Source organism: Pieris rapae, chromosome 24, assembly GCF_905147795.1.
Source record: "Pieris rapae chromosome 24, ilPieRapa1.1, whole genome shotgun sequence".
NCBI lineage: Eukaryota > Metazoa > Arthropoda > Insecta > Lepidoptera > Pieridae > Pieris > Pieris rapae.
Window position 1 is genome coordinate 4319478 of NC_059532.1, and position 60948 is coordinate 4380425.

General features: G+C 33.7%; 1 protein-coding gene and 1 long non-coding RNA gene across 2 annotated transcripts; one reads left to right on the forward strand and one right to left on the reverse strand.

Annotated features, from left to right (window-relative positions):
• Positions 1-30201: 30201 nt before the first annotated feature.
• On the reverse strand, positions 30202-39288 carry LOC123690337. Its single transcript, XR_006751021.1, has 2 exons — positions 38143-39288; positions 30202-32058 (listed from the first exon to the last, which is right to left on the reverse strand). It is a non-coding gene; the product is annotated as an uncharacterized LOC123690337 (long non-coding RNA).
• Positions 39289-48465: 9177 nt separating this feature from the next.
• LOC111000517 lies at positions 48466-60274 on the forward strand. Its single transcript, XM_022269972.2, has 9 exons — positions 48466-48573; positions 49133-49200; positions 50010-50102; positions 54727-54858; positions 55647-55721; positions 58020-58087; positions 58816-58885; positions 59150-59309; positions 60083-60274. Exons 2-8 carry the CDS (start codon positions 49135-49137, stop codon positions 59285-59287), a joined length of 642 nt encoding a protein of 213 aa, XP_022125664.2. The 5' UTR covers positions 48466-48573; positions 49133-49134; the 3' UTR covers positions 59288-59309; positions 60083-60274.
• Positions 60275-60948: the final 674 nt, after the last annotated feature.

The window sequence follows — 60948 nt, forward strand, 5'->3', positions numbered from 1 at the left end:
CGCGTCAATTTTGAAGCACCTTAATTGGAGCCATAAATGGCTCCAAACGCCGGGCCGCTCCGTAGTGTTCAATGTCAACGCACGGCGAACGTGTCTCGCGAAAAAAAAATTATTATGACGATTTGTGCAGTTAAATTGTGTCACAACACATCTGAAAAACAAAAGAAATGTGATAACATCACTTTTCACAGGTAAGCTTTCAGTATTTCATAGTATCTTGTAGTTAATTAAGTCAAAATAGAACAAAACAGAAAAGTTTTAATTCAATGCACAGTGTTGCCCGATTGTTAAAATATTTTCCCATTTTAACTGACTTCATTGCTCCGACAAATTAATTTTAAAACAGTTGCTACTGTTACTTACTGTTGTTGTTGTTTAATGTAGGTGTTTGTGTGATTTAGCGATATCGTATACCTGAAATTGTATTACTTGAAAGTTGAGAAGTAAACGAACTTTATTTCCACACTTGTTAAAATTACAACTTATAGGAGTATTGCGTGTTGTTGTTCAAAGGATTCCCATCGACCCTGTTATTGCTGACAAGTGGGTGAAAAATATAAGGCTTAGTCGTGGAGAAGTATATTGGAAGCCAACCAAAAATACACGAATATGTTCAAAACATTTTAAGAATGAAGATAAGTACATAACACAGGGTGGATCGTGTAGGTTGCGTCGAAATGCTGTCCCTGTTAAGGTATAATTATCAAAGCATTATTTAGTACTTATTATGTGTATTTTGGGATTTTGTGACACAATGTTGATAAAAATAAATGAAGCAAATGATAATAAAATTACTTTTTTCAGGATTTACATATTTCATGCACAGGCACAGATGATCAATTGGATGAAGAAGATAATGTGGATGAGATTTCACCTGTTCATGGGCTATCGGTGAGTGTAATGGTTAATATAAACAACTTGACTGTCAAATGAGTCACATGTGACTCTTAGGAAAATAAATGTTTTTCCCCACGCCCATTAGCCACGCCAATTTTTGAGTCATAAAATAAAATATAAACAACTATTTTTATGAAATATATTTATTTAATACAGTGCTAGTGTGAATGCTATTTTACCTTACAGAAACGAAAAAGACGTTTGGTAGTTTTTTAGACAGTGAAGTTGTTAATAACTATTTAATTTTAGTAAACTGTCTATGTAGTAAACTTACTTACCTGACTTTTTTTAGGGTTTAAATGCTGCTGAAGACAAAACGGAAGGTGTTCGTGGAGCTTCAAATAGAAATTTAGTTACTGAAAGTTCATCGCAGCCTGTAAGTAATCGTTAATAATTCCAATCAAAAGTGTTGAATTTGGGTATTTAAAATTTAACTGTAGATTTTTAAATTGGTCATTTCCTTGTTGCACCCAGAATTTGTAAATATTGTGGCATGAACTTATAAGAACTTTTATTTTACAGAGTACGTCACGCGGGAATGTGAGGCGCCCATCAGACGACGAATTCGACTATATATTCGACACTCCTCGTAAGGCCCTCCTTCGAAAAAAGTTAAAGAAAAGCACATTACTTAATCTCAAACATAGAAAAGTTATAAAAACTTTAAAACAAAAGACCCGGCGTCTCCAAAAGAGGAATAAATCGCTCAAAGGAATTTTAAGTGAACTACAAAAAAAGAGATTCATTAGTAATGATGTGTCTAATTTATTGTCTGAAAATGTTTTTGCAGCCGATTTATTCAATAACATGGTAAAAAAAATTAAAAAAGATAAAAAGCGTCCTATGCCAAAATACACACCTGAGTTCAGAAAATTCTGTCTTACATTGCACTACCATAGTCCTCGAGCATATACATACGTTCGTAATACTTTTGATACGTGTCTTCCACACCCAAAAACGTTGTATAATTGGTATTGCAGCATCGATGGATCACCGGGTTTTACAAATGAATCCTTTAAACTTTTAAAATCAAAGTCCCAAAGCTCGGACAAAACGTTAATATGTGGACTGATTGCCGATGAAATGGCGATAAGACCTCAAAATATTAAAGGAGGTCTGGGAAATGTAGATGTTGGCACAGGCACAACAAGTGGTATAAAAGCCTCACAGGCTTATGTTTTTATGCTTGTTTGCCTGAATGAGCGTTGGAAAATCCCTTTGGGATATTTCCTAATTCACAGTTTGGAGGGAAAACATAAAAAAAATTTAATAAACATATGTTTAGCTAAATGCCATGATGCTGGAATTAAAGTTGTATCTCTTACCTTTGATGGTCACCCCACCAATATTTCAGCGATGGAATTGTTAGGTTGTCGGGTGAAAGATCCAAAAAATATGAAAACCACCTTTAAGCACCCTTCATCAGATCACGAAGTGGCGGTATTTCTAGATCCATGCCACATGATTAAGCTTATCCGTAATCACTGGGAAGACAAAAGCCAATTCCTCGATGAGCAAAAAAATGTTGTGGATTGGAACTACTTGGTACTTTTAAATGATTTGCAGGATACAGAAGGACTGAACATTGCGAACAAGCTAACACGAAGACATTTAGAATTTAGAAATACAATTATGAAAGTTAAACTGGCCATGCAACTTCTTAGCAGAAGTGTTTCTATCAGTCTAAAATTTTGCCGCGAAACCCTAAAACTGGACAAATTTGAAAAATCTGCGGGCACAGAAAATTTTATTATGCTTTTGAACGACCTATTTGATGTTTTTAATTCAAGAAGATTAACACAATACGGATTTTGTCGGCCATTGTCAAAAGATAATAAAGTAAATATATTCGATCTTCTTGAAAAAGCCAAAAAATATATCTTAAATTTAAGTATAAAAACTACTAGGAAGCGTACGTACCATGAAAATGAGGCTGCTATAAGAATAAAAGTTAAAAGTTTTGAGTCAGTCTTAAGTGTTCAAAGTAATAAAGGTTTTAAAGGAATGTTGATATGCATAGAAAGCCTAAAACACTTGTATAAAACTCTTGTTGAGGATACAAAAGAAATGGTCTATATTTCTACGTACCGTTTGAGCCAAGATCATTTGGAACTGTTCTTCGGCATGATAAGAATGAATGGAGGGCATAATGATAATCCAAATGTCCTTCAGTTCAAAGGTGCATACAGAAAACTATTATGCCACATGGAACTACAAGCAGTGGTAACAGGCAACTGTGTGCCATTAGAAGATATTTCTGTCCTGACTTGTTCTTCTGCAATAAAATGTATCAATCAAACCACTTTTTCTGAACGTTTTGACGATGACGAAGAACAGCCGTACCAAGAATCAGAAAGACACGCACCTGATGTAGACATTGCTTCTCTGATAGCTTCGACTGATGACCCAAACTACAAAAATTATGTCGTAGGCTACATTGCAGGGAATGTTGCGAGATACTTAATGAAAAAAATTAAGTGTAATTTTTGTATCGATAGCATGCTCACAAAAGAAAAATTGTGGTTTCACAAATTGGTCACTCTAAGGGACAACGGCGGTTTAATTTATGTATCAGAAGCTGTTTACTTAATCTGCGGCATAGCCGAAAATTATTTCCGGAAGTATATGGCGGAGACAAATAATTTAGATAAAACATCAGAGACAAAACTTGCTTTGACAATTATGGAAAAACTTGTTGGTAGGTCTGTTTTCCCTGATGCAGAGGAACATGTAAATGAGAAAAATCATGTTAACAATTTGTCAAGGCTCATTATTGAAAGATATTTGCGCATTCGTCTTTTTTACGAGTCGAAAAAAGACAATGTAATGAAAACAGCACTATCAAAGCGGCAATTACTCAGGAAACAAATACAGTTCACAGGTTTCTAAACTGATTATTTTTTTAATAATTATTTTTTTCTTTTTCTTAATATGAAGACTATTCGATTAGAAATAATTGTTGATTTGATTGGTTTACTTTAGTTACACAGTATACAAATTCATAATTGTATACAATAATTAAAATATATATATTTTTACGTGTTGTTGTTTTCTTTAATTCGTTTCTTAAAAATAAACATTCCCGTATTATAACAATATTACACATCCACACTTTACCACACATAGCTATTTATGCATTATTGCCAAAAACAAATGGTTATCAGTGGCCGAATCATTACCCCACTTTCGGGAAAACTGGACCTTCACTGGCAACATTACACAAGTGTATGTGTGCGTGTCGCCGAGCGTAAGCACGTAATCGGCCCGCCTGTGTGAACCGGTTTAGTGCGTCACTTTTGACAGAGCGCTTGTATGAAGACTATCTTTCTATGTCTAATTATTCTAAGAGCCACAGACAAAGGTACGGAAACTGAACAATTAAGAAAAATAATTTTACTTCAAACGAAAATTATACTTACATCGGATAAATTATGATAGTATCAGCAGAATATAAAACAATAAAATCTTAAAAGTTAAGGCTTATCAATTAATGGCAACATTGGAATTAATTTCTTTTTAAACTCTACTTTTTGAGAATACTCAATAGTTCAAAACATTTTAAATAGATGGCAGTTGCAGTTTAGCAGGCATTTTTGTTTACTTTTGTTGGCGTCCTAACAGTCGGCGCTGTTTCTAGAGAAAAGTAAAGAATTCGGTAAGTTTATCAACAAAGTTTATAGCAGTTAATTTTCTTTTCGTTAATCCCATATGCTTAGCCGTTTACACAGTAAAGCATTATCGTATTTACCATAGAATTTATAGGAATTGGTGACCTTAAAACATAATTTTTAGGTTATAATGTACTGTCCAACGATTCAAATTTTTTAATGTTAAAATTTAATTAATGGACAGGTGTTCAATAACTGTGTTTTTGAAATTGAAATAAATTTAAGCTATTATAGACTCTCCTACCTTTATTTTTAAGCAAAAGCAACAATTTTTTTAAATATTCTGCTTCTTTGCCATGGAACGGCACCTTCTCCGGTGAAGTAGTTTGTAAAGTCAGTTCGCCTTTGTTCTGCCAACCGAGATGGATTATTACTTCCCTGTTGCACAAGATCTGCAATATAACTTGAAGGAGGTTCCTGTCTCCACGAACCAGGTCGGTCATCCGTGTCTAGCGTTCCGACAGGTGCATAATTGTGCAAAGCTGTCTTCATGAGCCAGTTATGAAGTGCACAAGTTGCTTTAACAATTTTGTCAACTTTATCTGGACACAAGTATATTGGAGTACGATATATTCTGAATTTGGACGTCATTACACCGAAGGCATTTTCTACTATCCTTCTGGCCCGAGAAAGGCGGTAGTTAAAAATTTTCTTTTCAACTGTCAATGGGTAACTGGGTAATCTTCGAGAATATGGCTCACCAGACATACCAGCCACATATTCACCAGACATACCAACCGACCCTTCACACTTCATAGATCTCAATTTGTTGTACCTTCAAACAGAAAAAGAACAAAAAAAACACTGCCTCAACATATCACTAAAACTATAGAGACACTGGAATTAATTAAAGATCAGTAAGATAGTAGAGAAAAAGAAGATGAGTTTTTTCATTTTGGAAGAAATATAGCAAGTCAACTAAGGCAAATGCCAATTCTAGATGCTCTTGATGTGCAATCAGACATATTAAATTTAATTAAAAATAAGAGGTAATCTCTTATCCGAACCGAGCAGGCCAGTTGTTCGTCTAATGATTCAGAATACATTCTGGAAATACCAGAACATATTATATTTCAGTCACAGCAATCCGTTCAGAACGTGGTTCAGGATCAGGAAGAAACTACTACAGTTAAAGAAACAAACACTCAGGATAGTCAAAGTTTCTTATTGGAGCAAGCAATAAGAAGCATTGGGGGTTTTGTTTAATCACCAGAAAAAGAATAATAATTACTTCGTATACAATTGTTGAGACTTTAAGCCTTAATTTGTAAGCATAACTGATTGTAAGCCTAACTTACATTACTTTAAGACTTAATTTTGTAAGCATAACTGATTAATTAAAAAAAAAATTTAAATAAAAATTAAGTTTAGTTAGGCCGCAATATTAAAAGAAATAAATAAAAATAAAACTACCAACTCTGAAAGTGTGTTAACAGAGGACAGTTTTTTTACGTCTTTCATACCATATGTTAAAGATATGTCAGAACCAGAGAAAATACAGCTACAAATGGACCTTCTATCTAGTATACAAAAAAATAAACAAAACCGAGTCCTTAATCAACGTGTACAATCACCATATATTCTCGTAAAACTTGCACCTGGATTCAGTAGATCATATCCAAAACATTCATTCATAGCAATTCAATAAAGTCTCCCTCATTTATATTACTGTCATCTCCTTCACCTACAAGCAACTCCTACATTGATGTACCCACTTCACAACCAGTTGAAATTCAACAAACCTGTGAATCGGTTACAGAATCCCATACTAATAACTTTCAGCACTTTTTCGATAAATATACCGAATTGTGAGTTGCCATATGCTATTGTACCTTGTCATATGCTATTTCATTTCCATTTTGATTATAATACTCTGTATAACAATACTTGTGTCTGATTAAAATACTTTTTATAACGAACTTTCTTTAATTATAACTAAATAATAATGTATGGTGGCCAGTGTATCAAACTAGACACACTTGAGCTCTGCGCCCGTTATCTTATGGGCTTAAATTTTAAATGCTGTTTTTAAGAATGTATTACACAAAGTTACTTATTAAACTAATAAAATAACAATAATATTAGCACGGATTTTTGTAAATATGTTCATAAACTATTTAAAGCCTTGAAATGCTCGTTAATTGTCCAATGACTGGAAGTTTACCCTACATGCGTACTTATAATTTTATATTATTTACATTAAGAAATAAACATAACTTTTTATATACATTATGATTTAAAGATGAAAGTAGAACAGGAACAGATGTAGGCAACGGGATACTGGAAAAAGGATGAGCATGATCGAATAACATGGAGTGGTTATACCAGAGACAGGACATAATGATATGATTTAAATCACCAATATCCAGCTTACAGTCACATATTTCATTATGATTGATAATAAACTTGGTGAACTATGCTTGGTAAACGACCAGCTAATGTGGATGACTTTGAGGACGATGGGTCGGGTAATGCTAGGTAATATGTTTTGGTTTTTTTTATTTTTTTTATTGAAATAACTGTTTCTGGTACCCGCCCACCTCAAATAAACGTCCTCGCGTGGAGGATCATGGTGATGACCCCAAGGTGGACTCTGGCGTTGGTGGTGGCGGTGAGCGTAATGACTCTTATTTACCATTTTATAAACAACACTATAAAAGACTATATCCAGAGAACTCTACAAATATTGAATTTAAAGTATTTGTCGAAGCAACTAATAAAGACAGACTCGGCAACAAGAGCCCCATTTATTTAAACCACATTTTTGCAAATGAAATTAAAGGTGTGACGGCAATTCAACGAGTAAATGCCAGCAAAATTGCAATTATTTTTAAACAGTATAACACAGCAAATAATTTCATTAATAATTCACCATTTCTCAAAAAATATGAAATGAAAGCTTTCATTCCGGCTCTGCAAATTGAAAAAACAGGTATCAGAAGATTTGTCACTATCTATCACACTATCGTCAACATATGAAATATTAGCAATCAGAAGATTTACGAAGAAAGTGGGACATGAGTACGTTCCTCTACAAACTGTTAGCATAACTTTTCTAATATTTTGCCAGATAATGTACAGTATGATTTATTCTCATATAGAGTGTTTGAATATATACCGCCATTACAACAATGTTTCAAATGTTTTAAGTTCTATCACTCTGCCAAAATTTGTAATGGTAAGCAAAAATGTTCAATTTGTGGAGGTGAGCATTTATATAAGGATTGTGACAAGCCAACTGAGATCTGTTGTATAAATTGCAGCGGAACCCATCTAGCTATTTCTAAAGTATATCCAATTAAAATTAAGAAAATTAGGGAAAAAAAGACAAAAATCACTTATGTAAGAGCTACCTTAACTAAACAAGTAAATAACAATGACTTTTCTGTAGATAATAATGTAAATACCCATGTAGATAATGTAAATAAACAAGATATTAGAAAGCCTTTAGAAGAAATTAAAAATCAAATTGTCTCCAACAATGCATCTGCTATTAATGTGACTTTGGTTAATCCATTAATTTGTGAATGGCCAATTCATGATGATCCAATGGGCAGCAACCACTATCCAACTCAGATTGTTGTCAATATATGAAGTTCGGCCGGTGGAAGAAAAATATATAAATATATAGCAAAGCTGATTGGAATGAATATTATTAATTATCTGAAACATCTTTTTCTCAGTTGGACACCGAAAATACAGAACCAATTGCTTTATACAATAATTTTATAAATATTTTGTGTGATATCAGATCAAAAACCAAACCAAGGTGGAACAAAACATGTAATGATGCGGTTCTAAAGACGCCCTGATACAGTATAAAGTTTCACCTAGCTTTTCTAACTATATAGAGTACAAAAAGACAGATGCTCAAAAGAAAAGAATACTTAAAGAGAGTATTAATTTGTGGCACAACTTATGTAGTAGTTTCAATAGAATGACCCCTGCTTCTAGAATATAGCTTCATATCAAAAGGTTCAAGAGAATAGGTTCATGTCATGACAGATTTTTCAATGATGAATGGGTGCCTTCATTCCTAGATAACATCACCGAATCAAATCAAATTCATTTAAACAGTTTAAGTCGAGTTTTAAATGAATCATCTGAAAATCACGATAATTATTTTCTGAATTAGCCATTTACATTGAATGAACTGTTCATATCCCACAAAAGCAGAAAAGATACAACAATAAGCCTTTTAATTTGTTTGTTCATAACAATTGATTTTCTAAACTGATAAGAAAATATATTAAAGTTGGTTGCGCCAAATTCGCATTTTTTTATCTTAATGGTAATATATCCATTCTTAATGTCCTTTCCTATGACGGCACTAGTACCGGAACGGGCTGTAGATGACGCACAATAATGCGTCGACATTTAAGAAAAAGGGAAATTGAGCAGCGGGTAGTATTAATTTGGTCGCCTCGCATTGTGTTGATTTTTGTTTCGGACTCCGCACGCTCGTATCGTTTCATTTAACCTTATTAATTATTTATCTTGTTTATTGTAATAATTGTTTTGTGATATATATATCGTTACATACTTTTTCGGTGTCTGTGATAAAGTTAGTGGAAGAAGCTCAAATCCAGCAGCAAGAAGCCACATCCAGCCATAAGAAAGGAAGCCGAGAAGGTTGAAGGTACTGTGCCGTGTCCTTTTTTTCTTTCTTCAATATTTGACCCAAATATTGAGCAACCATACTTAGAAAATACAGTCCACTTAAAATTTCATTATATATAAATAATATAATTAGCAACCAGCGCCGCCAAAAATAAATAAATATATTTGTAATGAATTTATGATTACTTATTATTATTTTACAAATTTATTATTTAAATCACGTTTATTTTTAATTAATAGGTATAGTAGTAGTTATATTCAATTTACAAGCTACTTTATTTGATGATTGTACTTGATTCACGATTTAACGAATTTATGATATGTTATTATGTTACAATTTTATCCAAGTTTCGTTCATTTGTAAGTAAGAGACTATTTTAAAGAGAGCGAGAGCGTAATACAACACAGCGGCTAGTGAGCGAAAAAGAAAGGACGATTGAGCTGAATTTAAAAAGTTTATTTATTTGTTAAATTCTACATATTCCCCTCCGACACGAAAAACTTTGGCTAATGTACTTTTGCCTCAGCTTTACGCAAAAGTACAAAACGAAGTTGAGCAACTAGTGGTTGCAACACTAGCTATATGTCTCACTACAGACGCGTGGACATCGATAACCAACGAAAGTTTTATTCCAATAACTGCTCCTATATACTACAGTTACGAACAGAATGACGAGTCGTCTTGATACGATCAAAAAAATAAGCGGAGGTATTCGGATCGATGCGCTTGACGAAGACGCTTGTTGAATTGTTAGCTGCGTGGATATTTAAGGTTAAAAAGTGTTTGAAATATGCCTATATAATTATTGTAACAACGAGAGTTATTTTTACACACCGAGAATCGTAATTGTGAGAATTCATCACATATTAGTCTACAAAATAAAGTAGTTAAAGTAGCATATAATATATGCTGTGAAACTGATAATTAACTGTAATTATCGTGACGTCATTAGCCCAGTGTTGCAATCAAAGGCAGCTATATCCGTAATTGTCAGAATCAAAAATAGTTAAACCCAATAGTTGGTATCAAACACAGCTATGTACAGCACAATTTATTTAAAATAGCCGTTGTATACTCCTCTTACAAGATACGTGTATTGGTACACCTGCTTTTTTTGTACCAGAGTTTGACAGGAGTCAAACAGTCGTATTTGCGGTATTGCCAAATGAAAATAAATAACAGTTTTTTCGTTTTGTGGAAAATAATTTCCACAAAACGAAAATACGGATTTAGCTGCCTTTGGTACTATACACCTCAGAGGGGTATATAATCAAAGGAAGCTATATCCACACTCTGGTCTGTTATAAACTATGAGCGTCATTTTATCCTTTGACCAATTTTATTTATGATATGAATATCTTTTTTTATCAAAAAAAGCTAAATACTATAGAAAATCTGCGTCAAAAAACTGCATTAGAAATAACGATAGCTATAATATGCATAATGCTGAGAAACAAATAAAGCAAAGGCGCGGCTGGCCAATCAGAGCTATCTATTTTTTACGTTTTTCAATATGGCGTCTTTCAGTTAAAACGTGCGACTGCGTCTGTCGATTTATTTAAATTTTGTTGTATTTTGGACAATTTAATTGGCAAAACTTCGTTAAAAGTAGAGCTGGAAGTTATATGGAAGTGCCAATAACAGAAGCTATACATGTACTCGTCGCATTCGTTGCCTGGTAGAATTACCTGTAAACACAATAGCAAAAGTTTTGCATGTAAGAATCTTCGTGTTCGAGATCAACTCAATTTCCATCGAGATTTTTATGCAACACCGCTAAAAAAGAATCAGGATGCTCTTATATTGAAATGTTGTTCAGCTAAAAAATTAACAGGAAGCGACCGACCAAAAATGTGAGAAAAGGCAGCGATTTTGCTATAAAGTATACAATCTATACAAAAAATAAACAAATCATACCAGTTTGCTAAAAGGTATTTTTAAATACACTTGGAATCACAAAATATCGCGTCCAGAATGTATGAATTTATTTATGTATTTTTTTTTTATTTCAAAAAGTATAACAGTGGTACAAATAAACGTGGAATAAAATGTTATACCAAGAATACGGCAAATCTCTACAAATGAACCTGGAATAGCATACACCTAGTATAACGTCGGCATAACTGTTCATACAAGCGTTATTCCAGCCGTCCACCTTGTATAACTCTGAAATAACCTAAAACCAACAGTTACTTTATAGTCAGTATTGATTGTATTGTGTTTTGACGACTTTATTTTTTATTTGTCTCAATAATATAACGGATATCAGAGCAGTAGAAGAAATTGAACAAATAAATAATTTAATAAGTCAAATGGCTAGTGCAAGAAAAGTAAAAACATATGAAATAATAAAAAATCCGTTTGATATTTATGACGATGAAAAGTTCCGCCGAAAATATAGATTTTCAAAGGCTGGTGTTTTATTTTTAGACCAATTATTTGGTAATTTATTTTTATTTAATTAAATAATTTTAAGAAGAATCATACAATTATGCCCACATCAGAACTCGTAATAGCATAGAGAGATGTTTTGGTGTATGGAAAAACAGATTTAGGTGTTTATTGTCGGGATTTAGAACAGCTTTACCAAACACTAAGATGTATATTGTAGCTTTGGCAGTATTGCACAAAATAGCCATTGATTTAAAAGAGGAAGCCCTCTTTGATGATGATGATGAGACCCTGCCTTCACCACCAACAGTACCCTCTTCTCAAAACACACTGCGTGGAGCCGCAGTGAGAGCTATTTTTATTGATGAAAACTTTTAAGTTTGATAGTTGTTAATTGTTTTAATAATTAAGTTATTTAAACAAATAAAACACTTTTTTTAAACATTTTTATTTCATGATACTATTTATTTTTAAATGACTCTAATGTCTTGAGTTAATTGTCTCCCAATTAATACAGCGTTCTCTTTTATTACTACTCATTTTAATGTCGTATGAAACTGTTTTACTTTTTTTAAACACCCCATAGCTGATTACGATGTTTTTCTATTTCTTGACGCATGCCATATGATTAAATTAATGAGGATTTATTCGAATCAAAAAAAAATTACAATAAAGATAATAACCAAATAAAATGGAGATTAGTTGAAGATCTGCACAGAGTTCTAGAAAAACATAAATTACATTTGGCCAATAAATTAACGCAGAAACACATTTGGTTTCAGAATTCCATTATGAAGTTTAAGTCGCAGCGTGGCAATTGCAATTACTTTCTGTGATACCGAATTAAACATTCCAAATTTCATGACTTCGGGACCAACTACTGAGTTCATGTCCAAAAATGTATACAGTCCACTACTCTTATTTCAAATAAGGTGTCATACGATTCGCACATCTTATTATTGCAAATTATTCATTTCAAGACCCTCAATCAAAAAACAAATCAATCTCAACTATAATTTTGGGTGATTACTTATATAACAAGGTCAACACTTCTCTCTCCATATATCCCCTAACAAAAAATGAGTGCAAGAAGACGGTTACACTGTGGCTATTGGACTTAAACTATGAGGTTACCGAGAAAATGCTTTAACTAAATAGTTGAGCATAAAGTTGACACAAATTTTATGTAAATTTTAGTTAATAATTATTTAGAGTATAATTGTGCAATATTATTACTTCAATAATTCAGAACACACACATACACAGACACACGCATACACAAACACACACACACATACACATACACCAAGTGGTTTCCTTATAATATATATATATATTTTCCTTATGTTTATACTAGTGTAGAAAAACGTATATATTTCTTATTTTGTTAACATACATACTGTAACCTGTACTATACTGTAAGTAAAGAATAGACAATTATGTCTATTCTTTACTTATAATCGTTTTGTCGATCCGAAGTGGTGGAGGACTGATGACCTGTAACACAGGTGCACAACCTTTAACAGGCATCAGTCTCACATAAACAATAACAATTACTCCAAAGAAGAATGACAATTATTTAGATACTTTACTGTAACATATCATGTTATGAAGTTTTGTAAGTTTTTGTGAGAAATAAATAAATATTATTATTATTATTAATTCCTTAACATATGGTCCAAAATCGAACCGGATAACGTCGCTATTGTTCAATAGTTGGTGAACAGTGAGAACAATAGATGCTTGCATTCCTGAGAGATAAGGAATACATAGTTGGAAGAATTTTGAGTGGTGAATTTTCATTACAGTGTAATGAAACACTGTGTAAGTGAATCTAACCTGTAACAACGAACTAAAGTACGTTATGTACACCATACTGTGAAATACTTTTACTTTGGGCTGTGTTCAGTTTTTTCAGTGTGTCTGAGTAATCGGATAATTACGAACTACGCTCAAGATCATAGTGTACAATGGAGGGTCTCCTTGAGTATCAATTTAAGTTATTGGAGACAGACATTAAGAAGTGCAAAAAAGAATAATAGGAAATCACCGAAAGACAATAAAAATATCGTATTATGTAGAAACTCAATTAGAAGTTTTAGAACAATTATGGCGGGAAAATAAGTATACTTCAAAAATAGATTTTTTAGTTACTAATGTATAATGATTCCTTCTTTTTTGTAGATATGGTTTGAATTCTTTACCTTGTTTTTTTATTGATAAGCTTTTATGTTTAACTTAATCTGTTATTTTTTGTTTGTTATGAAAGATAATTGATAAAATTTTTGTCTAAACTATCTAATGTGAAAATATGAAAGGACTCGTCCTTGGTGAACGGAATGTTCAAAAATGTATACAGTCCACTACTCTTAGTTCAAATAAAAGTGTCATACGATTCGCACGTCTTATTATTGCAAATTATTAATTTAAAGACCCTCAATCAATTAAAAAATAATTCTCATCTATAATTTCTTAACACTACTCAAAAACATATTTATGCACAAATAAAAGTACATTTATGTGTTTAAAACACAATTTAACAAACTCTTAAAAAACTAAATAGTAATGTATAATGAAAAAAAAAACATTTTGTTTTAGTTGCCAAACTACCAACGAGGGAGGAGTGTCGTCCGGTGAAAATCACGTGTCACAGATCCAACTTTCGAACAAGTGAGTGAGTTGTTGGCTACGGATCAGTCTGACGATGAAGAGAATATTGAAGGTTTGTTTATATTGGTATATATACTATCGTGTATATGTGATATCGTATTATATGTGATATACACTATCGTATTCGATGAAATGGCAATCAGAAGCGGTGTTGAATATCATCCTCAAGGTTTTGGCGCTAGTTTACAAACGGATTGTCAAGACGAAGCTAAAGAAGCCCTTGTATCTTGCTGGTGCCAATAAATGCATCTTGGAAAATTCCAATAGGATTCTAATAAATGGAATTAATGCAGATCAAAAAAGAGGCTCTTCTAACAGAGGCGATTCATTTGGTAGAAGAGGCTGGTGTAAACGTCAAAGCCGTTATATTTGACGGTTGCCCAACAAATATAAATCCGTGCAATGCTTCAAACATAGCGGTGTTTTTAGATCCGGCACATATGATCGAGTTAGTACGAAATGCATTTGAGTTTTAAAGGAATTTGAAGGACGAACAAGGCAAAATTATATCGTGGGAATATCTCGTTAAATTACATAACCTACAAACAGCGGAAAAATGCACTCAAATTTTGCAAAGATAAGCTTAATTTACATGACTTTCAAAAAGTCACACCCACAACACAGTTTCTGGACATGATGAATGATCTTTTTGATATTCTGGACTCGCACACCCATGAATATGATTTAAAACGAGCAGTCAATTCAGAAAATGCTGAGAATGTTATATTTAAATTAAAGACAGCAAGAGATGCTATACTTAATATGATCGCAGACATAATTATAAGAAAAGTAAAACAGGAAGTTCAACTCGTTAAATCACCTCGATATACCGGATTCATAGGATTTTGTGTGTGTATAGAAAGTGCCATTGCTCTCATCCAAGACTTGATCCTGAACTCAGAGTGCACCTTAAAATATCTTCCTCTACATAAAATAAGCCAGGACCACTTGTAACAATTGTTTGGAAGTATAGGGTGCCATGGTGGATTAAACAACAATCCTAGTGCTACGGTATTTGAAAGCATATACAAGTAGCTCCTGACCTATACGCAATTAAAAAAATAGTGGTAGTGGCAACTGCAGCGCATCAATATTACTACAAGGTACAAAGACCAAAACATAGATCTTGAGACTGAGAGCTTAGATTTTTCAAGCCTTTAAATACTGTTACCTAATTCTAAATTCGGTGAAAAATTAGTTGAATATAATATAGCCGGCTACATTGTCCATGCTAAAGCAAATAAAATGCCAAACTTGCATTGGGGCGCCGATTGGTGTACCAAATCAAAACGCGTTACAATTAAAAAAAAAGGACACTAAAAATAAGTTATTGTATGGATCAACTACAGTAATAGAAATTTGTCGTCGTTGTGAAATTTATATTCAACAGGGAGATATATAAGAGGGCGATTAACGAGAGTGGTTCGAAACTGTTGTCTTCGAAATATAATACCGATTTTTTTTTATAAGATCTGTTTTGAAATCTCTGATTGGGTATAATTTATTCCCGGATATTAATTTTCATCAATTTGAAATAGAATCAACAAATCATTTAATTGAATTAGCTAGATGCATAATTCGAAATATGTAGACGCCCGTTTGTCTTTTTTTACAAAGAACAACAGGGATCCTAAAACTTTAATTCGAAAAACATATACCAAATTAATTCATTTTAAAAATCAATAACAACATAATAGTTAGTTGTTTTTTTTTATTTTGTAATTGATCGATTATGATTAAATATTATTTTTATGATTTTGATCGAGTAATGTTCATAATGATAAAGTGTAATCCATTTTCATCGATATCGCTTATATTGCCTTTATGATCTCCATACAGAGTATGTTAAATTATGTCAGACTGAATATAAGACTAATGGTAACTATGATATGTATAGCCATATATTCAATAATGAATTTAAAATCGCCTTTTATTCACCTAAAAAAGATAGGTGTGACACTTATGAGGCTTTCATAAATGCTGCTGGCGAAGAAAAACAACGAATTCGTGTTGAATATGATACACATTTAATAGAAAAAGAGTTATTGAGAGCCGAGAAGGAACCAGACAAATTTAAAGGAATCAGTGTGGTAGTTGCTATGACTTATGTATGTAGGGATGTAAGTAACTTTTATTACATCTCCAAATGTTTTAAATTTTACAATAACTGCTTTAAAGACAAGAGATGTATACTGTAATGTATGGCATGAAGGGCATGGCTCAAAAGAAACCCAATTTACATTTTAAAGTTCCAAAGAAAATAGACCAGGACGAAGTTCCTGACTATTCCGTTGTCAAATTAATAAAGATAGAAAGAGATCCACAACACAATAAAACAACATAATAAAACTAGCTACGACCCCGAATTAAATATAAACAAGCGGATTAAACATAACGTTTGCTGTACTATTACACAATGGACTTCTTTCTCGCAGTGATTCTTTGGTTTCCTAGGTTGTTACCTATATAATATTATATTTTAATATAATATTTTCTTCTATTGTACATATACAATGTATATATGTTTTTCGACCAGTTTTGCTGGGCGTCAATATAAAAGACAAACAGAACATCTGTATAAAATAATAAATGAAAAGCTTAATATCTACATGCTAAATAAACATGAAGTTAAACATAAAATAACTGAATGGTTGAAGTCATTAAATTATGCTGAAACTGAAAATCTTTTAATGTATCCTGAATAAAGCTACACGCACCGCACTGTTACCTACACACACTTCACACACACACTCACCACACATTTCTTGTAGTTTGCTTATAAATATAACTTTTCCTCTTTATTCTATCTAAAAGTGTTATATCCAATTACCATTTAATGTACCTACTAAATATCTACTATTTAAGTATTTCTTTTTGCATGTAAACCTGCCTAATATTTGACGATAGCATATACCTATGGTACGAAAATCTTTTTGTTACGGAAGAGCGTGGCCTCCTAACACAGGTGTTTTTACACTTAATAGAAGGTCGCAACCATAAAATGTTTTTTGTACCGTTTTAGTTAAAGAAATAAAATATTTTTCATATACAATGACCTATTGTACGTGTTCCGGTTCGGTGGTGGAGAGGCTGTCTATCTGTCACTCAGTTTTCCTGTTACAGAGACCAGTCTCTCACATACACTTTCAAATGTATCATCTTAGTTTTAATCATTGTAACCTTGTATGTATATGTGAGAGAAGAAATAAAGATTATTATTAGAAGAAAAAAATAAGAACTATATATTAGCCGACGTAAACGATGTGGTCTATTTTTTTCTTAGCTTTTATTTGCTATAGAGGTAAACAAAATATACGTATTTGTATCTGTGGAAAATTGATAAAGCTTACCACACAAGCCACACAGAAGGTTAGCGGCACGGCGTGACCGAGCGATTTTTCTTATTAATACTAAAATGTTCTTTGTGATTGTTTTTATGTACCAACCTAAATATAAATATCCAAGTGCTTGGATAAAATTTTAGAAGATTATTATGTGGTTTTCATATTAATTGTAAAAAAATGATTTTATTAAATTTTGATTTCACTGGTGACAATGCTAGTCGCACTATCTTTTTCTTAAGTTATTTACAAGAATAAAGATTTAGACCACTTTTTGTTTCATTTTCAAACTGGGGAAGAGCGGACGGAGATATGAAAAAGAATCTGATTGTTGAAAATGCACGATTTCACTGGAGAAAGAGTGAAATAAAATTCTTAATAAACCTTGTCAATAGAAGCAATAGAGTTGATTGTAGGATTCCCTGGTAATCAAAAACACTTAATGCTTGCTATATTAGATCTCATTTTGACAGAAATATATCAATTATAACAGGTTCAGTTATTAATTAACATAAAGAGTGGTCTTTCTTCCATCATTTAAATAAGTCAGATATTTATCAACTGTACAGAGTAACAAAATAAAAATACTTTTATAAAGTATTTCTCAAAAACCCCTCACCAATTAAACAAAATGATAACCGACCTAAATCAGGCTAGTAGAGAAAATGGACTGGAAATGAGCCTTAAAAAATTATGACTAACCACAGTGTAACGCCCATCTTAGTGGACCGAGGTACCACTCTCGAGTTTGTAAATAAATACATATACCTGGGCAAACAACAAGAAACATTGAAGAAGTAAACCGAAGAGGGAATAAGTTTTGGAACCTTAAAGAGATACTTAAATCGCAATTTCGGCTGCCGTTCAAGAAAATAGTCATGGACACAAGCCATACCATGTCTCACTTATGAATGCCAAACTTGGACCTTCCGTCTCAAAACCAGGAATAAAATTCAAACTACCCAGAGAAGAATGGAAAGAAGTTGTCCAGGCTCAAAATTTAAAAATAGGGTAAAGAACATTGACATACGAAAAAAGACAAAAGTATGTGATGCTTTAACTTTAAGTGTTGAATTAAATGAAGTTGAAGGGATAGTATACAATAATTAGTAGTACTCTTATTATATATTTTTAGGATTCGGTCTCACAACAACTAATCTGCAAAATGAAGAAGCAACACATATTTTAGTTACTGCTTTAAAGCAACAATAGAAATAGTACTGCGGATTGATAAATAAAGAGGGAAAAGAAGATTGATTAGCTGTTGAGTTGCTCCAAGGTATTGAAAAAAAATGTGGAAAAAACCAGACTAGTATCAAAACCATGACATATACAAATCGCAGGTCATTTAGACAATATTCGCATGGTCCAACGTATCCATGGAACATACCACTGGAAAGGCATGCGTAGCGATATTGAACTCGAAACTGTGAAGCCGGCCTTATTCTTCCTTACTGAGACTCAAGATACTCCCCGGCTGATACTTCTTACCCCACCTACCCGGGGTTCGAATTGGAACATTCATTTGTGCCGCGGACGGGAGTTTACGTGTATGTCAGAGAGGATATCTGTTCTCGTCGCCCAGGCACGCTTGAAGGAAGGGACCTATCTAACCTCTGGCTCCGCATAGACTGCGATGACCATACGCGAGTGAAGCCACCCAAGACACAAGAGTTCTTTTTAAAAGAAATAATAACGATATTATCATTGAGAATCCCGATACTTCTCATAAAGATAAACTACCTAGGATCATAACACCATGGAATGACACACTAAGTCATTAATTTTAATGAGGCATTGTAAGATAATGATGCATTGTGAGAATGATACCAGTGACCACCGGCATCTTACCCCCGCAGACGTCGCACCTACAGTATATAAGTTTGAGACCACGACAAACTGCATTCACATAACCACCTAGCCCTAAGCTCTTATTATCTTTAAAATAAGTTTGTAATATTTTTAATTAAAAGTGTAATCTTTAAAATAAAGTTTTTTTTTAATATCTCACCCGTTGAGATATTTTGTCTCGCGATTCTATGCGTGCCTGTATAGGTCCCATAGCGGAAATGACGAAACTGACCGACTCATCGATCACATCCAAATGGCCAGATTCCCTGCTCGAAAGGGTGATACTTGGCGATTTTAACGCCCACCATGCCGATTGGCTCGGCTCTGAAACCACCGACCACGCGGGAAGATCCTTTCACGACATTGCTTTAGCCTACAACACATGGTCCCTGCGATTACGCGAATACCAGATGTGGATGGTTATAAACCCTCTTTGTTGGACCTTCTGCTGACTTCGCATCTGGAGAACTATCAAGTCTCTGTTGACCCGCCATTGGGTTCATCGGATCATTGTGTGGTACTGTGCCTTCTACGCACCCTTCACGGACCCGCATTTCGGATTGTCGCCGTATTGATTTCGTCGCTGCCTCTGTCAGTAACTCAGCCTCCAGTACCTTCAAACGGGAAATCACTAAGGCAAAGTCAGAGCATATTGCCAGATTTGGAGAGAGATTGGCCCAACTCCCTTCGAGGACACGAGCCTTCTGGTCTCTCGCCAAGGCTGTACAAGGGAATTTCTGTCAGCCCGCCATTCCACCACTGCACAGGGAGGATGACTCGCTGGCCCACACTGTGAAGGAGAAGGCTGACTTTTGGGCTGTCTCTTCGCGTCCAACTCGACTTTGGATGACCGAGAGAGATCACCACCGACCATTCCACGATGTGATTCTTCGATGCCGGAAATCACATATCTTTTTTTTTGACGTTCATTAGTGTATATTATGTTACCTATATGAATAAATGATTTTTGATTTGATTTGACATCTGTCCGAAAAGCACTATCGTCCTTGGACATTCATAAGTCGAGCGGGCCTTAACGCACCTTTTTCGGTACCTGTACGCGCTCGGCACTGTTCAAAAGTGTTGGAAGAGCGCTTCAATACATCCGATCCTTAAAAAAGGCGGTCGCTCTGATCCGTCCAACTATCGCCTTATAGCTAAAACGTCCTTGTTCTTCAAAATAATGGAATCCACTGTTAATGTCCAGCTCTTGAGGTATCTAGAGTGTTTGTGGTATTCATCTAGAAAACCCATGTTTTTCACTTAGTCGTGGTATGTTCCCGTCTTGGAAAACCATCAGATTTGTTTGTCTATGCGCCAAGTAATCAAACAAAAAACAGCGTATATCATAAAGTACTACAATGATAATAAAACTGATTTCTGTTAATAATAATACTTTTACATCCTTACATATGTTTCTTTTAATTATTTTTTATCCACAACGCCCTATCACCAGGGTGACTGTTCTGTTCAGAAGAAATTTAAGCCACGACTATATATACTACATTTCACTCTTAAATTGTGACTTCAACAGAACAAGAGACAAGCAATGAAACGGCAGTAAGCAAAGAAGCAGAAAGCAAAAAAGACGGGAATAAACGTGGATAAAGTAAGAGAAGCCAAGAATCAAAAAGTAATTATAGGCTGTGAATCCACCCGACAGCTCCAAAAAGTATCGGAACGATTAAAAACTGACAAGACACTTACATTCCAAACTGCCAAAAACAAAGAGCACCAAGGAGAACAAATAATATCGGAAAATGGCTCCATGGAGTTACAAAAAAATCCAATAACGTAAGCGTCACCGTCAGCACACAAGTGAAACCATCGTACTATATTACACCGGTTAACAGCGAGGTTAGTGAATTAGACGATTCGAATGCGGATCCGCTTTTCAACCTGCCTCCCAAAGAAAAGTCTCACAGGCTATCTCTCGTCGCTCCAAGAAAGAGGTATCGTTTCTCCAGTTCTAGCTCATCATCTAGTAGTTCCAGCAGCTCTTCAAGCAGCAGTAATACAGAAATAAATTTTAATTTTATGCCATCTACCTACCAATCTCTTGAAAGAAAGAGGTATCGTTTCTCCAGTTCTAGCTTATCATCTAGTAGTTCCAGCAGCTCTTCAAGCAGCAGTAATACAGAAATAAATTTTAATTTTATGCCATCTACCTACCAATCTCTTGAAAGAAAGAGGTATCGTTTCTCCAGTTCTAGCTCATCATCTAGTAGTTAGCAGCTCTTCAAGCAGCAGTAATACAGAAATAAATTTTAATTTTATGCCATCTACCTACCAATCTCTTGAAAGAAAGAGGTATCGTTTCTCCAGTTCTAGCTCATCATCTAGTAGTTCCAGCAGCTCTTCAAGCAGCAGTAATACAGAAATAAATTTTAATTTTATGCCATCTACCTACCAATCTCTTGAAAGAAAGAGGTATCGTTTCTCCAGTTCTAGCTCATCATCTAGTAGTTCCAGCAGCTCTTCAAGCAGCAGTAATACAGAAATAAATTTTAATTTTATGCCATCTACCTACCAATCTCTTGAAAGAAAGAGGTATCGGTTTCCAGTTCTAGCTCATCATCTAGTAGTTAGCAGCTCTTCAAGCAGCAGTAATACAGAAATAAATTGTAATTTTATGCCATCTACCTACCAATCTCTTGAACGAAAATCCACTTGCTGAAGCTTCCATCTCTCTACTGAGAGAGAGAGATAGAGAGAGGAAAGTGGCAACACTGTAATTTATTATTAAATAAAAAATTATTTTATTATTAAAAAAATAATAAAAATAATTTTTAATAATTTAGTTATAAATATAATATTCCCTTTAAGTTTTTCTATTTTATTGCTAAATATTTCATAAGTGCTGTGTTAAAACAAGATTTGCTAGCAAAAAAGCGTTTCAAACGCTAATATTGTGTGAAAGTGTCATTTATCTTGAAAAGCTCAAATTTCTTATTTCCTTCCACGAAATATCTCACTATTAAACTTGTGTCAATTAGTGTTTTGTGTGTGATACATATAAAGTACTACTTTCGGTATATATAATAATAATACTAGGACTTGAACGACCCGTTTTGGTCATATATGATGGTCACTCCACGCATATTTCTCTCAAACTAGTTGAACTTGCATTGTCCAAGGAGATAACAATTATCAAATTGCCTGCACACACTAGTGACTTGTTGCAGCCATTAGACGTATCTGTTTTCAAAAGCTTTAAACAGAAATGGGAGCAAACGGTAGCCCCTTGGCAGCGACAGAACATTGGACTAAGGCTACCTAAATCTTTGTTTTCACAATTTTTAGGAGAAACTTGGCTCAAAGTTAGTGAAGATGTGATTGAGTGGTTTTAGTAAATCAGGGATATACCCATTTAATGCTGACGTTATCCCTAGAGCAAATTTTTCAAAAGAGGCTTTAGAGCGCTGGGAAAAACACCAAGAAGAAATTCAAGTTACTACTACTGCTCAGGATAATATAACATTTGTAGAACATGTTGAATGTGCAGAACATGATGTCAATGCCCCGTCCCCATCAATTTTAAGTTCATCAGCTTTGAAAGAGGTCCCTCTTATAACTACCAACTTGGAAAGCCAACCAGATTTTACATCACCAACATTACATCCTAAAGACAAAATAACTTCTAAAGCTCAAAACGTAATAGTAACATCATTAGAACAGATGATTCTCGCAACTATTCAGCAAAAACATCCGCCAAATAAACAAAAAAAGCGAAAAGTTGCCTCAGGCGCAGAAGTAATGACGTCTGCTGAAATGCTTACCGAGTTGAGAAACAAAGAAACTATTAAAACTAACAAAAAACAAACAGGATTTAATAAAAAACCAAACAAGAAAAGAAAGGGAAAGAATAAGAATAAGACTCGAATCAAGCAATGAAGAGCAAACATATTTCAGTCCAATGTTTAAATGCACATGCACCTAAGTCCTAAAAGTATTTCTAAATTATGATAAATATAACGTAAATATCATTATTTGCGGTACTGTTATTTAAATCCTTAGTTCTAATTAATGTACCAATAATAGAATCAGGCCAAAATAATAATTCCTTACTCCACAGTAGAATATTACAAATAACTCAGTTTAAGTGTTTTGTGACTGAAGCGCCTTTGCATTTATACCCCTCATTTGTTCGTACACCGCAAGCTCGCATCGCTATTAAACTTATTTATTACTATCTATTGAATTAATTGTTTTGCCATAAGAATTATATACAGTGCAGTTAATGTATATATCAGTAGATACTTTTCGGTGAAGTGATAACAATAAATGAAACCACGAGGTTGAAGATACTGTGCCGCGTCCTTTCTTTCTCCGATATTTAACCCAAAATATTGAGCAACCATAAAATAAATACAGTCCACTTATATTATCATTAGGTATAATGATATAATTAGAAATCCCCGCCGCCATATATTAAAATTAATAAATACATTAAAAAGGCACAGAAGCTAGAAAACAATATGGATAAAATATGGATTTAAAAGTCCAAAACGAACTTGACTTGAATTTAATTGAAAAATGTCAAATTAAAGTATGAAACTGACACTTAAGATTTAAAAACAGAAATATTAAAATTTAGAGGACTTACAAACTGTCTCACTTCTAAATTTAAAGAATAACCATGTATGGTAGAAAAATATTCTTCCTTCCATTCTTCTATCCGAGGATTCAATATACGGCACAAGAATACGCCAACATGTACTTCATCTATGGTGAGCACTTTATAGACTATTTTGTGAAAGAATGCATAGAAATTGCCGCTAAGAAAACACTGTGTACAGAAGCAGCAAAAAAGTTTGAGAAAATTCAACTGAATCGTATGACTATCTAAAGACGAATTATGTCTTTGTCAGGTAATATTGCGGAACAATTAAATGAAAAAACTAAGATTGAATTTTTTCATTAGCACTCGAGGAATCCACTGATATTAGTTTCACAGCTCAACTTCTCATATTCATACGAGGTGTTATTCAATGTCTCTAATTACCTATACTTCTGGTGGCCCGCCATCAGTTTATAATTTGCCCGAGTGGCCCCGTCTTAATAAGTCTGTGCATCCCTGCTTTAGAATGTAAGTACAAAATGTAATGGTTTTACGTCAAATAACGTGATTTTACAATGATAAGACCAAAAGACGAAGAAAGATAATATTGCCAAAAGGTTCTATGTGAAATTTCTATCATGCTAGAAATTTTCAATTTGTGATTGCTTCACACAAATCAATTCATATTTTTTTAATTTTATGAACAAAGTTAAATAAAATATTTCATTTCAAATAGTACATGCAGACTGAAACATTTTGCACGTTGATGCATCATATGGAGGTTTATTTCATGTTAGTTATCTAAGAATTGTCATAAAAGAACATTTGGAAGAATTGAATTATTCTTATAAAACCGTATTTATGATTCCTTTGTCATAATACAATAATCTTGAAAACCAGAACGTTTCAAATGTATCACCTGAAACAACTTGAATGCTGTGTACAGATATAATTGTTCAATTCAAATGTTGTTTAGTGTGTAATAATTGTATGTATGTAATCCAAATTGTATGTATGTAATCCATCTGTTTTCTGTTTTTGTACCTAAATGTAAAAATAAAAATATAATAAAGTACATGCTACTGCACGTAACTCTGTCGAAGGGTTTATAATACAGTTAGAATAACTTTATTTCTCATATGAATTAAAAATTCGCTTACTGAGAATTCATTACAAACTAAGACTAAATAATTATTACTAGAGACGCACAGATGAAGGTACCTATACAAAAATTCACAAAACAAAAACAGCAACAAAAATGCAGGTAGACATAACAAAACTCGAACCGGTCAACCAAGCAAAAACATAGGTGTCTGGACTGGATGTATAGGTATCTTAAAAGAACGATTTCGGTGCCTGTTACGATATGGACGTGGACATGTGGTTCCAACTAGACGGCGCTACGTCCCACACAGCGAGCGACACAATGGACATTCTGCATGAACGGTTCGAGAGTAGGGTTATCTCTCGCAGAGGTGACGTCACACGTTAATTGGCCACTAAGATCGGGCCTTTTGAACCCGCTCGATATTTTCTTGTGGGGTTTTCTCAAGTCGCATATCTATAAGTAAACTTTTGTTTAGATTTTGGGTTTTTTTGAAATATGTTATGTATTGGACTGTTTATTAAGTTATATTAAAGTATAAGTACTACTTATTATGTAAGTTCATTGTTTTGTTTAGATTAGACCTTTGTTAAGTAACAATATATAGGAAAGAGTGCGCATCCCTAACACAGGTCATAGAACTTAAAAGGGATGTACTAAAATGTATATTTAAGACCAGGAACTTAATAAAGGATTTTTTTTAATAGTCCGCAAACAACCGATGCTCTGAAAGTCAACATAATGCAGGCCATCGCTCAGATTAAGCCGGATCTATGGAGTAGAGTAATTGAAAATCTGACGGATCTGTCGGATCCGTGCCACCGTTCGAAGCCGCGGTGGACATTTAAACGATGTCATATTTCATAAATGATGGCATAATTGGGGAAAATGTTTTACTCGCTGATAGTTCTGTGGGATCAATAAACGTCTCTAATAAGAGTTAGATGAAGATGATTTGAAGATTAACAGACATTTTGTATTTATTAAGTATTGATTTTGTGCTCATTAAATTTAATATGAAAAAGAAGCTAATACACTATGTCGGCTGAATCGAAGACATTAGTAATACCATGGCTACAATAAAATTTATGAGGCTGAGTAAGATAAAAACACCTCTTCCTGAAGTAGGTGGCACATAGCTAGTGTCCCACTACACAACATCAAAACAAAATTGCCAGGACGAAATACATGCAACAAAACCAAATGTAGTAGCTCTAAATACACATTTGATAAACCTTAATGGGTTATATCATATATATATATATATTAGATGTTTTTTCTTTGTTGTAAACTTTAATTTTTGATATAAAGTGTTTTATAGGCCATGCCCAAGCCTTAAATAGGCTGTGTCCAAACCTCCCTGCCATAGGGAGTATTGGGTACTTTATAACTTAATTTCTGAAATTATCTCATATGTTGAGACTGATTATAATTTTAAGAATGTTCTTTCCAAGATATATAGCCAAATGTGTGGTGCAATAAGAATTGGTAATAAATGTTGATTATAAAATCAGATTTTTAATGCATTAAATTATAAAAAAGTGCCCATCCCGCACCTACCTCCCCGACATTTAAAAGAAAAGCTGACAACTAAAAAGACCTGATACAAAGACTACAAAAACTAAGACTTTGTTTGAAAAAATAAAATAATGAGAAAGAGTACTTTTGTCCACTTTGTGGCAAAACATATTTTCCCACAGATTGAAGACCAAACATCTCTTAAAACATATCAATGAGAAGTTTTCCAGCATACCAATAGAACAAAGGCTCGGTGGATGAACAGATGTGTGTTACTACAGTTGTACATTTTCCAAAGAACACCCACCAACTCAATGTCCTCTATTAACACAAAAATTTGAGATTTATTCTAGCCAATATACAGGGAGATTAGATGGAGAGCCTAATTAATAAGATAGCATAGTTAGAGCAACCGAAAACATTTTAAAACCCTAGTATTGACAATTCCTACACTTCATTTCTATTCGTTAATTGTTTAGCAAAGGATGGTGTACTCTGTTCAGTAGAACAACAGTAGTAAGAGAAAGATGATGGTGAAAGCCAAAAACAAGAGGAAGCGTTCAACTAAGTATATATTTATAAAATGCAAATAAACAAGGTGTGTTAAAAAATTAAATTCTTTACTTGGGTTAGTGGCACATGAAGTTGGCTCATGTTCTTTGCACTATTGGAGACAGAGGAAAGATAGGGTTGTCCAAGCACAAGTTCACTTAACATCAATTGGACCTAGAGATAAAGAAGCCCAGCCACTGTTCCTCCCCCAAAAGACATTAGAAGAGATAGAATGACTATTAGCATTTGTTGTCTAAGTCTCTAATATGTAAATACCCAAACTGTAAGGGCTATTTCATGATACATTGTAACAAGTATAACTTATATTTGTTCTTAAATAAGAATGACAATTGTTTCTAACCTTTTCACAACCTTACACACACTTTTATATTTGTTTAAATATAAAAAGTAGAAACTTTGATAAAAAATTATCACTTTGGGTTGTTTTGCATTTTTGGAAAATACATCATATCGTTTTTACAATAATTAACAACACTCTTTTTAGCATTTTGAATCTAACATTTTTAGTTTATATGAAACCACAAATAACTTAAACAAAAGACAACCATAATTGTTACAGGGAATTCATGCCCATTCAAACATGACCACATGATACAAACATGAAACTATCTACAACAACAAATGAATCCATTTGCAGAAAACTATAAGGTTAGAACCAATACCAATAATACAAAACACTGAACAATTTAAGACATTTTTTGTACAAACCAACGACTAAGAGCTAACCCGGCAACCCATATTATCCCCATTACCCATATTTAAGATTTATTAGATCCTTACGGATACGCAAAAACACAACAGACTGTGTATATTTAATTGCATTGGGCAATTTGGTGAAGAAGATTTGTACTATTTAAAAAAACGAAGAAACAGAATCACCAAAACACAAAATGGCACGCAAACAAGTTAACATCAAAAACCAAATTAAATTAAGGAAAGCGTCAAGCCGCCCAAGCGAAGGGCGTCAGGTAGGGATGGCGATCTGAGATCGATTAATCGAAGAATCGATTTTTCGAGCAGAAAATATCGATTTTTTAAATCGATATGAAGTACTGTGTCGATTCACTGAATCGATATATCACCCTTGAAAATCGACATTCGATTTTTTTCTGTTTTGGTATAAACCATACAATTATTTGCATTTAGTTGAATGTGCCTGAATTATAAGAGTGCTGCCGGTTAAAGAGTTAACTACTCATAAACTCGCGAGGTGGCTGTATGTTTAGTATCCTTTACTCGCCTCTCTTTAATAAAAAAGTTACGTTTGTAGTCTTTGACTTTATGTATTTATAATCTGTGACGATTGATATTGCATTATTCATTTGTTGTTGTCGTTTAATGAATACTGTTATTAGCCTAATATAAGTATTTTCATGATTGATTTTCATCAGATTTTCATGTAGTGTTTGTTGCGAAATAATAACTAATTGAGAGTAGGTAAGTAAATAAGTAAAGCGCTTCTTATTTTTTACTTTGACGCTATTATTTTCAGTTTGTTCTGTTAGTTGTGATTATCATTTAAATTTACTTTTACACAGGAATAATCAGCATTGAAATAACTAATAAGTAATATGTGGAATTCTTATTGATGGAAGTGTTCATACTTCATTCACGATTACTTTATGTCCAATTATCTATTTAACGTCAAAGCATCAAATTATTCATCTTGTTTACAGAAAAAATAGTAAAGCTCCCATTATCATTTTAAAAATAAACTATCGCTTTTACTCTAATTTTATTTTTTTAACTCTTACCTTATTTTTTACTTTTTTGCAATCAATAAAAACATTCAGTATATAAATACTTATTTTTTTTTTATAGTTGATCTTATAGTTTGATACGGTAATAAAAATAATTGTTATTTTTGAATTCCCTGATTTTATTGATAAGATATCGTTAATTGCAATATTAATCTTGTTTTTAGTAAAATTGATACAAATTTACATTGTAAACGCAAACTTGAAAAAAAGATCGATTTTTTAAGAATCGATTTTGTAGGCCTCGATTTTTTCGTTAATCGATTCATTAGACTACGATTCGAATCGATCTTTTTCGTAAAGAATCGCCATCCCTAGCGTCGGGCAGTGTAAGGTGTTGCCAACTCGGATTTTGAAAATTACGTAAGCCAGTCGCCAGATAAGAAAATTTGCTTCGGGAATAGAGGCAATTAAAGATAACAACTTATTTATATCCCTGATTATACATTTGCAACGAATAAAAACTTTCAATCTAGATTTGCAATATTTTAAATGATGTTTAACTGTTTTATTTTGAAAGATGAAAGAACTTTGTTAGATAATAGTTTTTCTTTCTTGAAATATAGGATAATCAAAAAAACACATTTCTGTTCGTGTTAAATTATAACTTCCCTTTATAATTTTGTAGTCTATGTCTCTTTCTATCTGTGATGAATGCCTAGAGACTGTGGCATGTGATACTTTGTTTATTTTTTAAATTTCAAAATATATACCTAATATGATAAATGAATATGTGTTCAATAGTTGTGTTTACATTTTATTTAATATATAATAGCTACAATATATACATATATTAAGGTAGTTAAGGTTACTCTTAATTTAATTTCTTTAGAAATATTTTATTTACTGTGTTAAGGAACGACAACTAAAAATGGACTTGTGCAGATGTTGTCATGCTAAAGTTGTTTTTAAAGTTTTACGGAATTAATTAATACGATTAAACTACGAAGATATGTTGAAGATTTGCTTTGATATTAAGGTGAGGTTTTACTTATTGTAAAACCACTACACTAACGTTATTGTAACTTTGTAGTAAAACGCATCTCCACATCTTTACATGTTAAACTAGGTACTATTATAATTCATAACAAATCGAAACAGTTAATATGTCTTTTAATGGACCAAACACGTGTCATTAGAGGATTGAAGAATGTCTCAAACTGAGCTTTTATGTTTTTACTGCTTATGATTATTTATATGATTATTTTAGTTAACAACGACAACATAAGCTATATTTATAATCCAATAATAATTTACACGTAGTTATGTAATTGTTATAGCTCAGTTCTTGTTATATAATAATTATAGCCTTTATTAAGATTTTACATTTAAACAAATTCACTTTAATACAAATACCGTCACATTTTGTTAAGCGTCATGTATTAAGCCATTTTATTTTGTAAAACTTGCTTTGTTGTACAGACATATTTACATTTTTTAATTAATGTCACTCTTTGTGTTACAGTATTTGAATTGAGTTTATGATTGACTCATAACGTCATTATTTCTTTAGTGTCATTCTTCTTTTATGCCAAAGAGTAAGCATGAAAAATAACACCGAGACCAACTAAGAATTTTGTTCAGAGTCATTTCTATTTGGAATACACTTTAACATTGGTTTTGGTTATTTCAATGATTTAATACTTATTATACAAGTAGTAAATTCAGTAAATAATTTTATTATGAAGGTATATCTATATTAGTAATTACTCGTGTTACTTTTTAGTAATATAAGTAATTTTGACCATGATTTGCTTGTTTTCAGACTTAAAATGCCTTTAGAAAATGCGAGATTAAACAAACTAAAGAATATTTGCAGAAGACTGTTTGAGGACACACCAGATAATAGAGAAAAGTATAAAAAAATAACGTGTCATGGTATTCAGACTAAACCTGTCCATTTAGCAAGCACATATAATATATTAACGACACACCAGACCTCCAATAACAATTGTGAATTAACCCGCAATGAAGATAATGGTAACCAAAATGCAATTGAAGATAATTCTAGCCACAACCTTGGATTTGATATTGGTTCTTCCCAAGAAAGTACACCTAAAGATCACCAGGAAACTGAACAGGTTACTTATTACCTTATCTAAAACTATATTAGATTCCTACTTTGTAATACCAAAGTAAGAATACTACTCGAACGACAGTATTGAAAACCTGTTATGTAACTAAAACATTCATTGTGTTTTCTTGCTCCTCTCCTGGTCACCCAGCTAAGAGTATTACTGCATGAGTTAAGGGATACATCTCTTATCTATTTGTATTATTTAACATTTTTATTTTAATTACTGTATTTTTTAAATCACATTATTATATTGACGGGAAATTGCGCCCGCTGGAGAAATAAAATATGATGACATGTACCGGCAGTACATTATCCATTATTTATTATTGTTTCTTCCTCGGTTGTTTTCATTTCTTGTTACGTTATTCATGGGACATACGGTAGAGAAGTCAAAAAATCATCAATCAGGACACAACAAGCTTTTAACAATTCGAAACAAAAATTAATATTCACATCAATTGGGCGGTGGAAAATACGCCACTTGTTAGCGAGAATGCCAACAGTACATTCAACCATGCGTGGAGCTCTAGTATGTCTAGAGTAGAAAATTCGCTTGGTGTAATTTAAATTTATTTTTTTTCCGTCTTCGTCGTTGGGTAAATGCCTTCCAGTGGGAATATTTAGCAGATTCTCAGATGGCCGTCTACCCATTTCGAAAATTTTCTGAATCACTTGATGTTCCATACGAACCAACATCAATGTATAAAATTTGTAATCTGCATCCGTCCATGCCATTAAAACGCAAGAAAATAACTTTTTATAGTTAAAATATGATGATCCAGAATGTTCTGGCTGTATGCGTATATGCTTTCCATCAATCGCTCCAATAATGTTTGAAAAATTTGTGCGACTGTTGAATTCGTCAGAAAATTTTAATCCAGTCATCTTCTTGTCTGTTTGCCATGTACAATGGTTGGAGTTTGTTTCATATTTGCTCGCATGTAATTTTAATAATGTCTCGTATTGTAGAAGCTCCCATTAGATAATCAAAAGACAACGCGTTGAAGCTAGCTCTGGTAGCTAAATATCTGTAAAATATAAATAAAGTTATGTTTTTTCAGGTCACGGAGTACAAGAAAATGGGCAAATTTACATACTTGCTTTAGTCGGTACAAAAAACACTAAATCGGGGCAACCTAAGAGGCGTAAATATGTCTACTTTGCTATGCACATGTAATATGCTAATATGCACGGAAAAGGGACCATCGGAAGGTTGCCCAGAAACAGAGGATATTCATGAAGAGGATGAAGATGTTGCCAAACCTATTCCATGCACTTCTACAGCTATTGCTAAACGAAAGAATAAAACTAATACAGCACCGGCTCAAACAGATTTAGATAAAGCTGTAATAGAAGCACTAAATATGGATGACACTGTAGATGAAGATAAGAGTTTTGTTTTATCTCATGCATCATTTAAGAGTTTAACCCCAGGAGAAAAACTTGATGCTAAGATTGCTATCCTTAATATTTTTAAACAGATAAGACAAGCCAGGCGCCTGGCTTCTTCTCAATCAACCAGTAGTTACAAAAACAGTAGTACATAAACGTACTCTTAGAGACATCATTGGCTATTGCTACAATATTGGAACCGAGGTTCAAAAAACTTTTTTTGGATTCCTAGACACAGCAGTCGACTACCTGTCACGATTAAAATGTCTAGACGACAGACTGTTAATACATAGCCCGCGAGAAACAGGCTTTATTATATTGGCAGTAAAACATATTTATAATTATATAATGCGTACTCAAGTACTTGTTTATATGCCAATGTATAAAATTTGCCAAGACCACCTCTGCTCTTCGGCAATATAAGGTCACATGGCGGAGCCAATAATAACCCTACAACGCGCCAGTTTAAGGCAGCATATAAGAAACTACTGGTGCATATCGAGATAAAATCTCTCGAAAGTGGAAATTGCTTGGCTCTGGAACATATTTCTATCCTGAATTGCGCATCATCGCATCAATAGAACAACTAATAATGGATTAATAGAAGACGGTATTGATATGGTTTCCGAAAATAATGATGAAGACATAAATTTATTTTTCCAAAACATTTCAAATTCTAGCCAACAAATTATGAGTCACACTGCGGGTTACATAGCACACATTTTAATGAAAAAACTTGATGGTGACATTTGTGTTGGAGCGCTATTATCAAGTGAAATACATTCCGACCATAAATTTACTGTAGCAAAAGATAAAGGTGGTCTCTTGTAACCTTCAAAACTAGTCGCAGTCGAACCGCCGTCCAAAACGATCACGAAACGTATCGCTCCGCAATTAAAAATTCCTAAAAATAAGTTTTTTGTCGCGAATCGAATAGTGCTTTACATCATTGTACGCGTCTTGCGACGGCGAATCTAAATATATAAACATTGTTTAGTGAAAAGTTAATAAAAAGTGCTAAAATAGTGAAAAAACACTAAAAGTGTCAATAAATTAGTGAAAAAGTGCGTGCGCCGCGCGATTCAGATCTACGACCCCAATATATTTTGGTATCGCTAGATGCGCCTAATTAAGCATGCAACCGGCGACACGCTGCAGAATGAAAGGAACCTAAGCAACCTACCCAGGCGTCACACTGGACCGAGGCCTCACAATGCGCCACCACATCGCTGCAGCCACGGGCCGCGCAAAGGCGGTTGCCGTCAGACGCCCTGTGCTTCAGTCATCGCTGCCAATAAAGCGCAAAATGGCGCTTTACAAACAATATGTTACTACTTGGGTCTACGGGTACCAAGTAGAAACCTGAGGCTTACGTCTAAACTTTTGGATGTACCGCGCGCACATTCCAACTTGATTAGCAAAGCGCCACTCACGCGGGCAATACGGATAGTGAACAGAGTTTCTATTGAGGTGGACCTATTTGTTTGTACACTGGCTGAGTTCACAAGAGTTGCTAGCTATATTGTTAGTTATGGATAGATAGATTTAGGAATATAAGTTTAATTTTTTAATGTTTTTATCTAGAATAGTTGCTGTGGGATTTTGGAATTCTATCGTATTAGTAATTACTGTTAAGATAGAAAGATGTAGTGATAAATAAATAAACATATCAGACCTCACCGCCGGAACCGACGTCGGTTTCGGGCCATGCAGAAGCACCACACTGCAGCGTATAGTCGACGCGCCGCGCTACGTAAGGAATTCCACTATTCAACGAGACCGGATGAGGAACACAGATATTTCATGTAGATGTGGACTAAAATGCCACAATAAAGTTGGTGTTGCACAGCAAAAAGAACTTTTTTGATAGGTTTTATGCCATCGAAAGTTTTAGTTTGCAGTTAAGTACCTAAATAAAGATGCTCTTTGCTCAGTGATCGCCGACAGGCTGAGTCTAGACGCTCCAATACCGGCTATATACTGTTCCCAATTCCAATGGATTATCTACTACAGTATGTAAAGAATTCTTCAAGTATTTGCAGTATCTAATGGAAGAATAACCAGCGTTTTAAAAACTAAATTGTCAATTCCTACACCAATTATTGATAAAAGGGGAAAACAGGTTCCTGTCAATAAGACAACTGAAGAAAGGGTTCAAAAAGTAAAAACATTTATTGATAAATTCCCTAAGTATGAATCACACTACACAAGAATATGAATAGAAGATTCTTAGCTCCAGATCTAAGTTTGCCAAAAATGTATTCCATGTACTGTGCTGATACTTCCGAGTCAGAAAAAGTATCAGATTTTATGTTCCGGAAATTTTTTTGTGAAGTTTAGTGTGAATGTTTTTATCGAGCGTGTGTTCGAACTCAAAGATGCTAGAAATGCTACAGATGAAGATCTTTGGAGGCATGCTATAGATTTCTTCAAAGGAGACGCTTTAATTTGGTTTCGAGCCAACAGAGAATATATTAGAAACTGGGAGGAGTTAGTGTCAATACTGAAGCGTACGTTTCAATCCCCTTTTTATCAGGATATCCGTCGTAATCCTGTGCCTGTGTCAAAAAAATCAGTCTGAGTATAGGGTTACGCGTGTGTTTTAACGCACATAACGAGTATTATACAACCAATAAATTTGTCAATTATCGCGCAAGTACGAGATTAAAAAGTGAAACAAGTGCAGCAGTTATAAATAGAAGAAATGGGTTCCAGACTTACGTGAGTAAACCTCATCACATTCCAACCTGTCCCGTTTTATTTCCGTTTGACTGTGTTAGAATAAATTTAAGTAAAAAATTACTTCACTTAAAAAAGTGAAAAGAAATTAAATTGAATTAAAAATAAATAAAATATATAAAATTATATGAATTATAAATTTATATAAATAAATACAATATAAATAAAATTATATTGAACTATAAAATAAATTAAAATAGAATTAAAAAGAAAGAATACTTAATAAAGTTCGTATAAATATTCGTTTTAATTCCTTATCCAGAAGCTACGTGGTTATGGAATGGGAGGAAATTTGCTGAACTGGTTTAAGTCATATCTTTGTAGCAGGCCTCAGTCAGTTGTTGTTGGTGGCTCTGAGCCTACTCCCTACATTGCGAGATCTGGTGTTCCCCAAGGATCCCATTTGGGACCGTTGCTATTCTTATTATTTATCAATGACGTTAGGAATTATATAAAGCACTGTAAAGTGTCTCTCTTCGCTGATGATTTGAAAATTTATAAAGTAATTAACTCTCTGTCTGTGATGCTGCTCTAGTTCAAAGTGACCTTAATGGTATACAAAATTGGTGCCTTTTAAATGGTATGATCCTCAATATAAACAAGTGCTTTCAAAATCAATACACAGGGAAAAAAAACCACTTGTTTCTGTGTATCGACTTGACGGCGCAACATTGAAGGAGGTTCAGGAGATTCGTGATTTGGGTGTTATTATTGACAAAAAACTAACGTTTGTATTACAGGTCAATAAAGTAGTCACCACATCCGCACGAATGCTTGGATTTCTTAAACGGAATGCAGATTGCTTTGGTTGTACGACTAAAACAATTTTGTACAATGCTCTGGTCGCAGTCATGTTAAATTTGGCAGTATTGTATGGAATCCACTATATGCGATCCATTCGCAACACGTTGAAAGCATTCAAAGATCTTTTACGCGACACCTAGCGTTCAAAAGCAGAGGATTCTCTCATAGGCACCCATACGAACAGCGGCTTAAAAAAATTAATATGCTTTCACTGTATGATCGGAGGACTTTAGCCGGTGTTACCTTTTTACATAAATTGCTGCATAATCATATACAGAGCAGTGACCTCTTACAGGGTATTAAAATTGTAGTCCCATACTCGTTCCCTAGGTCTAAAATCATCAATATTTTTCAAGTTCCTTCTGCCAAAACCAACCTAGGAGTTCAGGCACCTCTCGTGGAATTCTTCGCAACTATAACGGATTGAACACAGCTAATCCGGAGCTGGATATATTCGGTAGTGGGCTAATCGGTTTTAGAAAAAGCATTGTTGGGTGCCTTTCTCAAACCCGTAGGTACGCTAACTAGCTACGTACGTAATTCGCTGTTTTGCTGATGATTTTTCTTTTTCTCTATTTTAAGTTCCAACCTTCTTTCTAATTTTATTTTATTATGTAATTACCTTATCTTGTTTATGTTTTTAATTTTGTATTTTTTTAGCATAACTTATGTTTACATGTATTTTCATACATATTTGATATAAGATTTTATAAAATTATCAGTAGATTTAGTAATATGTATGATGTTGTAGACTTAATAAATAAATAAATAATTCCTATATTGTAATAAATAATTGTTATCATTTAAAATTAAGATGCAGGAAATACGCACTATCCCATCCGATATTTTAATCATTGTACCTAAATTCGATGGAAATCAAAAATTATTAAATTTATTTTTAAGAAAGAGTGAATATGTTATAGGAGCTTTTAGATCAGAGCCTCCTAATGTAGCACAAGATATTTATATATTTCACGCTATTACAAGCCCTCTATATAGACAAGCTTTACAGAGGCAGGGCGAGCTATTTAATTAGTGAAAGACGAGATATTAATAATTGGACTGAGTTAAAAACAATTCGTTTTTTGGACAAATTTAGAGGAAACAGTAACCAGTTTAAAAAATTCATGCAACACTTGTAAACGTATGATCGTAAATACGATCGTAGACCATTTAAACCTCAATTACAGCTGACACAAACTCAATCAAGAATTATTTATAGATTTATTCTCCATAGAAGGTAAATATTACTTAACCATATTAGACGCATTTAGTAAGTTAGCACAAGCTTTTGAAATTCCAGACAGATCAACACCTGAAGTAGTTAGGGCACTTATAAAGTATTTTTCATTTTACGGCGTACCTACTAAAATCAGTTCAGACCCTGGTTCTGAATTCAATAATAAACTTATGAAAGATTTAATGACATTGTATAAAATAGACATTCACATAGGCACCCTATACCACATAGGAAAATTATATGGAAGACATGGAAACTGCAATAATGGCAGTACGCCAAAAAACAATGGGTAACTTGTAAGCCTCCAAAACATTTAACGTCCCGAGAACTACATTCTGGCTTCTGAAAAAGATTCAACTATTGAAGCCCTGTTATCAAAAAAAATCGGCCGAAAACCAGTTTTTGATGAAGGATTTGAAAATGAGCCAACAGATTACGCTTTGAAAATGGAAAGTACACTGTATGGTTTGACTCAGACTGACATGCGTCAGTTGGGCTATCAGCTTGCGAAAAAAAAACAAATAACCAAACCCTTTCAAAAATGAAACGACAGGCCGGTATTGGTTCAAAGGATTTTTAAAGAGGAACAAAGAGCGACTTTTCATGAGGCAGCCTACGGGTACCTCGTTTGCCAGGGCTCGTGAAAAAAGAGTAGGAAACGGCCACACGCTGAAAGAAGTATATTTGGGGTCTTAAATATAGGCTAGCCCATATTTAAGTATCGATACATACAGCGCTAGAGTAGTCTTTAATAGTGCTCTATTTTATTTTTAGAATGGCACCGACACAGTCAAAGCATCTCAGAAAGGATTGGGATGAAGGACAAATGGTTAAAGCCATCAAAATGGTTCGTGAAAAGAAGATGGGTACCCTAAAAGCTGTAAAAACGTTCAATGTACCAAGAACAACTTTGCAACGTTTAACCCACAAAACTGACCTTACTCCTGAAGAGGCGGCTGCCACTCAATTAGGTAGAAAAACGGAATGCAGATTGCTTTGGTTGTACGACTAAAACAATTTTGTACAATGCTCTGGTGCGCAATCATGTTGAATTTGGCAGTATTGTATGGAATCCACTATATGCGATCCATTCGCATTATTGGCTTGGAGATGGGACAAATAATAAAGAACCTGAAACAACAGAAGTCATAAAAAAAATATCCAAAAAAGAATTAGCTAAAAAATATTTAACTGCACTACCGAAACTACCGTCCCATTCATTCAATTTAATTTTTCGAGTAATAAATACAACCCTTTACTAAATTGTTTTATTTCAAAACCGCGTACTTTTAATAAACGTCTACTTATTTTGTAATTAGTTAAAACAAAACCGCGTAAGTGACTTTACACAAAATCTAAGGCAACTACGAGTAAATTTACGTTATTTTCCAAGAAAGAAAGTTGAAAAGAACTAGCTATTAAGTTCAGTCGGTAATAAGAATTAAAATCGCTGAGATATTAAGTTTTTTCTTCCTCCTGTAAAATCATTAAAAAGCAAATACGCGGTCTTTACAAATTGCTCTTACGCGGATCCGCACGCGCAGCGACGATATGCGATCCATTCGCAACACGTTGAAAGCATTCAAAGATCTTTTACGCCACACCTAGCGTTCAAAAGCAGAGGATTCTCTCATAGGCACCCATACGAACAGCGGCTTAAAAAAAATCATATGCTTTCACTGTATGATCGGAGGACTTTAGCCGGTGTTACCTTTTTACATAAATTGCTGCATAATCATATACAGAGCAGTGACCTCTTACAGGGTATTAAAATTGTAGTCCCATACTCGTTCCCTAGGTCTAAAATCATCAATATTTTTCAAGTTCCTTCTGCCAAAACCAACCTAGGAGTTCAGGCACCTCTCGTGGAATTCTTCGCAACTATAACGGATTGAACACAGCTAATCCGGAGCTGGATATATTCGGTAGTGGGCTAATCGGTTTTAGAAAAAGCATTGTTGGGTGCCTTTCTCAAACCCGTAGGTACGCTAACTAGCTACGTACGTAATTCGCTGTTTTGCTGATGATTTTTCTTTTTCTCTATTTTAAGTTCCAACCTTCTTTCTAATTTTATTTTATTGTGTAATTACCTTATTTTGTTTATGTTTTTAATTTTGTATTTTTTTTAGCATAACTTATGTTAACATGTATTTTCATACATATTTGATATAAGATTTTATAAAATTATCAGTAGATTTAGTAATATGTATGATGTTGTAGACTTAATAAATAAATAAATAATTCCTATATTGTAATAAATAATTGTTATCATTTAAAATTAAGATGCAGGAAATACGCACTATCCCATCCGATATTTTAATCATTGTACCTAAATTCGATGGAGATCAAAAATTATTAAATTTATTTTTAAGAAAGAGTGAATATGTTATAGGAGCTTTTAGATCAGAGCCTCCTAATGTAGCACAAGATATTTATATATTTCACGCTATTACAAGCCCTCTATATATACAAGCTTTTACAGAGGCAGGGCGAGCTATTTAATTAGTGAAAGACGAGATATTAATAATTGGACTGAGTTAAAAACAATTCGTCTTTTGGACAAATTTAGAGGAAACAGTAACCAGTTTAATAAATTCATGCGACACTTGTAAACGTATGAAATACGATCGTAATACATTTAAGCCTCAATTACAGCTTACACAAACTCAATCAAGAATTATTTATAGATTTATTCTCCATAGAAGGTAAATATTACTTAACCATATTAGACGCATTTAGTAAGTTAGCACAAGCTTTTGAAATTCCAGACAGATCAACACCTGAAGTAGTTAGGGCACTTATAAAGTATTTTTCATTTTACGGCGTACCTACTAAAATCAGTTCAGACCCTGGTTCTGAATTCAATAATAAACTTATGAAAGATTTAATGATATTGTATAAAATAGAAATTCACATAGGCACCCTATACCACATAGGAAAATTATATGGAAGACATGGAGGCTGCAATAATGGCAGTACGCCAAAAAACAATGGGTTACTTGTAAGCCTCCAAAACATTTAACGTTCCGAGAACTACATTGTTCCGCCTGGCTTCTGAAAAAGATTCAACTATTGAAGCCCTGTTATCAAAAAAAATCGGCCGAACACCAGTTTTTGATGAAGGATTTGAAAATGAGCCAACAGATTACGCTTTGAAAATGGAAAGTACACTGTATGGTTTGACTCAGACTGACATGCGTCAGTTGGCCTATCAGCTTGCGAGTTCAAAGGATTTTTAAAGAGGAACAAAGAGCGACTTTTCATGAGGCAGCCTACGGGTACCTCGTTTGCCAGGGCTCGTGAAAAAAGAGTAGGAAACGAAGAAGTATATTTGGGGTCTTACTCTCTCCCCACTGATGAGAGGATGTCTACCTGGAGCTGAAGGTGTTGCTCATCCATCCGGCTGGATTCAAATGAATATATTTACCGATTGGTTCAAACACTTTATAAAACACACAATGCAACTCCAGAATCCAGAAAATGAGCAAAATCTTGGCGGCGCCAAAAGTAGACCTGAATTATACTGGTAGTGAAACTACATGTGTAGCTGTGACCGTTTATATATTTAAAATACTTACGGGTCGGGTGCATAATCCGGATATAATGGAGAGACTGGGTCTACGGGTACCAAGTAGAAACCTGAGGCTTACGTCTAAGCTTTTGGATGTACCGCGCGCACATTCCAACTTGGTTAGCAAAGCGCCACTCACGCGAGCAATACAAATCATTAACAAAATTTCCATTGAGGTGGACCTATTTGTTTGTACGCTGGCTGAGTTCACAAGAGTTGCTTGCTATATTGTTAGTTATAAGATTTAGGAATTTTAGTTTAATTTTTTAATGTTTGTATGTAGGTAAGTTGGTGTGGGTAATATAATGGAATTCTATCGCATTAGTTGTAACTGTAAAGATAGGAAAATAAATAAATAAATAAATACATTAAGAAGAATAATTAAAAGTGATTTTGGCTACCAATTTAAAAGATGTTACCAAAAAAGACTGGCTCTAATTGAAAGACCCCAAATACAAGCGTGGAGGGCTAAATATTTACGTCGTATGAAACAAAATGACTCGCTTGGTGCTAACAAAAGACCCGTTATTTATCTTGACGAAACGTGGATAAACGCGCACTACACAGTAAAAAAATGTTGGCAAACAGCAACCAATGTAGGAGTGAGACGGAATGACAGCCCCGGCCGCCGATGGATAATAGTTCACGCGGGAAGCGAAACTGGCTTTGTTGACAGTGCCCTTTTAATGTTTAACGCAGACACCAAACCGGGGGATTATCACGACCAAATGAATGCGGAGAATTTTACAAAGTGGCTTACAGAAAAATTACTACCCAATATACCCCGCAACTCTTTAATTGTGATGGACAACGCCACTTACCACAGTAAGGAAGAGAATAGGCCACCAAACATGAATAATAGAAAACAGGTGATGGTTGAGCTCACAACATCGAATTTCTCAGCGAGAGTACAAAACCAGAACTATATTTATTAATTAAAGAGCACAAACCGCCGAAAAATTATAAAATCGACAAGTTATTAGCTGATATGATAATGACCATGAGGTCGTTAGATTGCCGCCGTACAACTGCGACCTCAACCCCAGATGTACTCAATCTGGAACCTAGTCAAAATGAGGGTGTCAGAAAAGAATGTGGAGCAGTTAGAGAGTCGAATTGAATCTCTGACGTTGGAGGCGTTGGCATCAATAACTCCAGATGACTGGCGAAAGGAAGTAAACCACGTGAAAAGACTCGAAGAGGAATATTGGCAGAAAGATAGAATAACTGACGAGTTATTTATCATAAATACGGCAGACGACAGTGAATCTGAAACAACTGAGACATAAAGTAGTTCTGATTCGGAAGACAATATGAGTATCTAATCTATGTTAGGGGAATTCCCGGCAATTCCCGAAACGAATTGTGTAGGTACTGATATGTATGTCTCTCTCTCTCTTTGTCTTAGTCAGTTTACTGAGTAATGCGAAGCGAATGTTTTTAGTTGTGAATTAGTAAATATAAAACCTACAAAAATGGATATTCCTTTAAGAAAAAAAGTGAGTTACGTTCAAAATTATAGAAAAGAGTGGGAGAACAATCCAAAGTACAAAAAGTTGGTTAGACCTGTGTTTGGAAATAATTTGAAAGCAATGTGTGCATTTTGCAAAACAGAATTTAATGCAAGAATATTTGAAATTAAGCGGCATTTGGAATCAAAAAAAACACACAGAAAAACTTAAACCGTTTTCCTCGGGCCAGGCAATAATTTCTGTAGAAAAAGTTGATACCAGAGAAACCAGAAGTACATCGTGCCGAGGCTCTTCCGTCAATGTTTGTGGCTGAACACACTGCAGTTTTACCCATAGACCACCTTAGCTCACTGTGTGCAAAAGCTTTCGCAGACTCAAAAGCAGTTTGCGAATAAAAACTACATCGTACAAAGTGTAGTGAAATTATTAAAAATGTTCTTGCGCCACATTATCAATCTTGAAACAGGATATTGGTGACAGTAAATATAGTCTAATAATTGATGAATCGACGGACATAACTGTACACAAGTACCTAGGTATTGTTGTAAGATATTTCAGTTCTTCAATGAAGAAAATAACGTCAAAATGTTTAGCGTTGAGCCAATTAGAGACGTGCGATGCTAGTGGTATTGTAACTACCATTGTTAAGACAGTGCAGGATGAGATGGGCTTGAAGATTGAAAATTTAGTGAGACTGGGCACCGATAATGCCAGTGTTATGATCGGAATTAATAAAGGAGTTTATAAAAAAAGAAGAGTACGGTTTGCAACATCTGATTTTAGTCAAATGTGTTTGTCACTCGCTCCAATTGGCTGTTGCTCACGCGTCCGAAGGAACAATTCCGCGGAATATTGAATTTATCCTAAGAGAAACTTATAATTGGTTCTCCATGTCAGCGACTCGACGACAAGAGTATGCAGATATTTTCTCAACCATTAATTGCGGTCAACAGCCATTAAAAATTTTACAGAAATGTGCTACTAGATGGCTCTCAATTGAACCAGTTGTGCAATGAATTCTCGATCAATGGCAAGAGCTGAAACTATGGATAATATAATAATAACTGTGGATATATCCCGCCAATGTTTATTTTTCCCCGAAAGAGGATGACCCCGACTCTTGAAAAAGATGGGCCAACAGGAGCAATATATAAATGTTCGGACAATGGATGGATAAATGAAGAACTTTTCCTCCAATGGCTTAAGCACTTTGTCCAGTATGCCAAACCTTCTGCAGAAGAACCAATTCTATTAATTTTGGATAATCATGCGAGCCACATTTCTCTAGCCATCTTTGAGTATTGTAAGAAGAACTATGTCCATATGCTATATCTACCACCACATACATCTCATCGCATGCAGCCATTAGATGTGTCCTTTTTTGGTCCATTTAAAGCTGCATATAGAAGAGAATGCGATTTATACATGAAGAGTCAACTGTTCCAAAGAATAACACCCTATGATATAGCTTCGTTGGGAAACAATGAAACATGGTACCGGTGCACTTCTTGTGGGCTCTGGGCTCATGCCGACTGTACTGGGTGGGATACTGCGCACAATTATGTTTGCGATATGTGTTGATCACCATTGCCCACATACTGATCACCATTGCCAACCCAAGTTGACAATCGGGATCAAAGTTATTATTTTTTTTTAATTCTTTTGTACCAAAACTAATAAACCAAAGTAATTAAAGTTGATCTCAATCGATAGTTAGTAAAGTTTATAAAAAAACAGAGTAATAAATAGTTGATTCATAGATTAGCTTCTTTTCATTTTCACTTAAGTGATCCCCATTACCTACATTTACCCTAAACGTAGTAGTAAACACATGGTTAAGCAGAAATTTAAAAATATATTAGCTGTGTTTCTGTATAGGTTGATAAGGGAACCGAATAATAACTTACACAACTTGATTCAATTGTTAGTCAACTCTAGCCACGAACGAGCCGAACTATTGGAAAGGGAGCTGTAGCGGATACATCAGGAACTGGAGGTGCCAGAACAACATCTACGCCCATCAAGGCGAGCCAGTGTTTCGCAACGGGAGCCGGAGCCGCAAACGAGTCAAACGATTGGAGGGCAGCCCCCCTCCAATCGTGCGAGCTACTCGACATATCGGAACGACGTTTTCGTACGTCGGCACGAGTCGCATCACTCGACAACATTGAGAGAATCGGCCGAGGTCACCTGTTGCCGCCGAGGAACAAAGGTCTCGTAATATATCTTAATCTAAGGGTCTTTCCCCTTTATGTAACAACTTTTAAAATACCTTTAAAAAAATTTTTTACATCACAGTCTACCCAGAGCGGACCAATTTAACAAAAGATACGATTTTAAAAATATTCTTCCAAATTCTGATCCCTCATCAAAAATACAAAAAAGCTGTGGAAAATATACAAAAAAAAGTTTATCAAATTTCTTTGTTTCAAAAAATATAAGTTTCGATAGTTATGCAGGTTCTTGCTCATACCTACGTAATTCGCCAATGTTTCGGGTTTTATCAGACTATGACAACCATTGTCAGGACATTGATCTTTTCCACCACAAAAAGAGAGCTGTCAAGAAGTACTTGGAGAAGCGGGATGACTCTGATTTTTGTTTTGACAGTGATATCATTAAACTTCATTTTATGCCCTAGATTACATTTTGCCCATTCCAAATAAAATGAATGTAATATTTCAAGGGGAGTATTCCATAGCACAAAGTGTATACAAAGATTCAGCCGATATGTTTCTTTTACTTCTAAGCTGTTATATGAAAACGACCTACTTGAGGAACACACATCCTCGTGACAGTGAAATTTTTACCTTTTAATGATATCTATCTCGGAGTAAATGTCAGTAAACTAATTAAAATATTAGCTCAAGATGCCAGACAAAAGCCAGAAATCTTAACATTCCAGCAGCGTATTCAATCATTTTTGATCCAATTTTTTTAATATATATAATTACATACTTTCGGTGAAGTGATAAATAATTAGTGGGAAGAAGAAGAATCCAACCACAAGAAGGAAACCACGAGGTTGAAGATACTGCGCCGTGTTCTTTCTCTCATTCTCCGCTATTTAACCCAAAATATTGAGCAATCATAAAATAAATACAGTCCACTTTATATATCAATTATCATTAGGTATAAAGATATAATTAACAACCCGCCCGCCACAGGGCACGACGAGGGATTCCACATTACGTCAAATCACTTATATGAAGAAACTTTGTTTGAAACGAAAATCCTGAAATCCGATAGATGTACACTCACAATTTATCAAGGAAAACGACACAAGAACGTGTTATTGCTTAGCGCGTTACATAACAATGTTGAAATAGACTCCAATCACCCTAAGAAAAAGTACGGCGTGGAAAGGTTTTTATTAACTTCATCCGTCCTACAAAGTTCTTAGAATCTCTTAAATGTGTTACGAAAAATTCCTAAGGACACCAAATATTGTAATAATAATACCAAAATAGCAGGTCTGTTCCATATTGGACTAGTGGACTTTGACAATCTTGAATTTTAAATTTGATAAAGAGGTTTGTTGCCAAATGCTTCTGTGCAAGAAATAATTGAAACAGGATTCAAAAGAACAGGTGAACGTTGGGGGGGAATCCGAGAAAAAAATAGACATAGGCCACTCAGGACAAGACAAGTGCTACTTTGGTTCCTGATACATATGCTTTTACAAGCACCGCAATGATTACAGATGATACCTACTCTACGGAATCATCTGAGAGTCACTCAGTTGAATTGAGTTTCAGATTGCACACAATAAGCTTTATTATTACTATCATCAAACAGTTCCTTCCCTTAACCTTCTACAAAATCTTTAAAACCACTTCATTAAACATCTGAGTTTTCCAACATCAACAATAATTCAATAATCCTGTGGACATGGACAATATCACACACTATAAGACAGTTAAGCATCCTTCTTAATTGTTACAAAAGGATTCTTATCCTTAAATCCGTAAATTTTAAATACCTCAACAAATTGAATCTAAGTTCACCGAGCAACCACACACTAAACCCAGCCCTAGTTCACCGTGTTCACAGTGGTGTGATTCTTAAGTAACAACTGTCCAAGTGCAATGTCTTGGCTGGGAAATGTATTACTTATAAAACATATGAAAAAACATCCTCTTCAATGTAAACAAGAAAACAAAGTAATTCGGGACCACTAAGAAAATTGTGAACATTGCCAAAAACTTCAGAAGAAGACTAACAACAAGGCATCAAAAAGCTAATCCAAGAAAGTGGGCCTTCACACATTTAAGCACAACATTTGTAAGAAAATATACATTCAAAGCCTTATTTTTGCAAAAATTCAAGACATACTGACACAAATTAGATATTGTTTCGTGTCATTTTTGGCAGTTTTCTTGGGCAATAATATTCAAGTGATTGAAAAACAGCGGCCAATTGATGTATCTATTAAAGCAGTATAAGTCTCTCAAATTTAATTAATTACCCATGTGCTTATAGTTAAATTGTTAGAACGGGCCTTCAAATTATCATATTTGTGCTTGTTTATTTTTTTGTGTGGCTATCTCACCAGAAATGAGAGATGGCGATTTATGTTGGTATGACACCACCATATGGCCATTTTATAACAACTGCATATTAGTATTGTTTACTGGAAATAATATTCATTTCCTTTGTTATTGTTTAAGATGCCTAATAAGGCCAAACAAATAGCTGCTGCCATTAGAGAAAATTAGACAGAAGGCGCACTCATAGCTGCTCAAATGATTAAATCATCCATATCTTTGGCAGCTAATGAGTTCAAAGTTCCATGAAAAACATTGGAAAGGATTAATCACAAATAGCCATCCAAAGGACCATCTAGATAATTTGCAGATGAAAATGAAAAAATCCTACACATACCACCAATACAGACATAGTACATGTACTAATTGACAATTATAAGGGGCTCAAACAGGGCAGTTTTAATATAAACTTCACAATTTCTATGCAAGTTATTGCTATATTGGTTAGTGGTTACTTAATGTGTTCAAACACATTAATTTATAATAGAACAAGGTATCCCAATCCTTACCCTTTTTTACAGATGGATGTAAACCTCGTATATAATTATAAGAATTCAATTCAAACTCAAAAGAATAGTTTTTAATCACTTAAAGTGATTGAATAAAAACAACCTTGAAAATACGACCTATCGGTAAAGACTCGTCCGTGTGAAATTTGCAGGATATAGCCAATTTTCTCGAAAGCTAATTTATATTAATTAATATATTTAACACATGTTCTAACTTCCTTGATTACAGCAATAATACAAATTGTATTGAACAGGCATCAACCAATATCAAACCATTGTGTAATCAAACACACAGAATACGACTTATCGGTAAAGCTATGTAAAATGGACGACACAAAGAAATTCTAAAAACTCAGTGAATGTCATAGCCAGTGTTACCAGAATATTTTTTCTCGACTCGCGCTTCCAGAGATAACCCCATCATGGCGCACAAGTTATTAAGACAGGAAAGTTGAAATAAATTCAGCTTATTACTGCTTTTATATCTATTAAATTCATACTATAAATTAACAATAAATTATTTTCAACAGAAATAAGATTCAATTATTGTATCTGATTGTTGCTGTAAAAGTTCTATTTTTTCTGCATATAAATGATTTGTTAATTAAATATTTCTGAAAAAAATAGCGAAATCGGCTACCTGTAGCCAGCGGATAATACTGGCAACATTGGTCAAAGCATATAATATATTATTTCTCTATGGTTCACGGTAGCAGAACGACAGATTGTCTATACAAATATAAAATTATTCTGTGCCTGTCTAGGAGGCACAAAATACGTTTTATATACTATAAAATTGTATATACTTTTTATATTTTAGTAGAATTCTAGTCTGTAAAATGCGATCCCAAACGAATTTAAATGATTTCAACAGAATAAATTCAATAATCTTGTTAAACGTAAATTAATCAATTATTAAGCTTTCATAAATTTGACAATTATTTAATTTAAAAAATAACTGTGTTGATATTGAAGCACATTTATTTTTGTTTTCCCCACAGCAGTGTATCTAAGATAATCAAAAGATATCTGTGGTTTGTCCAGTAGCTGTCACATTTTGCCGCTATTGAGGGTTTTATATCTGTGTCAGTATCTACTTTTCATTTATTACTAATTCTGTGTTATTTTTATTCCATGTTTCAACATTCAAGTTATCAGTTTCAAAAATCAAGCGCGACGGTGGCGCGTGTACTAGATTTCGTTCAAATTTCTCGCTTCTTAGCTCGTATGTCATTTTTGTTGCTTTGAAGATCTAGTTTGAATAAAAAGGTAATAATTACTTCACAAGCGTTTATTGAGAAACAATAAGATGATACATATAATATAGGATAAATGTTAAAATGTCTTAAAGTTATTAAAACACATACTTTTTATTTTAAATTCTACATATTGCGTCAAATTTATATTTTTTTATTTAAAATAGGACTCAAGATTATTATGAATTAAAGATAATGAAGCAACATTATTTAATACGTTGAATCCTGTATATTATGATAGATTTATTTATTGTGTTACAATTCTAATATTATTACAATGTAGGTTCAAGTATTTTTAAGTAATGCATCAGAATGAAGATCTTTCACCTGTTCGATCTTTTGTAGTGATAAATTACCTAACTATGTACACCAGAAGTATTTAATATTTTTTCCTTTTATGTAATGCAACGAAGTGTTAATAAAAAAACAAAATAAATATTTATTACAAATCCTGAATATTTTATGAAAGTTTTTATTTACGTGAGCCATAGTTAGCCGTGTTTTTTAATATCACTATATCCGTGTGGAACGTAATGTTACGTTAATTGACGCTCGCTATTTATGATTTTTAGATATGGCAAAACAAAAAGCATCACGACTGGCGGGATTTGTATTGATCTTCGTAAATTTTATTACAACTGTAAGTAAATCTTTAAATAATCTTAAAATATTATGAATTTGAGAAAGTTTAAAGAAGTTCACATAAATTATTTTATTTATTATTAGTTAATAAATTATTGAAGAGGCAATGGGCGGCCAAAAAAGAAGAAAAGAAAAAAAGTAGTAAGGATAAAGTGTTAGAAGATCATAATTAAAATATATATTTTTTACGGAATTACGAGATTGCCATCGACCAAATTTGAATTTTTTAACTTTAGAGTTCTGGGCTCAGTATTTTAAATAATAATATTTTGAATTTATTGTCTAAAAACCTCCTTACATTACATTTACACAGCTCGGAAAGACAAGGAAACTATGATCAAATCTAATCACTCTATGGTAAAACTAAGGATCAATTATTTTGTAACCGTAGACAAGAAATCCTCTAGGGCCATAGATTACATATGACAGATTTTGATAGTTCGCTGATTTCTGATATTTTTTTTACTTCAGGCGATGATGCTCTGTTGCAACCACTCATGATTGTAGATCGCTAAAAAGTATCAAAACTAGTTGAACCGTTGTCATATTTTTATATCAATCGATTAAATTCGAATCGATTTAAAAGCCTACAATTATTATAATGCCAGGATCGTTATATCATACATTAGCTGTCTCCTGTGCATAGCGTAATTATATTGCCTTCATTGGAGTATTCACCCTTTCGTCAATATATTGAAGATCTCTTACAATATGCTGTTTGATTATTTGACAATGATGAACACAATAAAAATGTGACTTTAGTCCGAAGTGCTTTTGTGGTAGACAGCTGTAATTTTTTTTTTTTAGATGCTAAGCCTAGCTACATTCGCAATTGGCCTATGGGTGATAATCTCCCCGAAGACGCTGGCGCATGTCATCGAGAGAAGCGGTCCGTTAAAGGTAATTTATGAAAGCCATTAGAGAAATGCGTCATACTCGTGAACGGGTGCTACTTGCGGTGACTGGTCGTACTTGAATTCGTGTATGCGGTGATATTAGTTGTTTATACTACGTATTTGCGTGTTGTTCTCACGAGTATGTAAGTGCGTGCTCCTATTTCACCATGCCTCCTGCTGATAGAGGACAAATCTTTGTTTTTAATTTATTTTTTTATTCTTTTTTACTCAATATGTCATATGGAACATGGTGTAGTGGTTGCAGCTCCTTACAAACATTGTGTAAAAAAAAACTTGGCGATTAAAAAGAGTGGCGGAGAGTTTATTGCCATTTCTTCTGTTCCATTCTACGCCTTTGATTTGAGAACTGGCAGTAAATGTAAAATTAGATTCATTTACTTAATTTTTTTTACCTTCATAGGTGTACATTATGTTACTTATGTGAATAAATAAATTTTGCAATAAGTTTCTCTGCAATAAGTAATATCCTAATTAGCCTAATTTTCTAATAAGTGCCTTTAAACACTACATACTTATAGTAGTCTTACAGGTAACATACATATTATTAAACTTATTTTTATTTTTTATGGAACAGGGGGCAAATAATATTGGGGTCCGTCTGAATACCTTTGGCATTTGAAAAAGTCGACAACGGATATTACAGAGGGCTCACCTACTTGCCTATTGAAAGAAAGATAAAGACATACAGAAATCAGAGGTCAAGACCTCAACAGTACCAATGGTTTTAAATCCTAAAGAACATTCGCTTAACAAAAATAGGTTCTCTGACAAATGCTTTGTGTTTAAAATATCAATAATGCATGCACGATATCAGTGGGAACTCGCGCCGGGACGGCGACCCGGGTCACAGTAGGCTTCGTTCACACGGTACTAACATAATATACATACAGGCTGTCCCAAAAGTCGACGTCAAGTCGAAATTTTCTCATAGGTAATGCCACACCAGTTATCAGAAAAATTAAAAAAAAAAATTAAGTCATGTATTTTTGAAGTTACGGAAATTTAACTTTTATTCCAGAAAATGTACACCATGTGACAGTTTTTTCATTCCTGTTGTTAAAAATATTGACTTTTTGCCAATTTAACATATCATCATTTTATCCTAAACCCTGTTTAGGATCATAGGTTACATAAAGCACTATTCGGGATGACGTAAGAGAAAAAAAATTGGAAAAAAGTAAATATTTGGGACACCCTGTATATGTGACGTAATTCATTTTATTCAGTCCATGATACTCGCTTAATTAAATAAAAACGAAAATATTTTTATTATATTTATTGGTTCGCTCGCTCTTAACCAAGCCCATATAGGTTTCATTGGTATTATATTTATATATGATTCTCATATATTTCTAACCAAACTATATATTAGATAATATGTTTGATGTGATAAAAAAATGTTTAAATAATTCTGGTATTTAATTATAATCACATTCAAATAGACATAATAATATAAAGCACAGTAATACCTATTTATACAAAAAATACATATAACAAAGCACACATTCATATTCAATTCTGAATTATAAGTTTTAAGATTTATTGATCACTAGCGACCCGCCCCGGCTCCGCACGGGTGCAATGCTGATACTAAATACACTACAGAAAATCTGTGAACGTTGTATATAAAAATGTAGGTTATCCATAAGAGATAGACATATACCATCATGGACTTTTCTGTAGACCTTTTCAATGTGTACAATACTTAGTACATTATTTTGATAAAACTCGTAGGGTTCAGCCTGCGTTTCCAATGTAAGCGGAAAAATGTAATTAAATACGACATCACATTAGAATCCTCAAAAATAACAGTACTTCTCCACTATTTAATGGATGTTATTATACATATAAACCTTCCTCTTGAAGCACTCTATCTATTAAAAAAACCGCATCAAAATCCGTTGCGTAGTTTCAAAGATTACATACAAAGGGATATAGGGACAGAGAAAGTGACTTAGTTTATACTATGTAGTGATAGTGAGAATGTAAACGAAATAAAATGTAAAACTGTTAAAAAGGTATTTCGGCAGGGGGCTCAGCTCATGTCAAAGCATATCAAATAAAAAATCATTTATGCATATAGGTAACATAATGTACACTTATGAACGTAAAAAAAGGAATATACATAAAATGATTCTAATTTTACATTTACTGCCAGATGTCAAATCAAGAGCGTAGAACGGAAGAGAAGAACTGGCAATAAACTCTCCGCCACTCTTTTTAATGGCCAAGTTTTTTTTACACAATGTTTGTAAGGAGCTGCAATCATTACACCATGTTCCATATGATGTTAGGTGATACCAACGCCCATGGTCACATTGCTCAGCTTGCAATTGCGTTGCCGGCTTTTTAAAACTTGGTAAGCTCTTTGAACCGAAAGTCGCATGTGTTCCGCTGCTAAAATAACACAATTTTCTCTACTTTAATTATTTCCATTGGGAATTCCAGTAACGATATTTAAAGGACACAAATAATTGTGTAACAAGTCAATAAAGTATTAAAATGACAGCACGCAACACACAAGGGTACAAGGACTCATACACACCGACATTCCAATTAAATATTTATTTATTTACTGAAATATACCTCTCTAATCTCTATTATATGTCTCTCAAATATACAGTATTTACAAATATATAATTCTTAATCTACATAAAATAAATAAATCAGTGGCGCTACAATCTCTGTAGGTCTTGGCCTCAGATTTCTGAATCTGTTTCATGATTATTTTTAAATCTAATAGGCAAGTAGGTGATCAGCCTCTAGTGCCTGACACACGTCGTCGACTTTTTGGGTCAAAGACATGTCGGTTTCCTCACGATGTTTTCCTTCACCGTTCGAGCAAATGTTAAATGCGCACATAGGAAATCCATTGGTGCACAGCCGGGGATCGAACCTACGACATCAGGTATGGTGAAGCCACTAGGCCAACACTGCTTTTAATCAACATAGTAACAATAATAATAAAAAATAATAAATTGAAAAATAAAATATAAATGTTTGGTCGCCGTGTAAATATAAAACAAGTAATAATATATAAGATATAAAATAAATAAGATAACAGTTGAGAAGATATTGGAAGACTGGTTTCCAAACTAGTTAAGAACCTGTGATATGGATAACCAGGCTTTCATTCCACAACATATTGAGTGGTAACAAAAAGACATACATATATGGGTAGGCAAAAAAAAACGTTTTAAATAAGGAAAGAAAAACTAAAAACAGATAATAAATTTGTCAAGAAAAAACAGTGTGATGTGATATAGTGTGTAACACCCCCTGAACAAAAGGGTGGGCATAACACGAACCAATTATTTCGATATCATGACAATAAAATTTCACATAATGTCTGTGTGCCCTAGAAACCTACAAAATACGACAAAGCCTAATTGAACTAACATTAATCATTTTCATTTCATATGTAATTTGAACCCAGAGAAATTGTATAACACAGTATTTTATTTTTATCTCACACACTGTTTTATTGATTTTTTTTATTACTTTTTAATGTATCATTTTACGGAATGTATAATAACAATACAATAATATACCTAGTATAGTAATAATAATAATAGTATTCTAGGAGTACATAGTCTTAACATAAAATTATTTAACTAATGTATACAAATATTGTAAGCTATTATAATAGAGTAAATGTGGAGTTTCTAGACCATTCGTCTCTTTTTGGCATTTTTGGCATTGGCATGATTTGATTTGATTACCAGCCACCTATCTGGCGGCTTAGCGCTGCCTAAAGATGTCGGGCATTTACCACGGGCAAGATGGCATTTACCACAGAAAGTGTTCAGAGGTTTTGTTCGGATTGATACCCGCAGCTAAGTTTCATAAAAACTTTCAAAAACGTACCAATTCTTATCATTTATCATCAGGTTAACTAATAGAGATTATGACAAAGGGGCAGGCGCCCCTTTGTTCTATATAAAAAACTTATTTTCGCATTTTACAGTCGCCCGTATGATAAAGAAAAAGACGATCGAAGGAAAAAACATATCAATCTTGACTATAAAGTCTTGGATGTTTAATTCCATAAAATAAATACAAAACAAATTGGGAATCTTAAATCATCTTAATGTATTTCTATTTGAAGAAATCATGAATATGCTTATGAATGACTCAAAATTCATTTTTAACTATTAATTCCACTTTGCTCGTCACAATATTTTAAAGTTGTCTGGTTGGCTGAAACTCGAAAACACTTGTTCACAAAATTCACAAGACCAAGTCAACCGAGTTTGGATTTTTTTTTACAAAGAACTTATCATATTTTATTGCTATCTGTAGTTTATTGTGTACACTATTTCCTAAGCTATCGTTCTACGTCGATAAAAACGTATATCTCTAACCTCAGTTTGAACTAGATGTCATTTTCTTAAACTCGTCGTTTTGAGTACTGTAGTACCCATGTACGGATGCCGTCATTATATTGGTTGGCGAAACGTCAATACAGCTAGATAAAACTAATCGATGCATCTGCATTTGTTTTAAGTACTCCATCGTCTCTTTCCGTCAAATTGTGTAGCCGATGTGATGAAAAGAGACAGGCGAGTCCCTAATTTATTTATTTACAGGTAAAATTGTTGTTTCAGGCTTTATTTCCCGAAGAAGTTCTGACAGTACAACTTGGTGTAGGGATAGCAATGCTCAGTATATTTTTTCTCTTCATATCTGTAATGGGACTCTATGGTGCTATTAATTGCTCAACGTTTCTATTGTTTATGGTATGTACATTTTGTCTATGTCACTACATATTAACAAAGTCGCTTTCTCTGTCCCTTTGTATGTTTAAATCTTTGAAACTACGCAACGGATTTTGATGAAAGTCAGCTGCAAAATTGCAGTCAAAGAACAATTTATTTATTTTATTTAAATATTCCTACAGCTAAATAATATTCAAACAATTACACTACACACAATAGCCAAAACGGAATACACATTGAAACAGAAAAATAAAGCACAGTTGTAAGATTGATTGATTGGTAGATTCAAATTATATATTAAATATGAAGGAACAAACAAAGCCATTATTAGTAAAAGATACCTGAGTTTTTAAGATATTTTTTAAGAATTTTTTAGTCACATTAAATATATCGATTCGCTGGTAATTTATTTTGTAATCTGTAGGTATACGATACAAAACCGAGTTTCGTAAATAGTTGGTCTTAGATTTTTTTATAGAACAGGGGGCAAACGGGCAGGAGGCACACCTGCTGTTAAGTGATACCGCTGCCCATGGACACTCTCGATGCTAGAGGGCTCGCGAGTGCGTTGCCGGCCTTTTAAGAATTTGTACGCTTTTTCTTGAAGGACCCTTAGTCTAAGATTCCTCTAAAGTCTCTACTACTGTATAATTTTTAAACTAATGAGGTCTAGCACTAATTTGGAGGATAGCAGCATCCATATCCAGAACCTTCCTGCTACAATGACGCAACTGCTTGAGCCGTGACAGTAGTTGGTCAAACATAAGACTTCCGATAGTAAAATAATTAGCATAATCATAAATTTTCAGTATGCAGCACTTGTATTACTACTGATGCTGTTGGACTGTGCAGTTTTCTTCTACTTGACATCAAATGCTGAAGAAGTAAGTCAGAACACTTTATTATCACGTAATTTTGTTTTTCTAAATGGGCAGGAAGATGTAAGAGATGAACAGAGGCGGTTCACCAATGGACATAAGGAAGTCACATGCTATTATATTAATATAATGACCTGGATGACCGACCTTAGTTCGGTATTTTTTTTTTATAAATCGTGTTTTTTGGAAATGTTATTTAAGTAAGAATTACATACTAATAAAATTATGAAATATGAATATAATTGTCGAATAAAGATAATTATATTCATATTTAAGTTTTTATTTGACTGACATCTTTAAACGAGCAATTCTATGTGTAAGTTGATAAAACACAAATAAAATGACATTTTCTAGAAATGATTCCTAGCTAAATCGATTTATCTCTCCCGAAACCCTCTATATACTAAATTTCATGAAAATCGTTGTAGCCGATTCCGAGATTCCAATTATATATATATATACAAGAATTGCTCGTTTAAAGATATAAGATATGAAGAAAATGATCACGAGACACACATCGTGTCACAGACAACAGACGTGTCGTATTTTTGAAGTGAAACTCCTTTAGGCGCCTGAGGGTAATTATTTTACGGATTAAACGCAATAATAATAATAGCGTCACGAACATGCGCAGCGTTTTTCAGCGCAGAGACTGATTAAGAAAGATCGAGAGAAATATACGCTATTGGTTGATGTATTCATTTAGTAGTTACGTATTAGAAGTTTAGATGGCCATTTTTATTTGTCTAAAATAACTAAATTATCATTAGCAGTGTTGGCCTAGTGGCTTCAGTGTGCGAGGTCGTAGGTTCGATCCCCGGCTGTGCACTAATGGACTTTCTATGTGCGCATTTAACATTTGCTGGAACGGTGAAGGAAAACATCGTGAGGAAACCGAAATGTCTCAGACCCAAAAAGTCGACGACGTGTGTCAGGCACTGGAGGCTGATCACCTACTTGCCTAATAGATTTAAAAATGATCATGAAACAGATTCAGAAATCTGAGGCCAAGACCTATAGAGGTTGTAACGCCACTGATTTTTTATGTTTAAATTATCATTAGTACGTATGCAGTGTGTAAGCTGTGTGAATATATATAGGTACATGATCATCTATTGGGGCTTTTACTTTAGTAATAATTAATATACAAAGTTTCACTTCTTTCATGTATCTTTGTACGCACGAACTTCTTTTTATATCTGATAATCTGAATAGGAAATCACAGAACAGATTGTCCCTTTTTTATTTTTACTTATGTAACTTAAATGACGTTGTGGTTTATGACATTTTCTTTTGAATTATTGTATGTAAAGGGAGGATAAAACTTGCTGAGTTTCTTGCCCGTTCTTCTCAGAACAAGACCTCCTGGTAGTCTTGCGAACGGATGGCGTAGTTTTGCTCTTTCGCGAATTTTGTAAACGTTTCTGACATTCATAAGCATGCCTTAAGTCGCATCTAAACTGAATAAATAAATTTTGATTGATTGATTGATTGATTGAGGACACGACTGTGAAACGACTACTAGTGAAAACTAAAATTGGGATTGTAATAATATTTATTTTATTTTTATTATTTATTACAGAAATACACACATTATCTTTACAGCCTATGCCAATACGACAATGTGGAGAAATATTTAATTTAATATAATAATGTACATAAAAATATATTTTGTAATATTTATATTTACCATAATTATCATGTGTTTTAGAAAAGTTTGTGCATATGTCAATCAATTATTGTTATTAGTAGTTAAACGCTCGTCCGAAAACTATATCCTTGAAATCCCATCTCATCAACTCCTCTTTTCTTCGCGATTCCTTTAAGGTTTCAGCAGTTCGGCTATGGAATTCACTTCCCGTCACTATTCGATTAGCTCCTTCTCTATCTTCCTTTAAATTTCTGCTTTATAAACATTACCTGTCCATGTCATATCACTAACTACTAACTGACGTGAGACCGATCTTAAATTAGATTGTCATGATTCATGTGCACTTTTACCTTTTGTTTTGTTTTATGTAACTTGTATCAGTTTAGTTTATTTCTTTTTGTTTCTGTTAAGTATGTTTTTTTTTGTTTTCCCTATTTTATTATTTGTAATGTGTATTTTTGCACTTCTTGCCTACCTTATGTAATATACTCATAATGGTTTTTTCCTTTACTCACAGTGGTTGTCTGGAAGAAATCGCTCTAAAGCGATAAGGCCGCCAGTTGCTTGTCATTAAATTATGTTTAATATTTTCCTTTTATGTAATGCAACGAAGTGTTAATAAATAAATAAATAAATGTTATATTTTACTTCAGAAAGGTGTTCAAGCTAGCGATGGAGTATTGGGACATGCATTACAACTGGCTTTGCATTGTTGTGACAAGTATGTATATGTATAAAATTTAATAATAATTTTACCTGGTACCAGGCCTCCTCTGAAAATAGCAAAAAAATCCTCTGAGAAGATTGCAACTAAATATTAACCATTACATACAGTAGTTATACAATATACATATACCAAACTGAATGACAAGAAAAAAAAATATTCGGGTTGCAATCTTTTTTTTTATAGAACAGGGGGCAAACGGGCAGGAGGCTCACCTGATGTTAAGTGATACCGCCGCTCATGGACACTCAATGCCAGAGGGCTCGCGAGTACGCTGCCGGCCTTTTAGGAATTGGTACGCTCTTTCCTTGAAGGACCCTAAGTCGAATTGGTTAATCTTTATAAAATCCATATATTTGTGTTATCAACATGAGAACACAGAACTCTAATTCTAGCGTGGGAACCATTCTGGTAAACATTGTTTGTGGGTATCATAAATTGTTTATCCAAAAGATAGCTGTCACCTGTCAAGTGATACATTTGTTATTTTATGTAAAGTGCACAGGTTCGATCATCCACCTCCTCCTTTGAAGATTTATTATCTGCAAGTAGGCAGATATATATGATCCTCCTGAAATCTTCTCCAATCATACTTTACTTTTTATCTATATATCGAGGACAGTACCAGCTCTGGGTTGGTACCAAACAATAAATCATTTTTTTTTATTTATTTGATTTATAGTTTTTTATAAAAATTCATCAGATTATACTTTCATTATTTTCAGCGGCTCTGATGTCATGCCTTGGACTTGCTGTGAGACCAAAAATTGTTCGCGAGAAACTAACTTTAGAACAGTAAGTTTTGATTTACCCGTGATATTAGCAATATTATATCATTATTAATTCGATTTCCAAATCCTTTTTTCTGTATTGTATATCTAATAAATATAGTTTGGACTAATATTATTTATATATAAATTACTTTGGCAGTTAGTTATTATTTATAATAATTATAATTTGTATGTAAAAAAGTGTAAAAAAATACTTGTGTTCACTTTATTCTTTTTATTATTTTTACTATCACATTCGATTCGTATTTAATTAGGAACAATATTTTAGAATTGCAAGGACGCGATGTCAAACTGGCTCCACCATTACGGAACTATAGTCTATGGTTCGCTAATAGCGTCTCATGTGATATTGTCGTCCTGCTCACTTCTGCGTCGTGCGAACAGTGCTTCCCGCGCGCACACCTAGCGATCGCAGCGCCAATTTGGCGGTAAGTTATTATTCATAAATTATAGAACTGTTTATGTTTATGGAAACATTCAGTTGAGACTTTAGCAAACTGTCCTGTCAATTAGTGCTTCAAAAATGTACCACATAATGCAAACTGATATAATTATTATTATCATATAAAATAAATTTGTGGCGTTGTAACCTTTTTTAAGTGTAGCTCTCCGATTTCTGTATCTGTTTCTTGAACTTTTGTCAATCTAATAGGCGAGTTCATCAGCCTCCTGTGTTAAGTGCACATACATACTCTGAATATTAAGTAACAATAATGTTTAATTAAGAATTAAATGTTCAATGTGAGTATTTATTAAGGCAGTATTTGCTGCCCTATTGGGAACCGGCGCCCATTGAAGTATTAAATAGAATCGAATGAAGTATGTTAGTTATTTCGACTATGTATTCGCGTGTTGTTCCCACGAGTATGTAAGTGTGTGCTCCTATTTCACCATACCTCCTGCTGATAGAGGACAAATCTTTGTTTTTAATTTATTTTATTATTCTTTATTACTCAAGATGTCATATGGAACATGGTTGTAACTCCGTACAAACGCAAACAAAAAAAATTGGCTATTAAAAAGAGTGGCGGAGTTTTTATTGCCAGTTCTTCTCTTCCGTTCTACGCCCTTGATGTGAGAACTGGCACTAAATGTAAAATTAGAAGCATTAGTATATTTCTTTTTTTGACGTTCATAAGTGTACATTATGTTACCTATATGAATAAGTGATATGATTAAATGAAGATCTTTAATATTTCAGCTAATCAGAGAAGATGCGCCCGCGTCGGGCCAGAGGAAATTGATGACGTCATGATGGTCGTGTTAGGGAGAGGTCGGATGGGCTGGGTCGATAAAGAAACCTAAATATAATTTGCTAATGTATAATGTAACGGCCGGCAACGGCAACGTACTCTTCGGCAATGTGAGTGTCTATGCGCAGCTATCAACATCGTGTCCGTTATATTAAAAAAAATCAAGAAATAAAAAAGGCTTTTTATTTTATTATAATACTTTTGTCCTACGTGAATAATCAGGATCAATCAATATAGAAAAGCTTAACTCATGGCCGATTTATATGTCCTATATATATATATATATATAAACATAATAACAGATAACAAATTATCTACTTTAGAGACAATTGCAGCAATATATATAAATCAATATAATAGAACTTTAAGTAAAGTCTCTTTCTGTCAAATTGTAGTTACGTTGTGAGAAAAAGAGACAGAAAGCTTAAACAATTGTATATATTTGTCTATGCTCCGATTTTAAATTCCGTAGAATTCTGAACGCTATAATTTTTTGACATGACAGAGATGGTAAACTATTTTGGCCACGCACATTTTTCAATTTCAATACGAGCCTGAATTTCTGAGTCTATACATATTATATTGTATTTGTTAGTGAATGTATCCATTGCATTGAGTGCGGTGCTCCACATTGAATGTAGTAGTTGTAATGTAGTTTAACCGCGCTTGATATTACGTCTTTTCATCACAAACAGTAAAAAACGCATAAGTTAAGATAACATTTTATTTTATAAAAAAGGTTTACTAAACCTGGAATTAAGTAATTAAATAAAGTAATTAAATTTAATTCAATATATCGCTCGTGATATTGTAA

What these genes read in the sequence shown, in the direction of transcription:
- LOC111000517 (XM_022269972.2), top strand. Translation starts at nt 49,135, where the DNA reads ATGGCAAAACAAAAAGCATCACGACTGGCGGGATTTGTATTGATCTTC. An exon ending in TGACATCAAATGCTGAAGAA is followed by an intron (nt 55,722 to 58,019) that starts GTAAGTCAGAAC and finishes ATTTTACTTCAG; the next exon opens with AAAGGTGTTCAAGCTAGCGA. An exon ending in GAGAAACTAACTTTAGAACA is followed by an intron (nt 58,886 to 59,149) that starts GTAAGTTTTGAT and finishes ACAATATTTTAG; the next exon opens with AATTGCAAGGACGCGATGTC.